Source organism: Pseudophryne corroboree, chromosome 2 (genome assembly GCF_028390025.1).
Source record: "Pseudophryne corroboree isolate aPseCor3 chromosome 2, aPseCor3.hap2, whole genome shotgun sequence".
In the NCBI taxonomy this organism is placed as follows: Eukaryota; Metazoa; Chordata; class Amphibia; order Anura; family Myobatrachidae; genus Pseudophryne; species Pseudophryne corroboree.
This window is the reverse complement of record NC_086445.1, coordinates 215,506,352-215,578,440: the sequence shown is the minus strand read 5'-3', so window position 1 is coordinate 215,578,440 and position 72,089 is coordinate 215,506,352. Positions and strand designations below refer to the sequence as shown.

The 72,089-nt window shown below is 46.3% G+C and overlaps 1 protein-coding gene across 1 annotated transcript; it reads left to right on the top strand.

The window, feature by feature from the left end:
• Positions 1 to 24,297: 24,297 nt before the first annotated feature.
• LOC135050662 (uridylate-specific endoribonuclease D-like) lies at positions 24,298 to 57,837 on the top strand. The gene is made up of 7 exons (XM_063957084.1): positions 24,298 to 24,367; positions 32,971 to 33,130; positions 37,228 to 37,430; positions 42,331 to 42,444; positions 45,547 to 45,653; positions 57,497 to 57,639; positions 57,726 to 57,837. Exons 1-7 carry the CDS (start codon positions 24,298 to 24,300, stop codon positions 57,835 to 57,837), a joined length of 909 nt encoding a protein of 302 aa, XP_063813154.1.
• The last annotated feature ends 14,252 nt before the right edge of the window (positions 57,838 to 72,089 follow it).

Here is a 72,089-nt window from a genome sequence, read left to right as displayed (position 1 = left end):
CACACATAATTGTGTGTTTAAACAATTAACACTGAAAAATACAAAGACAAACAACACACTCCTCCACTACCACTGCACAACACACACACACACACACACACACACACACACACACACACACATAAACAAACACTGACAAGGGATTAAAAAAAAAACTAGGACAAAAAATAAGACAATACCAAAAAAAACAAGACTACAAGAATGACAAGACTACTTTCAAACACAATACTACACTCAGAAATCGCAAACCAAACTCCTCACCAAACCAACTACTCACCAACCTCCACAGCACAACCTCCCTCCTCACCACTGACTAAACCCATGAGGTGCGGATGGTTTGGGGCGTATTTATATGGTTGCGCACAGACACTCCTACATCGTAAACACAACCAATCACTAACGAGGATCAAAATCGAAACTAAAACTGAAAATGCGGCCGTGGTTGAGAAAAAACACTGCCGCGTTGTACTTTGCAAAAAATCATGTAAAAACAACCTAAACACGAACGCAAACGTCATTCACGGCTGAAAATTGAGCAAAAAAACATGAATGCTAACGACATCGGAAAATACGAAAACCAATAACTCGACAGCTTCGTAAATTAGCGTATATAGATTCAAAAAGTTGCATGAAAATGCACCCGATAAAAAATAAGTTTAAATACAACAAAAATCGACTCAAACACGAATATTAGTAAATATACCCCTAGAAGTTGGGGCTGAAACATTCCAGGGATGTAGTAAAACATTGGCCCTCATTCCGAGTTGATCGCTCGCAAGGCGAATTTAGCAGAGTTGCTCACGCTAAGCCTACGCCTACTGGGAGTGTATCTTAGCTTCTTAAAATTGCGACCGATGTATTCGCAATATTGCGATTACAAACTACTTAGCAGTTTCAGAGTAGCTTCAGACTTACTCGGCATCTGCGTTCAGTTCAGTGCTTGTCGTTCCTGGTTTGACGTCATAAACACACCCAGTGTTCGCCCAGACACTCCCCCGTTTCTCCGGCCACTCCTGCGTTTTTTCCGGAAACGGTAGCGTTTTTATCCACACGCCCCGAAAACGCTGTGTTTCCACCCAGTAACACCCATTTCCTGTCAATCACACTACGTTCGCCAGAGCGAAGAAAAAGCCGTGAGTAAAAATACTATCTTCATTGTAAAATTACTTGGCGCAGTCGCAGTGCGAATATTGCGCATGCGTACTAAGCGGAATTTCACTGCGATGCGAAGAAAATTACCGAGCGATCAACTCGGAATGAGGGCCATTATCCATAGAATATGCAACAAGCTATGTAGGTACATATGGCGACACAAAATGAAGGCAGCCATTATCGCTTCGTAAAAAAAAAATCATGACCATCATGTTGCAAAAGCACATGAGGCAACAGTTAAAATGTGACTGGAAAAAAACAATTATATTTTACTAGAATTAGTTGCCCAACAATACAATGAACATATTCAAACAACTATAAGAGTTTTCAGAACTGCTTACCATGTGGCTAAAAATAACATTCACAGATATCAACCGTTAATTTACCTACAGGAAGCCAATGGATGTGATCAAGGAAAAATATTGTAGAGCATCGTTTTATGCACAGATAAAGTTAGTCATATTTCATCAGAAATGAGAATAGACTCATTCAGATTATAGTAACCTTAAAACCAAAAGTCAGCATTCAAGTTGATGAAAGCACAAGTGTCTCTAAATAAACTACACTCATCATATATGTGCGAGCAATTATGGTGGCAATGGCAGGTGAAAGTTCTGTAGATTGCCAACCTAAAACTTTTTTTCTTGATTTACTGTAGTTGAGTTTGAAAGTACAACAGTCCAGGACATTTGTGATTCCTTAGTAGCCACACTGAGAAAACATGGCTTATCAAAAATGTCTTTTGTCAGAAATTCTTATTGGTTTTGGAAGTGGTGGAGCAGCAGTAATGCTTGGTTCTAAGGGGGTAATTCAGACCTGATTGTAGCAGCAAATTTGTTAGCAGTTGGGCAAAACCATGTGCACTGCGGGGGGGGGGGGGGGGAGATATAAAATTTGCAGAGAGAGTTAGAGTTGGTTGGATTATATTGTTTATGTGCAGAGAAAAAACTATCTGCTTCATTTTTACACTGCAATTTCGATTTCAGTTTGAACACACCCACCCAAATCTAACTCTCTCTGCAAATGTTATATCTGCCCACCCTGCAGTGCACATGGTTTTTCCCAACTGCTAACAAATTTGCTGCTACGATCAGGTCTGAATTACCCCCTAAGTCTGGAGTTGCCACAATCCTACGTAAGGAGTTTGCCTAAACCACCGCCTAGAGATAGCTGTTGCAGATACAGTAAAGGATCTCACAGAGATACAGTATTTCACTTTCACTCTTTTGTAGATAGTCTGTATACATTATACAGTCATAGTCCAAAAAATTTGAGAGAGTTACAGAAGTGTTCAGCAGAACTCCATGACATTGTTTTAAGTATAGGTCGTGTACTTGATAGCTGATGGGTTGCTTCAAGTTTCAGAACAGTATATGCTATATGGCGTTTATATCCTGTGTTGTTTAAGCATTTTTAAAAACAGGTGGAATGCAGTTAAAGAAAGAACAAAGTTTTACTCTTTGAATAGGCAATTGCAAAGTGAGGAGTTCCTTAATGTGTGATGCTCTGTCAGAACTTCGTGAACTTTCATTAGCTTTAAAAGACCAAAATATTCATTTAGGAAAAGCTCAAAGGCTACTAGTGAGGCAGGTTCAAGTTTTTGAATCACGCATTGACAATGTAACAGGAATGTTCTCAAATGAGGCTACTGAATCTATCTCAACAGGACATTTAAAAGGAATAGAACTTATTAAAAATTCTAAAGTAAAAATGATCAGACGTGGGCAGTTTTATCCTAGCCTAAATCTAATATTGAAAATTGTTACCTGCAGGGAACCTATTAGATGCCGCCACCAGTGCCTCTCTTGATGTGCAGTGAGGACAAGCCGCAGAAGTGACGACCCGTGGCACAATGCCGCCGCAACCCGCACTCTCCTATCTCCATCTGAGAAGGGGTGACTCCTGACTCCAGACTGACTAAAGGAGAAGGCTGTTTGCTATATAATGCTTTGTGGGGACTGAAGTAAGTGCCTTATCCTAGCTGCCCTGCGCTTTCTACTAAGATTGGGTGTCTCTGTATATTTGCTGTTGCAGCCGTCTAGCTGCTTCCAGTGCAGCATCTAGTCTATTGGCTCTTTGCAGCAACCCATACTGTGAAGATTCATGCACATATCTATACTCCCCATTTTTCCAACTGGATACAGGATATGCCATATTTGGACTATTTTTATTAACATGCATGGGGTATGCCTTGGCTGCTGAGCTGAGTGGAAGGAGCTTGGGAGAGCTCCGGGCCAAACCAGCACTGCCTTACCTATATAGCCCTCTGTGCACACACTGTCGGTGTCCCTCCCCCCTAAGTTCCCTGAGTGTGCAGTGAAGTGTAGGGGTGCTGCTGCGGAACCAGGGACGAGTTCATCGTGCCACTATGGGTTGCAGCCCACCCCTTCCATAAACACCTCAGCCTTGAGCTTCCTGTCTGCCCCAATGACTACCGCAACCTGGCGTGTGCCTTCCTATGGTCTGCCTGGCTGAGGTCATGCCTGTGGACCTCCCCTCCACTTGTCCCTGAGCATTGGCTTTGGATGCCCTGCAGATGCTGACATGAGCAGCCGTGAAGTGAGCTTCTCATACTGCTGTCACCATCAGCAGGAAGCCAGGACACTAGCACCCTGTTTCCTGCTCCCCTCTCCCTGACAGGGTTTCTATCCTTTCTTAGTCTTCTTAGTCTCACTGGTGCCCAGCAATGAGCCAGTATATGGGGAGAAGGAGAGCCTGGTTCTCAGTCTGAGCAGTGGTGGCACAAGTATTTGCTCCCCTATCGCAGTTCTCCAAGCAGACTTAACTGTTTTTGCTAATGCCTACTCTCTCCTTATGCTGAGCTAATTGTGCCCTCCAGAGGCCCTTCTACCTTTTATTGCACTAAGGGTTTCTGCAGCGGAGTTTCTTTTAATCTGTATTCACCTTCCCATTCTCACCATGTCAAACAAAGTGAAGAATGCTAATGCAACCACTCCTGCTATGTTCACTCCTAAATCCAAGGCTTCTTCACAAATGTCTGATAAACACGATTCATCTCCACCCGCTTCTCCTCATGAGATGGGTATTGATCCAACTATACATGCTGTTCTCACGTCACTGGTTGAGGGAATTAAAGTGACTTTAAAACAGGAACTTAAGAGGGCAGTTGATGACTGATCTGCTGAATTCCCTCGGCACACGTACAGATGTTCTAGAGTCTAAGACTGATGACTTGTGTAGATATCAAGGTGTGGTGGATAGAGAACTCTCTCTACTGCGCTCTGAAATCCAAGATCTTAAAGAGAAACAAGAGGACCTGGAGCACAGGTCAAGGAGGAACAATTTGAGGCTCAGAAATGTACCGGAATTGGTCGATCCCTCTAATTTGCTGGCTTTCCTCCGAGATTTCTTTAGACACATCCTTCCAGAACTGCTTTTGGATAGAGCTCACCGTGCTCTCCGGGCTAAACCGCCATGAGGTCAGCAGCCCAAGGACATAATTACCAGACTTCACTATTATCGCACTAAGGAAAAATTGGTTGGTGCAACTAGAGATACCCCAAATATAACAACTGTCCAAATATTTCAGGATCTCGCCACCTCACTATTCAAAAGTGAAGAGATCTCCAACCCATCACAAGAGTTCTACATCAGCACAATGTGAAGTATAAACACAATTAAATCCCTAGCGCTTAAAAGCCACCTTCCTGCTCAATCTCAATTACATAAAATTTGTTGTTGGTGAGCAGCTCCCAAATGGCACCACTGAAGTGCCAAAAACAAATATACTATAAAAAAGAATGATATACCAAATATCAAGGGAGTGCTAGTCATTTATTAATTAAACGTGAAAAATATAGCAATTAAAATCAATACAACATATGTAGTGGTTGACATATACCTCATATGACCAATATTAAATTACCATTTAATATAGACAGCTGTTGCTAATGTCACTGGATATAACATTTAATGATATAATGGTGATCCGTGCCTAATATTAGTCCTTTGTAAGGAGATATATATGACACATTATTGTCAATCTTATTTAGATAACAGTCTTATCCAGACAGAAAATGCCCAATATTGTGCTCATCACCTTTTGTATCCTTAGTGCAGTATGTTAAAAATGAAATGGCAAGTCATGAGGTGTTCACGGCAACATGAGCCGATACGGTGTCTTCCTCCGTTACTTTGTTGTATGTTACTGCACAAGTATGGGCAGAGGGAGGGTGCCGAAATTTGCTCTCTGATGTTGCGGCGCTATGCTCCACCTGTGCCCGTGAGCGTAATATGGGTGTCCAGGTAGCCGTGTGCTTGTAGGCGACTGGAAATCTCTCTTACCGGTTCTATGTGTTCCTCAGCTGCCATTTAAAGTGCAGTCTGTGCTCTAAGTGCAGCGTGATGCGAGCTGATGGATTGCTGGCTGGACTTCATAGTAGGAGACAGTACTGGTAAAACAATGTTTCCAATGGGTTCAATTCCTTATTCCTTATGCGTTTCCCCGCACCTGTATGCTGGCGGTTTTGTCACAGGATATATCCCATCCTGCGGTGAGCAGTTATTAAACCCAAATGAACCAATCACAGCTAAGGCACCTGTGATATTTAATTATTGTCAGCTGAAATAGCATTGGTTAAAAAAGCCTATGTGTCAACAATTTCTAATTATAAAAATAAACATAAAATAAACAGCTGTCTATATTAAATGGTAATTTAATATTGGTCATATGAGTTATATGTCAACCACTACATATGTTGTATTGATTTTAATTGCTATATTTTTCAGGTTTAATTTATAAATTATATTTATTTTAAACAAAACTAGCGCTCCCTTGATATTTGGTATATCATTCTTTTTTATAGTATACAATGTGAAGTATCGCTGGAACTTTCCGTTTCAACTCCAAGTTTTGGCTACAATACTGTTCATACGGCTAAAACCTTGGAACAAGGCCAACAATTGTTGAAGGACTTGGACTTTCTTCTGGATCCACCTCCTACTGGTTCATCTCATGGACCTCCTTGACCTCAACATCCTCATCCCCCGCAAGCTCAGTGGACGCGGGTATGACAAAGCAGAGAGGACGACTCTGCCCCTACCTGAATAGTGATTTTAACCTGTCAATGTGATGTATTTACTATTTGAAATGTTTTCTCTTATGCCTATATATCTATCTAGGCGTAGATTGGGCAGTTAGGTTTTACCACATTGCCTTTTATAATTACTTAGCATGTGCATCTTCCTTCCTTTGGTTCAGTTCTTTGATACACCATTTTTAGTCTGTACCTATTATGTTTTTGTGCAGGTTTTGCTTAGTTCAATTGGACATGTCAATTGTTGATAGGCTGCGTTCAGTTGCACGCCTGCCCCTCTTCCTCACATTTTGTGGTGGGACAGATGTGTAGTTCTCCCTTTACTATTATCCCAGTTATTACATGCAACTGAGGGACTCTGGTCCCCTTAAGGTTCTAGTTTTGTAATGCCCACTCCCCCCCCCACCCCCCACACGGATCCCCTCCCACATTCATACCCTTTTTGTTTATCGTCTTTAGTCCTGATTTCAGGGTCTATTATGATTAGGGTTTTGCCCTATTCAGGCCTCTTTTCTTTTCTTTCCCTCTTATCTGTATTTTTCTCTCCTAACCCCACCGGTCCTCACTATCACTATCCCAGGTTGTAACTCAATTCAGAGGTTTTGGGAATTTAGCTATAGATTTGACATATGGGATTCAAAGTCCTCTTTATAAATGTTAACGGCTTCAACTCCCCTAGACACAGCACTTTAGTTTTAGGGGCTTGTAGGCATGAAAAAGCAGATATAATTTTCTTGCAAGAAACACACCTCACTGGAGACCACTCTCAATTAGAGAGCAGATGTTTTCTTCAGACCCTTTTTGCCTCAGCCCCGTGTAAAAAAGAGGGGTGGCAGTTATTTTTTCGAATCAGGTTCCCTTTGTCCTTTCCAAGCTGACCACAGACCTGGATGATAGATACCTTATTTTATTGGGCTACATAGGAGCGGAACAAATAACATTAGTTAACCTGCATCAGGCGTGATCTCCGGCTTTCGGCTCCTGCTGAGGGAAGGAGCCGGTGCCTGCTGGTAACACAATCTCAGTTGGCACCCAGCATCATCCACAGTTGTGGGCCTTATATGGCCCGCAGACCAGAATTTCCCCACCCCTGCCCTATAGGAACACAAACTGTCTAGTTTCAAATAGAGATGTGTGGCGGGCACTTTCCGTGTTTTGTGTTTTGGTTCTGGTTCCTCCTGGTGTTATCAGGGGCTTGTCTTCCCTGAACAAAACCTACTTGATCTTGGTGAATAAGAGACTAAAGTAATGGGTTAAGCCTATTTGTTATGAGTTTAGCATAAATTTTCACATTGGACTTCAATAAGGCAATTGGCCGATAATTTGACAATACAGTAGTGTTTTTGCCCAGTTTGGGGAAGACCACAATCCATGCTTCTCGCATTTCTGGGGGAAAGAATCCACTAGATGAAGCCTCATTGAAGACAGGGGCCAGAACTGGGGCTAAAATATCTTTAAAATGCTTATAAAATAAATTTGTGTATCCGTCCGGTCCCAGCACTTTATCAGTTAGTAAACTGGCAATTACTTTCCCTATTTCGTCTGCGGTCCAGGGACGTTCCAGGAGCTGAATAGCCAAAGGGTCTAAAGATGGAAGTTTAAGCTTTTTCAAAAAAGCCTCAATCCCTTCAACAGATGGTTGGAGAGTCATAGGGTCATTACAGAGATTATACAGGGAGGAATAGTAATCAGCAAATGCGTTAGCTATCTCTAATAAGTCAGATACTTTAATCCCTTTCAAATTCATAACTTCCTTGATGCAATCTTTTGCTAGTTTCCCTCTCAACTTTCGGGCTAAAAGTCTGCCTGCTCTATCACCTTGGGTGTAAAATTTTTGTTTTAATTTGAAAAGGTATTTATGGACATCTTTCAGAGTCAAAACGTTCCATTCCTCTCTAGTCTTTAAAAGCAGGGCTGGATTAACAATTGGGCGGATGGAGCTGCAGCTCTATGCCCCCCATTGAAAATAGGCCCAGAGCCTGCCACACTGAAGAGGGCGAGGCCCATAACCACCGGCATTACAATGAGTTACATTGACTCATTATATGCTGCGGCGAGACAGTGCGCCAGCCTCCAGTCTGCAAATCGGAAATCCCGGCCAGAGCAGCAAAAGGGTCCGCTGACACTCTCTTCTCCAGCATCTCCTCCCCACAAGTTATTGAACTGCCCGGCCGGAGAGGAGGAGGAGCCACTCTCCCCTCTACTCTCAGCTCCTTCCCCGAAAAAACATTAGTGCCGCTAATGAGGAGGACTGGCCGGCCGGAGGGGGAGAAGCCAGGAAAGGTACCGCAATGTAACATGCGCCACACCACGCTGGTCAGCACCTTCCCCCCGCCACCCACACTGCACTGGCCAGAACCTTCCCCTGCCGCCTCCCACAGCACTAGCCTGCACCTTACCTCCAGTCCCCCCCCCCGCAGCCTTTTGTCCCACACCGTACAGGTGCACAATGCGCTGGCCGGTACCTTTCCCCCCTTCCGCACCACACACCGCGCTGCTACCCCCCCAGCCAGCACCACCATTAGCCGCCTCCCACTGCCCACTTTCCACACTATGCTGCCAACACCCCAACTCACTTTTGTCCTGCCTCAGGCTGGGCATGGAGCCAGGGGGACATACTGGAGCCAGCGCTGTTAGTGGTGAGTGACACACACACTCGCACACACTCTCACTATCTCTCTCTCACACACTCTCTCTCTCTCACAAACACACACTCTCACTCTCTCTCTCACAAACACACACTCTCACTCACACACACACTCACACACACACTCTCACAGGGGCTACCTGGTGCAACGTATATGTGGGGCTACCTGGTGCAAAGTATATGTGGGGCTACCTGGTGCAATGTATATTTGGGGCTACCTGGTGCACTGTATATGTGGGGCTACCTGATGCAACGTATATGAGAGGCTACCTGGTGCAATGTATATGAAAAGCTACCTGGTGCAATATATATGAGGGTCTACCTGGTGCAACATATATGAGGGGCTACCTGGTGCAACGTACTGTATATGAGAGGCTACCTGGTGCAATGTATATGAGGGACTACTTGGCGCAATGTGTGTAAGAGTCTACCTGGCGCAATGTGTGTAAGGGGCTACCTGGCGCAACATGTGTAAGGGGCTACCTGGCGCAACATGTGTAAGGGGCTACCTGGCGCAACATGTGTAAGGGGCTACCTGGCGCAACGTGTGTAAAGGGCTACCTGGCGCAGCGTGTGTAAGGGGCTACCTGGCGCAACGTGTGTATAAGGGGCTACCTGGCGCAACGTGTGTATAAGGGGCTACCTGGTGCAATGTGTGTAAGGGGCTACCTGGCGCAACATGTGTAAGGGGCTACCTGGCGCAACGTGTGTATAAGATGCTACCTGGCGCAACGTGTGTATAAGGGGCTACCTGGCGCAACGTGTGTATAAGGGGCTACCTGGTGCAGTGTGTGTAAGGGGCTACTTGGCGCAATGTGTATACAGGGCTTTGCCTGACACAACATGGTTAAGGGGCTACCTGTCCCTGTTTTCAATGGGGAGGGGGGGTGCCAAAGGAAACATTCGCCCTGGGTGCCAAAAGGTCTAGAACCAGCCCTGACTACATATACAGACAAGGAGGAGGGGGGGAACACTGATGCATATGCAGACTAGGATGGGGCACACTGACTCATATACAGACCAGGAAGAAAGGGGGGCGCAGTAATGGGTAGCTATAGACTAGGAGGTGAGGGTCACACTAATGCATGTAGTTTGAATGACACACTCCTTTTCTGTAGCCATGTCCCCTTTTTAGGTGCACGCAACAGTAATCCTATTTCATTTCCCATACCCCCACTTCAAAATTCCCACTTTGACGTTCACTGTATGTACGTGTGTATGGGTCTGTTGTTCTGCTCGTCTATTAAATGGTTGAAGGTAGGCACTATGACCTCCATGAAGAGAGCCACACCCATGGCACAGGCCACACCCCCTATTTAGACCACCCTCACTACAGCGCTTGCCATACCTCCTGCCAATGCACACTATAGGCCCTTCATAAATTTCAGCTCCAGGCCCATGTGGACCTTAATCTGGCACTGTTTAAAAGCTTTTTGTAAAGTGACCAATTAGTGGGTGACACTTTAAGTTTACCTTCCAGGTCAGCTAGTCGCTTTTCAACGTCTTTCAGACGTTCATTCAATGCCCTACGGTGACGGGCCACGGACTGGATTATAGAGCCCCTCATGACTGCCTTTAAGGAACACCAATGAGTGAAGAGGGAAGTGTCAGCTGGGAAATTAGTTTCTAGGTACAGGGTTAACGATTATAAAATACATGTTGTAGTCTCAGCATCATTCAAAAGATACTCGCCAAGGCTGGAAGGATGGAAGCTTTTGTAATCTGTTGGATAGTCCACTTATCACACAAAGAAATATCAATTCTGGAGTAAACTCTATGTACAGGTGAGTAGAAGGTGTAATCTCTACAAGTCAGATTCCAGGCTCTCCATACATCATAGAGATCGTATTCGTGTAGAATACGTCTAAAGACCTGAGATCAATCTCTGAGAGGGGTAGATTTCAGGGGGCAGTGTTTTGAGGATTTATCCATAAACAGGTATAGTACTAAATTAAAGTCCCTCAATATGATCAATGAATCTGGCAGGGGGGAACGGAGGGTCTCACAGAACCTCCTAATGAATGTGATTTGTTTAGTATTCGGGGCATAAACTACTGCGATTGTAACAGGTTTATCTTCCAAGGTACCCACAAGGATTAAGTATTGGCCATCAGAGTCATTAATCTGTTTCTCCAACACAAACTGGCAGTCTTGCGAGAACAAAATGTCCACACCTGTTTTTTTCTTAGGGCCATTAGACATAAGATACTGTGGGAATTTATTATTAGTGAATTGCAGAGGAGAGGGGGCCATGAAGTGAATTTATTATCAGTGAATTGCAGAGGAGAGGGGGCCATGAAGTGCGTCTCTTGTAAGGCAACAATGTGGGCTTTAAGTTTTGCAAAATTACGCAAAGCTAATTTGCGTTTATTCAGAGAATTGAGTCCTTTGACGTTTAAAGATATAACGTTAACCATGAGTAATTAGGAACTACAGAGTGATAGGTAAAGCAGATCATAATATTCCAATACAACAAGGATAAATAGAACCAGGGTCTATCGTTAGCATAATGGAACAGACGCATGAACCAGTAGGGAGAGTGTCTTATAATGGGTATCAGGAGGACAGTGTAAAAAAAACACATAGCACAGGGAACTGGGGTAAACCAACAAACATTAATGGGAAGGTTGAGGAAAGTGGGGAAGAAGGCAAGAAAAAGCAGAGAAAGAGAAAAGAACAGACAGCGCACCACAGGGGTGCTACTTGGTGCCACCTTTCGAGGCGGCACATTGGGGTACGTGGGAATAAGCTCTACCCCTAACACTCTAAAGGGAAAACATCAAACAGTAAAATGAGAATTAAAAAAAAATGTAAACAGTGAAAACCAAGGAAAGGACGACCTTGAACTACTGTACTAAATGGGAAAGAATGAACAAAAAAACCACAAAACACAGTAATAACTACTGGGTTACACAGGGGAAGATATAAAGTCGGTGAACAGCCAATGTATGGTCTGCGGAGTAGGGCACCCGGTTAATAAACCAGACACCCCACCGCACAGAACAGTGCACACAAGCCCTAACCAAAACAATCAGCCAAGAGTATGATGGTTGATAAAGGAGATTTACAAGGAGGCAATATACATCACAGTTAGAAAGTACGGCTCACAGTCGACCAGTCCTGGGAGATCCTAGAGCCACTAAGACCCTCGGCAACCACGTCCTTCAGGTTCCAAGATGCAAGAAGTTAAGTACCAGCTGCAGGAAGGGGACAACATTTGTAGATCCATTACGCCTAATAAGCAATTTGTTAGGAAGCCCCCACCGATAAGGAATGTCCGCCTTCCTGAGGGCTTTGGTGACAGGGTAAAGAGGTCTCCAAAGATTTGTAAGTTTCCCAGGATAGCATCGGTAGCATCCGAAGGCTGGGCCGCACGAAGCACCTGTTCCTTCACATGATAGTAGTGAAACCTCATCAAGGTATCCCGAGGTGCGACCGTAGGGGCATTCCTTGCTTTAGGAACACGGTGTATACGGTCAAGCAGGAATTCCGCCATGGTAACTGTGGGAAGAAGCCTCATAAAGAGATTGGTAACAAAGCTCTTCAGTACAGAGTTAAGCACAGATTCCGGAATACCTCTAGCCTTGATATTGTTCCTGCGAGATCGATCTTCAAGATCACTTACTTTACTTTGGAGCGCCGTGACATCTGTCTGAAGCTCCTCATGGAGCGTGATGAGGTCATTTTGAGACTTAACAACCTCCTCCAATTTATTCTCCAAATGATCCGTGCATTGACACACAACATTAATGGATTGTTGGCAAACCTGCAAGGCCTACATGAACTCCAGGGAGATGTCCACTTTAAACGTCGCCAATAGCTGCTTCATAGAGCCAACCATCAGTGGGGCATCATCACCAATGGTCGCTGACACAGGAGAAGTGGAGGTTAAGGGCTCAAAAGGGGCACTGAGCACAGACAGGGATTTGTGGTTATTGTCAGAAGAAGTGGTACTTCTACCTCCTTGTGCGGGGGAAGGGTTCTTGAAAAAGCTCACTGGGGGAACCCAAGACTGTTCTTTCTGATGTTTAGGTAGCATTGTGTGTAGAAACTGTATATTATAACGAAGTGCTCTGGCCAAATAGTGGTAAGGACGATGCTATAGGTATATCCCTGTGATAAGAATCCACGATAATTCACCGATGGTGAGGCATGTAGTGAAAGGGGTATCAAAACATGCGCACGGCTATCACATAGTAGCCAGGATCCTTGCTCCAGTCCTGCAGAAACCCATACTGGTCAGAACCTTATGGGAAGCCAAATGTAAGAGCCGTCAGTAACACCAGCAAGGGGCACAGGAAATAGGCTAATTAGAAACCTATGCTCCCCTTCTGTACCACAGAATTGGATGGCACACCAATTTGGACATTCTACCTGTACTGGAGGAGGTACACTGGGTATGGTAGGACAGGCCAGAAATGTCGGTCATGGCCCAGGACCCAAACCCTCTGTAGGTGGAAGTGAGCAGGGCACCAGGAGCCCTATCACCAGGGGGAGGGTTGGGGGAAACAATGTAATCTCAGCCCCTCGACTCCTTACCACTTAGTCATCAGTGGAGCTTCATAGGTAGCCGCCAGGCCACAGAGCAGCTGCAGGGCCCCCACAAGGCTGGTAATGAGGCAGAGTCCCGGAGGCCAGAAGGGAGGGAGGCAGCAGGAGGGGCTCCTGCTGGAGGTTGCGGGTGAATATTGCCCACCGGGGGTCCCGCAGGTGCCGCTCTGACACTTGCTGCACACCACGGCACCAGGTAGCCCAGTCCCAGGGTCAGATGAGAAGGGAGGCAGCAGACGGGGCTCCCGCTGAAGATTGCAGGTGACTTCCGGGAGCTAGGTCCTGCTGAGGGTCACATCAGCCGCCACTCAGGCGACCGGCAGGGTGAAAGCAGGAGCACGGGAGGCCGCGGCTCTAGGCAGCAAGGAAGGCCACAACCTGCATGGACCTGTATTCAGATCCCCCGGCTCCATGACTAAGCCTATTGAATTCTGGTGAGTGGGAGGGAGGTGTGGGGCACAATGTGAGGGAGCAGAAGGGGCTTGCAGCTCGGTACAGAGGGTGAAAGGACCCGTAAGATCAGGAGCTCTAGGAGAACACGTCTGTTCTCAGAGCTGTCCAGGCCATGCCCCCCACTATTTCTTTATTTTAATTACATTTCATTATCACTTTCTGTATATAGCTTCGGCTTCCTAACACTAATTTATTAACACTATAGTTTTTTCACTGGTATGCTGCCCTGGGCTTTCTGGCTTATGCTGCTTTTTTGGGATGCCACACCTTGCACCTACATATAGCGCTAGGGACCCCCAATGTACAGAGAGGCCTTGACATGGCTTGGGGGCTCATTCATACATTTGCGCAAATATATGTAACCAAGATCTCTGAATTCTAATATTGTGTAGGATTTACATCTTGTTACTGATCTCATTCAGGGTGTGGGGGAAACAAAATGTTTTTTTTTTCTTGCTTAGAAATACTCCTCCATTGCAAGCACCTGAGTGATATCACTAAGCTACTGTAATTGAGCATCTACCACTATATATGTCGGCTATGAAAGGATACAGATATCTTCTTCCACTCACTATAATAATTTATTATAAGACTTACTAAAGCTCACGCATTAGTAACAAATTGTAGCCAAAGTATGAGGATTTGCTGCAATACCAGCTAGAGAAAAAGTGTCAGAGCACCATCAACACTGACAACTGTACGTTCATTTTACTGCGATCAACACATTGATGAAGGTCAAAGGTCAATTTGAGTGGGACTAATGCTGGGTACACACTGGCCGATATATCGGCTGTTCAATTGATCGGCCGATCTATCAATGGTCAGTCGGACAGTGTACAGTATATCAGAGATATGTCTACAGATATATTGGCGCATCGTGCTGTGTGTACGGGTGGTCAGCCAACCGCACGCACACTTGTAGCATGAGCCGGCGCTGATAGCGCAATTGGACAAGCGCATGTAAATGCCCACCCAATTCGTGACATTAGTCACAACAGGTACTGCCCGATACGGCTATAGATATATTGCATCTGCAGATCCATTAATCTGCAGATATATCTTCCAGTGTGTATCCACCTTTAGAGATCTGTCTGTATGTAGGAAAGTTTGAATATTGTTTCTTTGCTTAGTCCTTTTTAAGTTTTATTTTATTTGCATGTTTATTTACTTCAGCTTTGCTCCTCACGATTCTACCTTCTCCAACTTCTGCATTGTGTCTCAAACCCATTTGCTCAGTACAAAGTAGCATGTAGGGTTGTAGTGTGATTGCTACAACAGTCATCACAAAGACACTTTGCTTTTGTAACAACATAGGGGGTCATTCCGAGTTGATCGCTCGCTAGCAACTTTTTGCAGCGCTGCGATCAGGTTAAATCTCGGCAAAACTGCGCATGCGTATGCACTGCATTGTGCAGGTGTGCCGTATGGGTACCAAGAAGATCGGTGCTGGGCGATGGATTTAATGAAGAATCCATTTGCACAGCCGATTGCAAGGTGATTGACAGAAAGAGGGCATTTGTGGGTGCCAACTGACCATTTTCTGGGAGTGTTTGGAAAAACGCAGGCATGTCCAAGCGTTTGCAAGGCAGGGCTCTGGCATAAATTCCAGGACCAAAAAGACTGAGGTGATCGCAGCGGCTGAGTAAGTCCAGAGCTACTCAGAAACTGCAAAAAAACTTTTTTGTGCCGTCGGCTGCAAAATCGTTTGCACACTTGTAAAGCTAAAATACACTCCCCCATAGGCAGCGAATATCTGATCGCAGCGCTGCAAAAAGTAGCTAGTGAGCGATCAACTCGGAATGACCCCCATGGTCCATGCTGCGATAGAGTTGTGGCGTTACACTTTACAACACCACACAGGGATACTTGCAGCAGATCAAAGTAGTGGATTTCATCTCCCTATTGATTGGGCAGACAACTCCAAGAGGAGAATGATCCATTAATGAGTAAGAGGATTGTGTTTCTGGCAATGTTGTTATGATCCATGTGTCCCAGATTGTGCACAGTACTCACTCAGTTGCCCAGTACGTCATTAAATTCAGGACTCTTGCAGAAAAGACTGGATGTAATTCAAGTCAATTCTCAGCTCTTCTTTCTCTCTGACTTTCTAATCTTCCTAGATCAACTCATCTCTGGGGTATATTTACTAAGGTCCCGATTTTGACCGAGATGCCGTTTTTTCTTCAAAGTGTCATCTCGGTAATTTACTAAGCAAAAATCACGGCAGTGATGAGGGCATTCGTAATATTTTGGAAGTCCTAGGAAAAAATCACGAATCAATACACCATCGGTCAAATACGCCTGCAATTTGCTAGAAATGGGTCATTTACTAAAAAGTGCAAAACACAAACACTGCCGACAATAGCCAAACACTGCCGTGATAAAATACAAATGGTGAAAAAGTGCTTAAAAAAAACAGACCTGCTTTTTTATCCCGTGTTTGTATAGGCATGCACGGATCCATGAGATCCGTGCATGTTTTTCAGTGGGAAGGGGGGGGAAATGTTATAAATTTTCAGGAAAAAAATTGCGTGGGGTCCCCCCTCCTAAGGCAAACCAGCCTCGGGCTCTTTGAGCCGATCCTGGTTGCAGAAATATGGGAAAAAAATGGACAGGGTTCCCCCATATTTAAGCAACCAGCATCGGGCTCTGCGCCTGGTCCTGTTTCCAAAAATACGGGGAACAAAAAGAGTAGGGGTCCCCCGTATTTTTGAAACCAGCACCGGGCTCCACTAGCTGGACAGATAATGCCACAGCCGGGGGTCACTTTTATACAGTGCCTTGCGGCCGTGGCATCAAATATCCAACTAGTCACCCCTGGCCGGGGTACCCTGGGGGAGTGGGGACCCCTTCAATCAAGGGGTCCCCCCCCCAGCCACCCAAGGGCCAGGGGTGAAGCCCGAGGCTGCCCCCCCCATCCAATGGGCTGCGGATGGGGGGCTCAAAGAGCCCGAGGCTGGTTTGCCTTAGGAGGGGGGACCCCACGCAATTTTTTTTTAACATTTAAACTTTTTTTTTTTTTTAAACAAAGTGCACAATGAAGCCCAGCACGGATCTCTCAGATCCGGCCGAGATTCATTGTATTAAAGTCGGCAGTGTTTTACAAGTCACTCACGTAAAACACTGCCAAAAAAAACGAATGACATCGACATCGGAAAACCCGAAAATGCAGAATACGGCAGCTTAGTAAATTAGTCGTAATCAATTCAAAAAGTTGCATATTTACACTTTCGATGTCATTCGTGATTGAACTTTGACCTTAAACGGGAAAATACGAATCTTAGTAAATTTACCCCTCTGTTTGTATTCCGCTTGATACTCACTTTCAAGAACATCAGCTATTAGCCATTTCCTTCAGCTACCGACAACCCATACAATGCTAGTGCCAACTTGATAAAAAAAAGGATATAATACTCAAAGATATATATATTTAGGTAGTATGTGTATAAATGGTGAGTTCTAGCCTCTGTCTTTCTATAGGTGTAGAACTCTTAGTTGACTTTGACTATAATTGTAAATAGTAGCATAGTAGCATAGGATACTTAATAAAATACATCAACTCATGTACATAACATACTCACAAATACTGAATTCTTATGTCATGATCTTCACTTTGTTACAAGGTATAGCATGCTTTTTACTGGTTATCAGTAATGGTATATTCAAAGTCCCAGTGCCTTATGATCATGGAACTTCTCCATGACTTCTAATATCTTTTCTATTACATATACTGTGTACAATGGCCCTCATTCCGAGTTGTTCGCTCGCTAGCTGCTTTTAGCAGCTTTGCACACGCTAAGCCGCCGCCTACTGGGAGTGAATCTTAGCTTCTTAAATTTGCGAACGAAAGATTCTCAAAATTGCGATTACACACCTCGTAGCAGTTTCAGAGTAGCTCCAGACTTACTCGGCATCTGCGATCAGTTCAGTGCTTGTCGTTCCTGGTTTGACGTCACAAACACACCCAGCGTTCGTCCAGACACTCCTCCGTTTCTCCAGCCACTCCCGCGTTTTTTCCGGAAACGGTAGCGTTATTTCACACACACCCATAAAACGGCCAGTTTCCGCCCAGTAACACCCATTTCCTGTCAATCACATTACGATCGCCTGAACGAAGAAAAAGCCGTGCGTAAAATACCTAACTTCATAGCAAATTTACTTGGCGCAGTCGCAGTGCGAACATTGCGCATGCGCACTAAGCGGAAAATCGCTGCGATGCGAAGAAATTTACAGAGCGAACAACTCGGAATGAGGGCCATTATTCCTTATTCTAGAAATGTAAATAAATGTGGCTGAATGAATTATACACACCTCTCACTGAATGTATTTTATTGCAATTTATTTAAAAAAAAAAAAACGAAATCAATTAAAACCAACAATTTCAACAATCTCTGGATTGGTTATGGGTCAATAGGTCAACAGTCAAAAGATCGACAATGTCCAAGGTGACACCAAATGGTCAACACGCACAAGGTTGACATGGTCAAAAGGTCGACGGGGTCAAAAGGTCTCAACACATGAGAAGGTCAACATGAGTTTTTTTGGGTTTTTTGTTTCACATTTCTCTTACGTCCTAGAGGATGCTGGGGACTCCGTAAGGACCATGGGGAATAGACGGGCTCCACAGGAAACATGGGCACTAAAACGAACTTTAGGTATGGGTGTGCACTGGCTCCTCCCTCTATGCCCCTCCTCCAGACCTCATTTTAATACTGTGCCCAGAGGAGACTGGGTGCACTACAGTGGAGCTCTCCTGAGCTTCCTGAAAAGAAAGTATTTTGTTAGGTTTTTTATTTTCAGGGATACCTGCTGGCAACAGGCTCCCTGCATCGTGGGACTGAGGAGAGAGAAGCAGACCTACTTAAATGCTAGGTTCTGCTTTTTAGGCTACTGGACACCATTAGCTCCAGAGGGAGTCAGAACGCAGGTCTTCCCTAGCGGTTCGTCCCGGAGCCACGCCGCCGTCCTCCTCGCAGAACCGGAAGATAGAAGCCAGGTGAGTATAGGAAGGCAGAAGACTTCACAGGCGGCAGAAGACTTCAGAGCTTCGGAGAGGTAACGCGCAGCGGTAATGCTACGCACCATTGCTCCCACAACACACACACACAGCGCACACTGTGGGGTGCAGGGCGTGGGGGGGGGGGGCGCCCTGGGCTGCAATGATGTAGACCTCAGCACTGGCTTTTAGGAATATAATTACTCAGTTTGATATTATTTCAGAGCCCCCGCCAGTTTAAAGAAAGAGCGGGCCCAAAGCCCGCCTCTGAGGGGGCGGGGCTTCTCCCTCAGCGCTTACCAGCGCCATTTTCTCCTCAAGCACTCGCTGAGAAGCTGGCTCCCCGGACTCTCCCCTGCTGATCACCGGTGACAGAGGGTTTTAAAGAAGGGGGGGCACATAATTGGGCGCGGTGAATAGCGCTGTATCTGGGTAATATTTTTTCTTTTCCCCAAGATTATTGGCGCTGGGTGTGTGCTGGCATACTCTCTTTCTGTCTCTCCAAAGGGCCTTGTGGGGGAACTGTCTCCAGATAGAGGTTTCCCTGAGTGTGTGGTGTGTCAGTACGTGCGTGTCAGCATGTCTGAAGCGGAAGGCTCTCCTAGAGAGGAGGTGGAGCGCACGAGTGTGGTGTCGCCGTCGGCAACGCCGACACATGACTGGATGGATATGTGAAATATTTTAAATGCAAATGTGAATTTATTGCACAAACGTTTGGACAAAGCAGAGTCCAGGGACAACACAGAGGGTCATACCCTGTCTTTCCTTATGTCACAGGGACCTTCTGGGTCTCAAAAGTGTCCACTTTCTCAGTTAGTTGACACAGATACCGACACAGAGTCTGACTCTAGTGTCGATTATGATGATGCGAGGTTGCAGCCAAAATTGGCAAAGAGTATCCATTATATGATTATTGCTATAAAGGATGTGCTGCATATTATAGATGACCCCACGGTGCCGAATCCTAAGTTCCACATGTTTAAAGAAAAGAAGCCTGAGGTTACTTTTCCACCTTCTTTTGAATTAAATGAGTTATTTGAAAGTGCTTGGGAAACTCCAGATAAGAAGCTGCAGATTCCCAAAAGGATTCTTATGGCGTATCCTTTTCCTATCAAGGACAGGATACGGTGGGAAACCTCCCCAAGGGTGGACAAGGCGTTGACGCGCCTTTCCAAAAAGGTGGCGCTGCCGTCTCAGGATACAGTGGCCCTCAGGGATCCTGTTGACCGCAAGCAGGAAACTACCTTGAAGTCAATTTACACACATACCGGTACATTACTCAGACGGGCGATAGCGTCGGCTTGGGTTTGTAGCGCTGTACTAGCGTGGACCGATACCTTATCTGCTGATATGGATACGATGGATAAGGAAACTATTTTATTGACCCTGGGACATATTAAGGATGCGGTCCTTTATATGAGGGAGGCTCAAAGGGATATAGGCATACTGGGGTCCAGAGCAAACGCTATGGCGATTTCTACCAGGTGGGCACTGTGGACGCAACAGTGGTCGGGTGATGCCGACTCAAAACGGCATATGGAGGTTTTGACGTACAAGGATTAGGAGTTGTTTGGGGAAGGTCTCGCGGACCTAGTTTCCACAGCTACTGCTGGTAAATCAACTTTTTTACCTTATGTTTCCTCACAGCCTAAGAAAGAGCCACATTATCAGATGCAGTCCTTTCGGCCGCATAAATCCAAGAGAGCTCGGGGATCTTCCTTTCTTGCCAGAGGTAAGGGCAAGGGGAAAAAGCTGCCAGCTACAGCCAGTTCCCAGGAACAGAAGTCCTCCCCGGCTTCTACTAAATACACTGCATGACGCTGGGGCTCCGCTGGGGGAGTCCGCTCCAGTGGGGGCACGTCTTCATCTTTTCAGCCAAGTCTGGGTTCACTCTCAGGTGGATCCCTGGGCAATAGACATTGTTTCCCAGGGGTACAAGCTGGAATTCGAAGAGGTGCCTCCTCGCCGGTTTTTCAAATCGGCACTGCCGACTTCTTCCCTAGAGAGGGAGGTAGTTTTGGCAGCAATTCAAAAATTGTGTCTCCAACAAGTGGTGGTCAAGGTTCCCCTGCTGCAGCAGGGGATGGGCTATTACTCAACCCTGTTTGTGGTCCCGAAACCGGACGGTTCGGTCAGACCCATTCTAAATTTAAAATCCTTAAACCTATACTTAAAGAGGTTCAAGTTCAAGATGGAGTCGCTCAGGGCGGTCATTGCAAGTCTGGAAGGGGGAGATTATATGGTGTCTCTAGGCATAAAGGATGCATACCTTCATGTCCCCATTTATCAACCTCATCAGGCGTTCCTGAGATTTGTGGTGGAGGATTGTTACTGCCAATTTCAGACATTGCCGTTTGGGCTGTCCACGGCCCCAAGAATTTTTACCAAATTAATGGCGGAGATGATGGTGCTCCTGCACAAGCAGGGGGTCACAATTATCCCATACTTGGATGATCTCCTGTTGCTGGTCAAAGTATCACTCTCCCTGAGGGTGTTACAACAACACGGTTGGATTCTAAACCTGCCAAAGTCACAGTTACTGTAGTTCCAACAACCAGATTGCCTTTCTTAGGCATGATTCTGGACACGGAACAAAGGAGGGTCTTTCTCCCGACGGAAAAGGCCTAGGAACTGCGGGACTTGGTCAGGGACCTGTTGAAGCCAGACAGGGTGTCGGTACATCACTGCACACGAGTGCTGGGGGAAATGGTGGCGTCTTACGAGGCCATTCCATTCGGCAGGTTCCATGCAAGAACCTTTCAGTGGGACCTTCTGGACAAGTGGTCCGGGTCACATCTACAGATTCATCAGATGATCTGCCTGTCCCTTAGGGCCAGGGTATCTCTCCTGTGGTGGCTGCAGAGTGCTCACCTTCTAGAGGGTCGCAGGTTCGGAATCCAGGACTGGGTTCTGGTGACCACGGACGTGAGTCTCCGAGGATGGGGAGCAGTCACACAGGGAAGAAACTTTCAGGGTCTGTGGTCAAGCCAGGAGGCTTGTCTACACATCAACATTCTGGAATTAAGGGCAGTTGAACCAGGATCCTAGCAGGATCCTAGCGGAGAAGGGCATTCGGGAGGAGGTCATTCCTACCCTGATAAAGGCTAGGAAGGTGGTGACATCGAAACATTATCACCGTATCTGGAGGAAGTATGTGTCTTGGTGCGAAGCCATGACTGCTCCTCCGGAAGAGTTCCATCTGGGCCGTTTTCTCCACTTCCTGCAAACAGGAGTGAATTTGGGCCTAAAGTTAGGCTCCATTAAGGTTCAGATTTCGGCCTTATCCATTTTCTTTCAAAAGGAATTGGCTTCTCTTCCAGAAGTCCAGACTTTCGTGAAAGGGGTGCTGCATATCCAGCCTCCTTTTGTGCCTCCAGTGGCACCATGGGACCTTAACGTGGTCTTACGATTCCTTAAGTCTCACTGGTTTGAACCGCTTCAAACAGTTGAATTGAAGTATCTTACTTGGAAAGTGGTCATGTTATTGGCCTTGGCTTCGGCACGGCGAGTTTCAGAGTTGGCGGCTTTGTCTCACAAAAGCCCTTATCTGATTTTACCTGTGGATAGAGCTGAGTTGCGGACTCGTCCCCAATTTTTGCCAAAGGTGGTTTCTTCTTTTCATATGAACCAACCTATTGTGGTGCCTGTGGCTACAAGGGACGTGGAGGATTCCGAGTCCCTAGATGTGGTCAGGGCATTGAAAATTGATGTGGCCAGAACGGCTCGGGTTAGGAAAACAGAGGCTCTGTTTATCCTGTATGCAGCCAACAAGGTTGGTGCTCCTGCGTCTAAACAGACTATTGCTCGCTGGATCTGTAACACGATTCAGCAGGCTCATTCTACGGCTGGATTGCCGTTACCGAATTCGGCTTAGGCCCATTCCACTAGGAAGGTGGGCTCTTCTTGGGCGGCTACCCGGGGCGTCTCGGCATTACAACTTTGCCGAGCCGCGACTTGGTCGGGTTCAAACACATTTGCAAAATTCTACAAGTTTGATACCCTGGCCGATGAGGACCTAATGTTTGCTCATTCGGTGCTGCAGAGTAGTCCGCACTCTCCCGCCCGTTTTGGAGCTTTGGTATAATCCTCATGGTCCTTACGGAGTCCCCAGCATCCTCTAGGACGTAAGAGAAAATAAGATTTTAAACCTACCGGTAAATCTTTTTCTCGTAGTCCGTAGAGGATGCTGGGTGCCCGTCCCTGTCAGTCAGCATCCTGCAGGACTTGTATATAGTTGTTGCTTACATAAGGGTTATGTTTCAGTTGGATCAGTTTTGGACTGATACTGGTTTTGTTTCATACTGTTGACTGGTTCGTATATCCCATGTTATACGGTGTGAATGGTGTGGCTGGTATGAATCTTGCCTTTGGATTTACAAAATCCTTTCCTCGTACTGTCCATCTCCTCTGGGCACAGTTTCTCTAACTGAGGTCTGGAGGAGGGGCATAGAGGGAGGAGCCAGTGCACACCCATACCTAAAGTTCTTTTTAGTGCCCATGTCTCCTGTGGAGCCCGTCTATTCCCCATAGTCCTTACGGAGTCCCCAGCATCCTCTACGGACTACGAGAAAAAGATTTACCGGTAGGTTTAAAATCTTATTTTTTCATTCCAGCATGTGGAACCCAATTTAGTGTACCGCATCCCCTTGCATGGCTCGCTATGTTTCGGGCAAGGTGCCTTGCTCCACTGCCGCTGCGCTCGCAACTGGTTGTAATTCCCAATCAGAGTTCCTGTGGATGAAAAGTAGGAAAAAACGTGAAAAAATGTAAAACATGTCGACCTTTCATGTGTCGACCATTGTAATTTCGACCTTTTGACCATGTCGACCACAAGCTGATTGTCTTATGCGCACATGCAGCGGTCGCACTGCACGTGCACACACAGTGAGATGCGAAAGGCAAAGGCATTCGCAGGACGGAAGGGGCGTTCCGGTGGCATTTGAACGGCGTTGGGGGGGTGCCATCCGGACAACGCAGGAGTTTCCAGACCGTTGCTGGGGTGACCCAAAACATGGCAGGTAGCCGCTTGCCACCGCAGCTTGGCTGCGTAGGCAGGGAGCTACTCGCAAGGTGCGAAAGCATTGCCGCTGTGCGATACCTTTGCACATCTGCGGTGGGGGAGAGGGGGTAGTGCTTGACATGCGTGGCGGACTAGCCCTGTGCTGGGCATCCCCCCATATGTCAGAGATTGTGATCACAGGTGCTCTATTTTTATTACATCTACTATCAGCACTGAATCACCCCCTTAGTACAGAAACCGGTGCAAAATAACTAAATTTCAAGTTCTACTACAAAGTTACACAACACCTGAAGTTCAGAGAGGTTGCTAGAAACACAAGGTTAGTCCTGAGTGCTCGCCGAGGTCACTGATAGAAGCAGCCTATATAAAACACTTGTAGATCTGGAGAAGTACACAGGACTCGTGCAGCATACACTACACCATGAGGGATATCTTTGCTCTCCTGTGGCTCCTGCCATGTGTGATCTCCGGAGCTGTCCTGCCAGAACCACGTGAGAATCTTTATTTTCTTCTATTTTACTGAGTGGCAGCAAATGTTTGATGTTGTAAACCGGCAGAGGTTTAGATTCCAGAGTGAATTAGAATCCATTGAAATAGCGTATGGCAGATTACTATCTAACTTTATCTTATTGTGCTAGTTATCATTTTGTATGTGACCAAAATCATATTATATCCATTTACAAAGTAACGAAAATAATGTTGAATAGAAAAATTAACTCTGTAGACATTAATTATAGTAGTTCATACCTTGTACACTGTTGTATGAAGATTATTGAAATGATTAGTGAATTAATTAATCATCATAAACAATATAACATAATGTGTTATTTCTAATTAAAACATGTCAGTATCAATATTGTACAGATTAATTGTATTGGTTTTATTGTGTATTTAGCTATTTGCTCTTAAGTACAGGAGCAGAAAACATGCCACATGCAGAATAAGTAGTCTGTACATGGAGATATACCGGTGAAGGCTCTATGTGGGATTACTATTATATGCTGTACATGTGTTCCATGTGCTGATCAAGGAAGCATTGCCGCTGGTAATGCAAATGCATACTACACAGTTACTGCAATACCATAGCATATGTGCAGATAAATGTTATTGTTTATATGCAAATAGGGAGTGTGCATTATAAGCATCTCATCACACCCATTACCAGCAAACTTTACCTTTAAATACCTAACCCATGATTCAGACATTTATTTTCTCTGTACTCCACATTTGAGAATATAATCCAATGCAGATTAAATCTAAATAACAGCCTTAATCCTCATTATGGGGTCTATGTACTAAGTCTTATAAAGAGATAAAGTGGACGGAGATAAAGTACCAGCCAACCAGCTTCTGTCATTTTTCAAACACAGCCTATAACATGGCAGGTAGAAAGTAATTGGTTGATATTTCATCTGAATCCATCATATATCTTTCCAAGGTTTAGTAAATAATCTCCTATATTCTTAACTCCTCTTGCCAATTTGCCAACTTCAACCTTGCCCCATAGGTTACTACACTGAAGAAGTCACAACACTGAAGAAATAAATCTAGAAATGCATTAATGTATCAGCACACCATACACCTGTCCTACGCCAACGATTCCCCAGTTCTTGCCAGCCATTCCCCAGATGCTCCAAGCAATCTCCAAAATGTACTAAATCCATGCCCTAAATAAATAAGCACCTCCCCTTTTGCCCACATACATTGTTAACTCTCATGTTATAATCAGGACTATTATCAGGAGGTGTCCCTATTTATTTATTTATTATCTACTCATTAACTGTTTTCTATATAGGGGGTAATTCCGATCTGATCGCATGCTGCCGTTTTTCGCAGCGCAGCAATCAGGTCACTACTGCGCATGTTTATGCACGGCAATGCGCAGGCACATCGTACGGGTACAAAGCGGATCATTGCTGGGCGATGGATTTAACAAAGAATCCATGCACACAGCCGATCGCAAGGAGATTGGCAGGAAGAAGGCATTTATGGGTGTCAACTGACCATTTTCTGGGAGCGGTTGAAATACGCAGGCGTGTCCAAACGTTTGCACGGCGGGTGTCTGACGTCAATTCCGGGATCGTACAGGCTGAAGTGATCGCAAGGGCTGAGCAAGTTCAAAGCTACTCAGAAACTGCACAAAATGTTTTTGCAGAGCTCGGCTGCACATGCGATCGTAGACTTGCAAAGCTAAAATACACTCCTTTGTGGGTGACGACTATGCATTTGCACGGCTGCAAAAAACAGCTAGCGAGCGATCAACTCGAAATGACCCACATAGTGCAGCAAATTCTATTGCGCTTTAGAATTGGAAACAACAGTGATAAAACAAAACTGTGTAATAACAGACAGTCATACAGTTAGGAAGGCCCTGCACGCAAGCTTACAATCTATACTGAAATAGGCATTGATACACAAGGATATGTGTTATCTATTGCATAATGGTCCACCAGATTGCAGACGTTCCTGGTGGGCTGTATGATTTGGTCACATAGCAATGTTGGCCTGGGGTCAGGATGATGTGAAAGTGAAGAGAGAGAAAATATGTGAGGATATGTGTGGACTGAACAGTGGGGTTGTAATTGGATAGGAAAGTTTGTGAAGGTCATGTGGGCGGTTCCGGAATTTGCTGAGCTTGCTTGAAGATGTGAGTTTTCAGGGAATGTTTGAAGGTTTGGAGACTAGATGAGAGTCTTATTGTGCATTGGAAGGCATTCCACAGAGTGGGTGCAGCATGAAGAAAGTCCTGCAATCATGAATTGTAGCGAATAATGAGTGTGGATGAGAGACGTAGATTTTGTGAAGAGTGAAGAGGTCGATTGGTAGATATTTTGAGATAAGCGAAGAGATGTACATTGGTGTAGTTTGGTTAATGGCCTTGTGTGTGAGTAAACGTATTTTATATTGAATACAGTAGAATACAGGTAATGACAGTGGATCCGCAGACCGTGAACATCTAGCGAGGAGGAGTAACCTTGCAGCTGCATTCAGAATGGATTGTAGTGGTGAGAGTTTCTCTTTGGTAAGACAAGTAAGATGACTATTGCAATAATCAATGCGGAAGTTAATGGGGTATATTTACTAAAGTGCGAGTTTTAGAATTGGAGATGTTGCCCATAGCAACCAATCAGATTCTGCTGAACATTTGTCTAGCACCTTCTAGAATATAATAGCTAAAAACTAGAATATAATAGCTAAAAACCCGCACTCTAGGAAATATACCCCAATAAGAGAACATGGATTAGCGTTTTTGCAGTGTCTTGTGTAAGATATGGTCGTATGTTGGATATGTTTTTACGATGTATGTAACATGATTTTGAGACAGATTGAATGTGTGGAACAAAGTACAGTTTAGAGTAGGGAGGCCAATCCCGGGCTCGGGATCAGCAGGATCCCAGGATTTAGGCCCAAAAACGGCCGGGATTCAATCCCGGGGATTGAGGGATCAGCGTTGAGCGTCCTCAGTATGCTCAGACGCTGGCCGGCTTCCTCTTCCCGGCTCCTCAGTGCAGCATGACGTGCAGTGAGAGGTCACGCTGCACCATCACAAGCCACCGGGAGAGAGCAGCTGAAGTTTCCCGCCCGTTCGCCCGGTGTATAGTGAGTTATGTGTGTGGGGTGGGTGGGGTGGGGCAAGAGGGGTGGCCACACAGGGAAATGCCAATCCAGGGAATTCTCGGGATTGACCATTTTCAATCCCAATACCCGGGATTGAAAAAATGGCCCGGGATTGGCCTCCCTAGTTTAGAGAATATAAGAATGACACCTAGGCAGCGAGCTTGTGGGGTAGGGTTGATTGTTGAGTTATCAATAATGATAGAGAGATCAGCTTGGTAACTACAATTGGTCGGTGGAAATATAATCAATTCTGTTTTGGAAATAGTAAGTTTGAGGTGGGGGGATGGCATCCAAGATAAAACGGCAGAAAGACATTCAGTGACATGGTCCAATACACATGGTGAGAAATCAGGGGAGGATAGGTTGATTTGAGTATCATCTGCATACAGATGATACTTAAATCCAAAAGAGCTGATTAGTTTGCCAAGAGATGTGGTATAGATTGAAAAAAGTAGAGGGCCTAAGACTGAGCCTTGCAGTACTCCAACTGATAGAGGTAGTGATGGAGGTGGATTCAGGGAAGCAGGCACTGAGAGATTAGATAGGTAGGATGAGAACCAAGAAAGGGTTGTGTCCTGAAGATCTAGGGATTGTAGTGTTTGTATGAGAAGAGAGTGGTCAACAGTGTCAAAAGTAGCAGAGAGATCTAGAAGAAAAAGAAGTGAGTAATGGCCTTTTGACTTACCAGAGACCAGATCATTAACTACTTTAGTCGGTGCTGGCTCTGTGGAGTTTTGGGAATGAAAGCATGACTGAAGTAGGTTCACTAAATTGTGTGAATTAAGAAAGTGTGTGATGCGAGTGTAGGCAAGTCTCTCAAGTAGCTTGGAAGGGCATGAGAGAGTAGAGATGGGACTGTAGTTTGAGATGGAGTTTAGATCAGAATTTGTTTTTTCAGAATGTGAGTAATTACTGTATGCTTGAACAGTAAAGGAAAGATACCAGTAGAGCGAAACAGATGGTGGATTTTAGTTAAGGTTGGGATGAGCACAGGAGACAGAGCTTTACTTATTTGTGAGGGTATAAAAGTAGGAGGATGAGAAGAGTATTGATACTTCATCTTCATATGTGGAATTAAATGAAGAGAAAACATCAGAGGGTTCAGGTAGGGAATTGAGCAGGTCACTGGTGGGTTAGGTGAAGAACGGCTGAGAAGTGATTTAAATGTATTAAAAAGTCACTTGGGGTTAGAGGCTTGAGCAGAGATGAGAGTTTGGAAATGTGTTTTTTTGGCAGTGTCCAAGGCTTTACGATAGGAGTGGTGTGTAGTCTTACATTATACGTGAGGAAGTCGCTTTGAGCAGGAGATTTACACCATTTACGGTCAACTTTGTGTGAGAGTTTTAGTAGGTGTCTAGTTCATTTAGAGTGCCACGATTGATAGGCCTGCATGGAGTGTTATGGTTAGCTGGAGCCACTTCTTCAAAGGCTATTTCTAGATTCTGGTTCAGGTGTGATACAGCCATCTCAGGAGAAGTGAATTCAGAAATAGGTGAGAGCAGTTGTTGCTGAGAGGAGGAAAGGTCTTGAAAATTAATAGCATTAATATTTTTGTGGGTTTGAGGAGAATTGGAGGACTTCAGTGACATTGAGTTTGAAGTAATGGAGGTGAGCATGCAGTATAAGTGTGATCTGAGAGATGGAAAGGAGTGTTAGTGAATTCAGAAACTGAGACTAGTCTAGTGAATACAATATCAAGGCAGTGACCTTCTTGATAAATAGAGGAGTCAGTCCTTTGGGAGAGGCATGAGCAGCAGATTTCAGACTACCAATAGCGATATTGAAAACACCTATGGTGATGGGTGATGGTGGAGCTGGCAGAGGATAGAAATGAGGGAGCAATGCCGAAAAATCTTCCAGAAATTGTTTGGGTTTAATGTTACTAGGCCTAGAGGTGTATGTGAAGTGGAGGCCCCCGTGCGACAGTGCTGCAGGGGAGGCCATGTCTGATTGTGTGAGCCATGTTTCTGTTATAGCCAGCATTTTAAAGTTGTTAGAACAGAAGTTGTTAGCCCTGCCCCCACCTTTACAGCAGATATTCACAGGAACTCTCCACTATCAGCACACATTTGCATACCTCCCAACATTCTGTCTGCTTAAAGAGGGACTCCTGCACGCGATACGCGGGCGCGCACCCGAAAAGGGGACGTGGCCTACCCAAAAGGGGGCGTGGCCTCGCGGCACTGCCGCAATCGCGAGTCACGCCCCCGTTTTTTCATCACTAAAGGGGGCATGACCAGCGCTCTGTGAGCCGCTGGAATGCCCCCTCTCCCTGTCTTCACTGAATAGACGCTGTGCGCATGCGCACAGTGTCTATTCACCGCTGCTCTGCTAAGCAGAGCAACGAAGACAGGAGCCTCCCAACTTCCTCTTCCACACCGCGGGACACTGCGACCCGCGGGTGGACAGCGGGACAGTCCCAAAAAAACGGGAATGTCCCGCGAAAATCGGGACAGTTGGGAGGTATGCATTTGCTAATTTACATCCCCCATTTGCTGTCACTATATCACTCTCCTCTAAAATCCATAGACATCACGTCACAACACCTTAGTCTCCAACCCACGACATAACGATTATCCTTTATATATATGGCACCAGCATATTCAGCAGCGCTCTACATTAAGACAGTAATAGGCACAACAGTGACTACCCCTGAAGCCCATGAAACTTGCAATCATATCAGTCTTCTACAGGAACTCAGACCTGATGCTGAATATATTGTCCTGCATGCAGAATTATATGCATCCTGCAGTTCCTCTGCCCCTTGGCCCTCATTCCGAGTTGTTCGCTCGGTAAAAATCTTCGCATCGCAGCGATTTTCCGCTTAATGCGCATGCGCAATGTCCGCACTGCGACTGCGCCAAGTAAATTTGCTATGCATTTAGGAATTTTACTCACGACATTTTCATCGTTCTGGCGATCGTAATGTGATTGACAGGAAATGGGTGTTACTGGGCGGAAACACGCCGTTTTATGGGCGTGTGGGGAAAAACGCTACCATTTCCGGAAAAAACGCAGGAGTGGCCGGAGAAACGGGGGAGTGTCTGGGCGAACGCTGGGTGTGTTTGTGACGTCAAACCAGGAACGACAAGCACTGAAATGATCGCAGATGCCGAGTAAGTCTGAAGCTACTCAGAAACTGCTACGAGGTGTGTAATCGCAATATTGCGAATACATCGTTCGCAATTTTAAGATGCTAAGATTCACTCCCAGTAGGCGGCGGCTTAGCATGAGCAAATCTGCTAAAATTCACTTGCGAGCGAACAACTCGGAATGAGGGCCCTTATTTGTACACTTGTACTCTTGGTTTGCTATTAGTCCTCCTAAGCCAATTAAACTGTCAGTATGTCTTTACACAATAGAAGGAAGACACAGCACCCAGAAGAAGCACAGAAAATCATAGAAAGAACATACAAGCTCCACACATAAACTAAATTGTACTAAAAAACAAGCTCCTCCTGTGTCCTCCATCAAATGGTTTCAACACACACAGAAACTGACACAAGCACTGATCTGCATATAGATAACCAGGGCTGGCCCTAACCAATATGATGCCCTAGGTAAGATATTGGCTGGTGCCCCCTAGCACCACAGCTAGTTCTGCCTCTGACCCTGCACCCTTTTCAAAGCACCATCACCCTTCACCCATGGTAGTCCTCATATTGGTGCTCTTACCCCCTATATTTTAAATAGGAACAGTGTGCACATTCCGTGCACAGCCCAAAAAGGGACATGTTCTTGCAGGGAAGGGGCATGGCCACACAATAGTACCCCCCATTCAAATTACTCCAAGCAACGTTATTCACATTATATCATGCGATAGTGTCCCTTATTCACATTACATCACACAGTAGTACCACTTTACCTTATATATGTTACTCTTCACAGTAGTGCCCCTTATTAACATTACATCACACTGAATTGCTCCTTATTCACATTACACCACACCATATTGATCTTTATTCACATTAGACCACACAGTAGTGCCCTTTTTATACGTTATGCCACACAGTAGAGCACCTTATACAAATAATGCCACACATTAGTAATGCGTTTATACACATAATACCACACAGTAATGCCCCTTACATATATGACACACCTTATTAATATCCTTATAAACATACTGTAATGCGCCTTACACATTATGCCAACCTTTATCAATGACCTTATACACATAATGGCCCTCATTCCGAGTTGTTCGCTCGCAAGCTGCTTTTAGCAGCTTTGCACACGCTAAGCCGCCGCCTACTGGGAGTGAATCTTAGCTTAGCAAAATTGCGAACGAAAGATTCGCAATATTGCGAAAAGACTGTGCAGTTTCTGAGTAGCTCCAGACTTACTCGGCATCTGCGATCAGTTCAGTGCTTGTCGTTCCTGGTTTGACGTCACAAACACACCCAGCGTTCGCCCAGACACTCCTCCGTTTCTCCAGCCACTCCCGCGTTTTTCCCAGAAACGGTAGCGTTTTTTCACACACTCCCATAAAACGGCCAGTTTCCGCCCAGAAACACCCACTTCCTGTCAATCACAGTACGATCACCAGAACGAAGAAAAAACCTCGTAATGCCGTGAGTAAAAAGCCTAACTGCATAGCAAATTTACTTGGCGCAGTCGCACTGCGGACATTGCGCATGCGCATTAGCGACTAATCGCTCCGTTGTGAGAAAAAAATAACGAGCGAACAACTCGGAATGACCCCCAATGTCACTTTCACATATGCCACACATTATTAATGCCCTTATGCACATAACAACACAAATAATGTTCCTTACACATATGCCACACATTATTAATGCCCTTATACACATAATGACACACATAGTGCCCCTTTCACATATGCCACAAATTATTAATGCATTTATACACATTACACACATAATGCCCCTTACACATGTCAAACACTATTGCACAACCAAACCACCAGTACACAGCACTAACGCGGCCGCTAACACTGTGATCTCTGCTTGGATACAGATGTGTCCTCATACATCTTTCCTCAATACGCCATGCAGCAGGAGATGTCTGGCATGAGTCATTTGGCAGCTCTAGGCCAGCTCTGCTAACGTCGGGCACCTTTTTTGCTGAAAATTCATCCTATTTGCATTGCTATGAGGCTAGGATGCACAAGCAGCTTTTGCTGATTAATATAATATGCGGCATGTCTATATTCTGTGTGCCACTGTATCTGCATACAAAACGTTACAGTGATTTCCAAGAATACACTGTAACGTAGCATTTTGTATGCATATACAGCCGCAGTCACACACAGAATATAGGCATGCCGCATATCATTATAATCAGCTTAAGCTGCTTGTGCCCCTTGGCATTCCAAATGCCTTATGCATTTGCATAGTTTTCCCATGCCTAGGTCAGTCTCTGTAGATAACTATTTATTATAAGTTGCAATTCTATGGTGGCTTTAGTCAAATGTTGTTTTGTTTTCTTTTTGCTTTTGAAAACCTGGAAAACACAGGACAAGCACGAGCTGCCACAGCTACTGAGATTGCCAATCTGGCTGAACAGTTGTATGCCGCGGATGTAAACAAAGCTAGCACCAGCGATGTTACACTGAACCTGCAGTATAAGGCGACAGGTTCTCAGACCAGCTCAGGAACGGACTTTGCCAGCCAAAGGTAAGCTGATGACTTCATGCTGATGCTTTAAGATTATTGGGTTGCAAAAGCCCTTTATTTTCTTTGGTATTTGGTGGGTAGTAATCATATCTGTAATTTGCTAGGCACCTCCACACAGTGACAGAAATGGGGAAGGTTGGGGGGGGGGGGGGGGGGGGGGGGGATAATGCTGAAGGTCAGTGCAGTAACTTGCAGTAAGTGTAGTGCACTGTGGGGGGGGGGAGCGCAACAAGCCCTTTGTGAGCACGCTGTGCTCGCCACGCCGTGGGCTCAGTGGCTAGTTGCGATCACCACAGGTTCTATTCCCACTCTATGGGTGTTATGGGAATAGTCCCTGCTAGTCAGCATGCCGACTGTCGGGATTCTGAGGGGCCGGGATGTCTCCTGACCGCCGGTCACATAACTACATTCCATTCGGTACCTACATTATGGTGGTAGATGAAAATCCCACTGTACAGTATAATGGCTAAAGGTTTTATATAAAAACTAATTTAGCAAAAACCAAGCTCAATGTTTTGTTATGTTCCGTGTCATCTTCAAAAATAAAAATCATGCACATTGGGGGTCGGAAGCAAGTCCAAAAGCGGACACTTCTCCTGACTATCTGCAAACTGCGCATGCACCGTGAGAAGCAATCTCAGGCTACCTATGTCTGCACCAAGCAATCTCAGACTGCCTATTTCTGCACCAAGCAATCTCAGACTGCCTATTTCTGCACCAAGCAATCTCAGACTGCCTATGTCTGCACCAAGCAATCTCAGACTGCCTATTTCTGCACCAAGCAATCTCAGACTGCCTATGTCTGCACCAAGCAATCTCAGACTGCCTATTTCTGCACCAAGCAATCTCAGACTGCCTATTTCTGCACCAAGCAATCTCAGACTGCCTATGTCTGCACCAAGCAATCTCAGACTGCCTATTTCTGCACCAAGCAATCTCAGACTGCCTATGTCTGCACCAAGCAATCTCAGACTGCCTATGTCTGCACCAAGCAATCTCAGACTGCCTATGTCTGCACCAAGCAATCTCAGACTGCCTATTTCTGCACCAAGCAATCTCAGACTGCCTATGTCTGCACCAAGCAATCTCAGACTGCCTATTTCTGCACCAAGCAATCTCAGACTGCCTATGTCTGCACCAAGCATACGCGCCTTAACAGAAGATACAAGAGCGAACGGTTTTATTTGTACTCGGCTGAATCATTCTGGGCAGCAACTGGGTGGCTACAGTACAGACGCACAGGAAATATGCATTCGTGGGACTGTCAGTGGCCTATAGCCAGCCTGGGGTAGTTGTAAGTGCATGGGGTGGCTGTGGCCAGAAAAACATTAGGTGGAGAATGGCATACAGCATGCCTGAAGGTAGGTGTACATTAGCATACAATAGTAAATCTGACAGACAAGGACGTCTGCATATGCCAGCACTATGCGTCTGACTCGGAATTAACCCCTGATGTGCAGATTCACTGTGAACTTGCTCAATTAGTGCACCTATGATCTCATGAGTGGCCCCATAAAAAAAGATTGTGTATCTATAGAGAAGATGCATCATGTAAGTCATGCATAGGATTGCCAACCAGTGATGTAGCTAGGTACATCCAGCCTGTAGTGCAGAAGTCGGGGTTCCCTTGTAACCTGTGGAAGCAGCAGTGCACCTGCTTAGTAGATGTTGGAAACTTTTTAGTTCTGAATTCTTGCTATGCAGTAATGGGTGTGGTATGTTAGGTAGATTAGACTTAGGTCGACAGTGTCTAGGCCGACCACTATTAGTCGACAGTAAGTAGGTCAATGTAGTTCCTAGGTCGACAGGGACTCTAGGTCGACATGTACTAGGTCGACATGAGAAAAGGTTGACATGAGTTTTCTTACTTTTTTGGGTGTCCGGGAACCCTAATTAGTGCACCATGTCCCCTCACATGCTTCGGGCAAGGTGCCTCGCTCCGCTACCGCTGCGCTCGGCACAGGTTACCGTTCCCAATTGTAGTCCACGTGGACCGTATAGTATGTAAAAGTTTAAACAATTAAAAAAAAGAAATTGAAAAACCCATGTCGACCCTTTCTCATGTCGACCTAGAGTCCCTGTCGACGTAGAAACCATGTCGATCTACTTACTGTCGACCAATAGTGGTTGACCTAGACAGTGTCGACCTACATACTGTCGACCTAAAGACCGGATCCGGCAGTAATATCATCACATGGTGTTCTCCAAATTATAAGATGTAGTAGGTTCAACATTTAGAATGTCGACATATGTGCCACGTCCGATGTGAAATATCCATCTCACGTGGCTCCAATCATGGATCCTGCAAGCTGTTACCATGGCAAACTCGTACTGCGAATTGCACTTGAAATCCAGTTCCAAACTCACACTGCTTTTTCAAAGGAACTTCACATTTTTATGCGTGCACCCTACTGAGGGTGTGAAAAGGTAGGGAGAGTCTTTATATAAGGTGAAAATGTTAAGTCTTGCTTCAGAACCCCTTGGACATCCCCCCCCCCACACACACACACACACACACACACACACACACACACACACACACACACACACACACACTTTTCCCCCAGCCCGCAATGACTAATTTGGAAATATTCAAGTAGCTTAACTGGGTCTATATTTACATGTCATTATTGGTGATAAAAGAAATGGCCTCAAATTAAACCAAAATCAACTTTTTCATTTTCTATAAACCCCAAATTTAATGTAAGTGCGTATTTAAAAAAAATAAAAAAATAAATGTGGTCTTAAATTACCCCTAAATCTATTTTTTTTTTTTTTTGCATTTATTCTTTACTTTGTAGTGAAACAAAATTCTTTGCTTTAAAAAAAATGCACAAATTAACCATTTGACACTTTTTAAGAGCGTCCTACTTCCCTTATGCCCAGTAACTGCCTTCTATATAGTCCTACTAACAAAGCTGACACTTTTGGGGGGTTCTCTCTTTCATACATTTTGTAGAAAATGTGCACACCCTGACTGTGAGTAACGCAGATAGGCATTTCTTATTGGATCTCACATTTCTCGGGTATGCGCATACATGCAAAGTCTACAGGTTTCATGAAACCAACTCGCATTCGCAAATGTGCACCTAATTAGATGAAGCCCTATGAGTGAATCATATGTGTCCATTAGTAAGGGATGACTTCTGACTTTTCAGACAGTGGTTCCAGTGATATCGCTAACCCCTAATCATAACCATCCCCCTAGTGTGTCTAACCCTTATACTAACCCTCCCACAATGAAACCCTCCGACCCCGCAGCCCTACCCTGTCGGCATTCTAAGTCAACTTTCTGCCTTTTTGATTTGTTTAATATCCATATGTTGTTAAAATTATATTTTCCAGGAGTTAAAATTTCCATCCATCTCCTTCTGAAAATAAATAATCAAGGAAAAAAATGATATCTAGTGACAGTGTTATTAGCCTTTACTCTAGTTAGTCTCCCCTTCCTTCACTGGAACAAGCTCCCTCGCTCAATCAGGCTCTCCCCTGACCTTGCTTAGCTTCAAACATGCACTAAAAACCCACCTGTTCAACAAAGCGTACCCTTCCACCACATAACCTTGTCATCCCACCTTCTACCTCATTCATCTCTACCTCGCCTACCTCCTGCCCTTAGGCCCCCATCCACATGCTCACCTCTTATGTCATCTGTCAGTGTCCCCTATTCCTAGATTGTAAGATCCTATGAGCAGGGTCCTCCTACCTCCTGTTCTCACAGCCCTTTAGCAGTTCATTGGCAGTCATCACCTACTCAGTGGCCAATTAGTCCGGAATTCCTCTCACTCATAGCCGCTCATCTCGTCCAGTGGGTCTACTACTACTAGTCATGCTGTCGCTATTGGAGACAGGTTCCATCATTCACTGATCACTCCGTCACTCACCTTGCTTCCCAGCTGTATTGTATACTGAGAATTGTGGTGCTAATTGTTACCTGCGCTCTGTTTAGGTCTTGGATATTGTAATGGTACACAATGTTCTGTGTACCCTTTACTGTCCTACTGTTGGTGTATATGTACGGTGCTGCGAATCACTTGTGGCACCTTATAAATAAAATTTAATTATAATAATAATAATGTTTCTGTTTCCTTCCGCAGGCTTTACAGCTATGTGAATGAAGGCAAACTCTTTGCCCGCCCAACATATTCCCGCTACATTGCTCTACTTGACAATTATATCAAGACCACAGGAACAGCAGAGTCAGTGCCCAGTGCAGAGATCGCCGAGCAAAATGCTTTCATTGATGAAATTTTCAAGACCTCCGTTATAAGCCAATTGTCAAATTTCTTAGTTTCCAAAGGTAAGTCTGGAACAGACTTTGAGACGTGATTACGTCATACAATACATAACACAGTTGCACCCAATTAAGATAATTAATAGGCATGCAATCCAGTGGGTACAAGGTCTTTAAAAAATTGTGCAATGCTCCCAAGTCCCCTATTTAACATGATTGTCCCATCAGGACACTATCGACACTATGATCATCATGGATTATTAGGGTATCACAAAACTCCTGCAGCATCACTGTTACATATTACAGTATACAAATAGAACGGCACATAATAAGAGAGCAAGAACAAATGGGGCTGAAGAGGAGTAGATGTGAGACACAAATGTTGGTGCTCTTGACAGATACAGTCCTAAGGGGGAGGTCACTGAATACAAGAGCTACCTAAAGAGCTAGTGGGAAGAGAGTGGGCATGGGACTAGAGCTAATAGAACATGCAGAGGGAGTAGGTATCAAGTGGTGTGGGGGTAAGATAGGCCATAGTGAAGAGCGAGGTTTTAAGAGAGTGCTTGAATGGTTGAAGGATGGGTAGAGTCTGGATCCAGTGGAGGCATTTGCAGAGTGGCACAGCAGATGTGGAGCAGCGGAAAAGAAAGATAAATCTTGCTGTGGCATTTAGAATAAGTTGTAGAAATGAAAGATATGATGGGATGAGGTTACAGTAGTCAATGCAGGAGATAATGATAAACTGGAGAAGTGGCGAGGGTCAAAGAGTCTGAGTAGGGAGAGTTTATCCTTTCATCTTAGCTATGAGTAGACCATTGATCAGTTAAGTGATAACAGTCTCTTTGCAGTGTAGAGTGCCCAGAGGGAAATCAGAGTGAGTGGAGATGATGTGGGTCAGGCAGTTGTGTAGACTAAACTACTCAGGCAGTGTGAAAATAAAAGCCAAGAGAGAAATGGCAAGTAGATGGGAAGAGAGAAATGGTCGTGAGATGTTTTTGGAGGATAGGAGAAATGAGTTGATGTTTGAGGAGGGAAGGGAATGTGTCAGTGGAAAGGGACAAGCTGAAGTGGTGAGCTAGGTGCAGGCAATCATTGGGAGGAATGTGTGGTAGGTTTACGATGGAACAGTGTAACAAGCAGAGAGAGGAATATGAAACATCTTGTCAGGAACAGAACAACTGATGGTGGGTAGGTGAGTGATGGAAAAAGTGAGTATGAATTAATGGATCTAGTTAGAGCCCATTTTTTGACAGTTGGTGTTCATTTTTTCCTTTGAATTAGATCGCAAAGTCATGAGCAATGGTGGAAGAAGGGAAGAGTATTGGGGTGGCAGAGATGCACATGCTTTAAGGGGTGTCTTAACCACATAATGCATGTGTGACACTCTTACACGGAGTACAGACTTCTGTCATAGAGGACAGCAACCATCAGTTTCTTATATGTGAAGCTGCTGGCTGCTGATTCTTCATGCCATTGATGGGCTGGGAGAAATGCATGGTACTGGGCTATGATGTCACAACCCAACTACACATTCCAGTCTAGGATGTCCCTGCTCCCCTTATTCCCTCCTGTCTGTCTAGAGGAAGGGTGCAGCACCCAAGGAAAGGGGATGCTGAGTCCCTGTCATACGGTTCCCAGTCTGATGCCTTAACATAAACTGCTTCATATGTCAACACAGCATGTTCCAATACAAAATTGCATTTTATGTTAAAACACCACATGTGAGCCCAGAAGGTACAGGTGTATTTAGTAGAGCAGCCGAAGTCCTGGGTATGTGGCTTCAGTAGTTCTGAACATAGAGGAAATGGGAGTTGATTACACAAATAACGTTTCTCGTGATATTGTAATCATAAGGTATATATTCTGTAGAAACATCAACAAGAAAAGTTAGGGAGAACATGGGGCAGATACTCTAAGTTACGGAATTTCTGGAAATGCCATTTACATTTAACATAGGAGGATAACAGGAATGTCCTAGTCCAATCTACATACATTCTGTTTAGTTCTTGTTACAGCTTAACACAGTGATGGGGAACCTTTGGCACTCCAGCTGTTGTTAAACTACACATCCCAGCATGCCCTGCTTCAGTTTTAGCATGGACTAATGGCAAAACTGTAGCAGGGCATGCTGGGATGTGTAGTTCAACAACAGCTGGAGTGCCAAAGGTTACCCATCACTGGCTTAACAGTTTAGACTTCTTCCCAGCATGTAATGTGCTATGAAGACGGCTCCATCATACTATAAAACAAAGGGTCTGATTCAGAGGTGAATGCTAACTGCACGCAATGCTGATGATTGCGCAGTTGAGTGATTATCTGCTACGGCGCATGCACAAATAATCCTGATACCCCCTACGGCACATGCGTTACCCTGACTGCGCAAACTGTGCTGTAACGTAGAGAACCACTGCTGTCAGAGTCTGGAGGCAAAGCGATGGACATTTCTGGGCAGCATCCATCCCTGCATCAGGCCCAAAATGTGGTACAGTTCAAAGCATCTGCTTGTGACCCAGAAGGCTGCCATGAAAATGATATACCCGATGTGTTCTTCTGAAATAAAGTAGCTTGTTTATAGAAGCGTTGTGACACTTGTAATAGAATCAGTTAGATACAAACAATTCCACAGAGAAACTAGTTCATCTATACATTGTGAAACACACATTTCAGTATTAATCCCAATGAAATACAGTATATACACTGTATAAGTACTGTAGGATTTCTTGCAAAAATAGAAAAAAAGAAATACAGTAAATGACATAATAAACATCAGAAACAAACGTGTATAAGTAAATATCCTGTCAGTAGGGTATATATTATTATTATTACATTTTATTTATAGGGCGCCACAAGTGTTTCGCAGCGCCGTACAACGGACAGTACAGGGAGACAAAACTTCGCATTACAGTAAATAAATAACAAAAATAGAGTACAGGCAGGCTTGGACTGGCCCACAGGGGTACAGGGGAAACCACTGGTGGGCCCTACTGCCCAGGGCAGCACCTTCTGCTCTGAGGATCAGGTTCCAGACTGTGCACTTGAATTATACATTATACATATGTTACCTTATACTGGACTATGGTGTATTTTCTACAGTGTATTGCTGTTATTAATCTGGTACATTATCATGCATGCAGCAGCTGAATTTACTGTATATATTTATGAAGAGGCCCAGATGTTGCACTCTCTAATGCAGGGGTGGGCAATTATTTCAGCTGGGGGGCCGCTTAACACTTCCAACGAATATTCGAGGGCCACACACAAAATACTCAAAAAGAGTCCCCTTTTTACACATTACGGCAGATGGCGTCCCCTTTTTACACATTACGGCAGACATAGTCCCCCTTTTTACACATTACAGCAGACAGCGCCCCCGTTTTTACACATTACGGCAGACATTGTTCCCCTTTTTACACATTACAGCAGACTGCGTCCACTTTTTACACATTACGGCAGACATCATCCCCCTTTTTACACATTACAGCAGACAGCGCCCCCGTTTTTACACATTATGGCAGACATTGTTCCCCTTTTTACACATTACAGCAGACTGCGTCCACTTTTTACACATTACGGCAGACATCATCCCCCTTTTTACACATTCCAGCAGACAGCGCCCCCGTTTTTACACATTACGGCAGACATTGTCCCCCTTTTTACACATTACGGCAGACTGCGTCCACTTTTTACACATTACGGCAGACTGCGTCCCCTTTTTACACATTACGGCAGACATTGTCCCCCTTTTTACACATTACGGCAGACTGCGTCCACTTTTTACACATTACGGCAGACTGCGTCCCCTTTTTACACATTACGGCAGACATCGTCCCCCTTTTTACACATTACAGCAGACAGTGCCTCCGTTTTTACACATTATGGCAGACATCATCCCCCCTTTTACACATTACGGCAGACAGCATCACCCTTTTTTACACATTACGGCAGACAGTCCCTACCCCCCTATCCCCTCCCTCCCCTAAACCCATATTGTAGTTTTTAACTCAGCTGCCTCCCCACCCCTAAACCTATATGGCAGCTTAAGCAGTGATCCAGGGGCTGGCAGGACAGGGGGTTTACCTGTTCGTCACAGTGGCAGACGATCCCCGCTGTCCGATGATGCCGCCTGGAGTCACTGCTGATGTGGCCTCTTGCTCTCGCTCGCTGGCCGCTGCTTCTTCTCCTCACTCAGTCGCCAAGCGCAGTGCCCGCCCCCCGTGCCGCCCAGCGCGCTTGGTAACAGAGGAAATCCCGGTCAGCTGACCTTGTGACGTGACCGGGATTTCCTCAGCGGCGCCTCGTCTGAGAACAGTGCAATGACAAGCGGCCTGTCGGGCCGCTTGTCATTGCACTCTAATGGGGCACAGCGGGCCAGGCACGATCGGTCCGCGGGCCGCATCCGGCCCGCGGGCCGCCTGTTGCCCACCCCTACTCTAATGGTTAGTCAAACCAATGAGGTAGCAGGCCACACCCCCTCTGCAGAGTGCAGACTGGCCACACCCCTAACATGGGCCTCTACCACTGCATTCCCCCGGTGTGCCCCACATGCCCCAGTCCGACACTGAGTACAGGTAACAAAAGAGCACTACAATTCTCAAAACATAATACATTAGATGTAAGTAGCAAGGGAGTAATCACCGTACTACTTGGGGCTGGCGGCCATAGATAGAGATGGGCCTTTACCAGCAGGAGAAAAAGCGGGTAAAGATGGTCACTGAGTAGGATAGAGCTGCGAGTGAAATGTGTCGAGAAGAGAGCATACATGGGTCTCTTACAGATGTCCTGGTACCCAGACAGCATGTCACCATGGTAGTAGTGTATGCACCCTGTGTTGTGCAGTATTGATACATGGCATGCTACTGTATTACTGACTTATGCTTGTTTATTATCAGATAAATGAAATAGCAATATAACATTACAGCTATAAATGTGGTCATCTGAAATTCTGACACACTGTCGACATGTACAGGTTATTACACTAGCACTGCAAGCTTTAAGACTGACCTTAAGGAGATGTGGTTTGGACTTTACACCCGCACCAAAGGACCCTTGGATTCTTCAGGCTTTGAGCACATTTTTCATGGTAAGAGAAGGTATACTGTAAGTCACTACTGCTACTAGAAGGAAGCATAGACTGATACATATGCCCAACTGTCCCAATTTCTTTCAAGACAGTCCCAATTGTCAGCGGGTAGTAGGAGTATAACTTGTGTAATATTTTGTGGGCATGACCTCAGTAAAATAGGCATGGTTGGGCCAATCAGTGACGTGGCTGTTATTGGGTTGTTAGAAGTGTGACCATTTTTGGTACAATTTTTTGGCCTTGCATTAGGAAGGCTACTGAAAACATTGCACTGATTATGGTCTGTGGTTACATTAGAGTAACCAGAAGAGTAAGAAAGTCAACAATTTGTGATTCTACTGAAAAATCCAAGTACGAATTATGGGGGGAATTTAATTCCTGTCAAAAGGGGCGAATTGCCATTGCCAAGACATTTAAACACCGGCAATGGCAGTCCAACGTGCACCCTTCGCCCGGCCAATTTGCACCACTGCTTGTGCAAAAGTGCTCTCTATCCTATGGGGTAGCAAACACTTTTGAGTGTCGTGCAAATTCAGCCAGACGAGAGATTGATCGGCAATTGAATTCTTCCCTATGTGTCAAGCACAGTGTTTGACTCTGTAACAGCAACGTCTTGCAGCCTATAAATAATTAAAACAATTCACATTTCTGAAATTAGCCACATGATATAGAGAATAATTTAAGTTGAACATCCCGTAGGCTTTCTGGTTTCTTGTAGTTGGTACATAGGTTATACACTGTTGTGGAGTAGATTTTCTCAGGATTATAATAATGAAAACTGGTAGTCCTGCCATAGCAACCAATCAGAATCTATTATTTCTCTATTGCATCCTAAAAATTTTTAGAATCGGATTGATTGCTAAAGGTTACACCACCACTTTTACATTTTAGAAGCTTTAAAAGATCTACCCGCTTGTATTTTGAATAGCTAGATAAAATCTTTGTACGCACGGGAATCTAGTTGTATAATGCAATGTTCAGTGCAGATATGATCAGATTTACTGTTGAGAGGAATTCAATCTTCTGCGGTAAATTACCATGGCTAATTGATCCTCCAGGTGCTATCCAATTAGTCCCAATGCAAACATTTATCTGGATTTTTCTTCTGGACACGTTGAGGTCCCAAAAAAGTAACCTGTTTTCATGGTCACACTGGCATAAATATAATGGGTGCAGTGAGTGCGGTACACACAGGCTCCCAGGGGTAAGGGGCGGACCCATACTGCACACCCTACACCAGACATGTCAAACTTGCGGCCCATGGGCCACATGCGGACCACAAACTATACTTTTGCTGGAAGATTCTTCTGGAATCTGGACAGAAAAACGTCTTTCAACGTAGTAGATAAATTGGAGGGGGCTGGCACAGGGGTTGGCGACTGAATAGGCACAAGAGGCACAGAGGACTTGTGGCTGGAGGGGACACAAGGAGCAAGAAGGAATTCCAGGGAGCATGTGGCTGGACTGGAGGGACAGAGGGGGTGCTGAAAGTGACACATTTTAGTAGCTCACAATAAAGGGGCATATTCATCATGGAAAAAATGTGTAATTAGAATTTTTAGTTTTCAATTCTCATTGTATTTTCACACAATTTTTTCAGTATTCATCATGCCCCCGTCATAAAATTATCACTTCCAAAAAAACTGGTCTTTTTGTGAAGACAGTTTTTTTGGAAAAGGGATAATTTTCCCCTTTAACTGAGCTGTCCCCTTACAGGGAGGGAGAGCAGCTCCACTACCTGTCTGCTGTCTCTACCTACATTCTCACCCCCAGGTGTCTGCTTTCCTCCCTGCAGCCTGTAGTGATCCCGCATCCCCCACATCTCCTACAGCCTCTGCCCCCCCTTCATGCACATCTCCCGCATCCTCAACCACACATAAGAGGGCAGCGGGCAAGGAGGTCACAGCAGTGGGCATCGGAGGTCACAGCAGCTGGACTGGAGGTCACAGCAGCAGGGGTCATGGCAGCAGAGGTCACTGAGGCGGATGTCAGCCTCTGCCATGTCTCCGCTCTCTGCAGCAGCCGTCCACAGCCTCTGTCCCTGCTGTGGATCCTCTCCCCACCAGTACATCAGATGCAGCTGCTGCCTCCCCTGCCTCCGCTGCAGGCACCTTAGTACCGCAGCCCTCCGCCACCTCACTGCCGGGACATGGGTTTTTCTGCAACTGCAGCTGAGGCCTCCCCTCCTCCGCCGCCAGTATCATAGTACCCCCGCGGGGACAAATGTACTGTATATGGGTCTCGCTGTGGCCTTCCCCCCATCCCCACTGTCCGCAAGTACCGGCGCTATTCGGCTGCAGAGATCGGTCTGCAGCCACAGTCCCCCTCTTCCCCATCTCCTCTGATGCACAAGCTGCCGATGGTACCATTGATGGATAACCTCAATGGTGTAAAATCATTCAATGGTTTCACCCACCGATGGTCACCCCTACTTTAATGTTCAGTGAATTTCAGGACAATCAGGGACCAGAATGTGGCTTCTTGGGTGTCAGGGGCGGAGCTATGCTTCGTGTCCAGACACCATGGAGAAAAAATAATAATAATCAATAGCTCTGTTCCATCGATGGCGGGAATCCATCTGGTTCTCCCCCTTTGGTCATAGACCATCAATTATTTCAAATCATCAATGTACGATGGCCATCCCTAGCTGGAACTACATACCATGATGTGTAGCCCATAGGGAGGGCCAATACATCTGGCAGTATATCATCCCCCATAGAAACCTGTGGGGGATGCTGCTGCAGGCGGGAATGGATACCTGCTGTGATGCCTCCGTTTAACATTGCAGGAATGCATCATGTATGTAGCTAGCCCCTGGGTGTTTTGGGGACATAACCGTAGACATTGTTTGATAAATGGGCCTCTAAGACCTCAAAGCCTCCTTGCAGTCCAGGTGTCAAGGATATCTATGCTTGACCGGATGGTTAAATCAAACTGACTAAAGTACTACTGAAATCGTTTGTGCTAAAGCATGGATATAATCAATACTATTAGGGAGTTTTCAGGGCCAAGTTGGGAAGCACTCAAGTCTACTGTATATACTCTCTTGCTCACTTGGCATATAGATAGCAGGTTAAAGGCAGTGTTTTTCTCTGAAAACAGGTGAAATCCATAATGGAGGGATATCTGGATTCCACAGCTGGGTGCAGTTCTACCTGCAGGAAAAGGCTGGTCAGATTAACTACCTGAGTTACAGTGCAAAGGGACCAGTAAGTATAATGCACTGGATATCTGGAAGTTTGGGTGAGAGGCTTGCCATACATTCGGATTCAGTCAAAATCCTGACATGGAGGGCAGTGTGTCCCCTCATGGGCTTGCTGGGCAAAGTTAGGGGGAAGCTGCATTATACAGGCAGACGGGAATCTGGTGGGGAGAGACACAGGGCCTAATTCAGACCAGCAAATTTGTTAGCAGGTGGGCAAAACCATGTGCACTGCAGGGGGGGGGGGGGGGGGGGGCAGATAAAACATTTGCTGAGTGAGTTAGATTTGGGTGGGTTATATTCTTTCTGTGCAGGGTAAATAACGGCTGCTTTATTTTTGTACTGAAATTTAGATTTCAGTTTGAACACACCCCACCCAAATCTAACTCTCTCTGCACATGTTATATCTGCCCCCCCTCCCCCCCTGGTGTGCACATATGGGGTCACCCCGAGTTGATCGCTCGCTAGCTACGTTTTGCAGCGCTGCGATCAGATAGTCGGCGCCTATAGGGGAGTGTATTTTTGCTTTGCAAGTGTGCAAACGCCTGTGCAGCCGAGCTCTGCAAAAACATTTTTTGCAGTTTCTGAGAAGGTCTGAACTTACTCAGCCCTTGCGATCACTTCAGCCTGTCTGGTCCCGCTACTGACGTCAGACACCCGCCCTGTAAACGCTTGGACACGCCTGCGTTTTTACAAACACTCCCAGAAAACAGTCAGTTGACACCCATAAACGCCTTCTTCCTGTCAATCTCCTTGCGATCGGCTGTGCAAATGGATTCTTCATTAAATCCATCGCTCAGCAACAATCCGCTTTGTACCCGTACGATGCACCTGCACATTGCGGTGCATACGCATGTACAGTAGTGATTGTACAGTAGTGACCTGATCGCTGCCTGCAAAAAACGTCAGCGTGCGAACAGGTCGAAATGACCCCCATGGTTTTACCAATCTGCTAACAAATTTGCTCCTACGATCGGGTCTGAATTAGGCCCACAGAGAGAATACAGAAGTGAAATAAAGAATGTATAGCATAGAAAGGAAATAATGGCAGGAAAGGCGTATAGATAGAGGCACAAAGAACCAGAAAGTGGCACAGAGAGGCAGTAGGCAGAACAAATAGAGGCATAATGTGGCACAGAGAGGAAGAAGGGGGAACATAGAGGTACAGAGTAGCAGAAGGGGGTACAGAAGCAGTAGGTTGGTATAGGGGCAGTAGGTGGGTACAAATAGATGTAGAAGGGGGAACAGAAAAGCAGAAAAGGGTACAGACTGGGCCATAGTCGCGATGCCAGCTATTCCATAAAGGGGTAAGCAAGGATCTGGGCCCCTCATCAGGGCCGGGTAATTAGGGCAGACTAGATGGGCCAAGTGATTCTTATCTGCCATCAAAATATAATCTAATCTACCTGTCCCCATCCCTCTTGGCACCACTTGGTACAGAAAGAAGCACAAAAAGGCAGAGGAAGTTAAATTAGGGTAACAGGTAGAATGAAGCATAGAGAGCTGCACAGACAGAAGGCGACACAGATGGATGACAGAGACAGAAGGGGATACAGGTCACTTGACTGACATTTTAAAACAAATATAAATGGCGTAGAGGCAAGTGGGCCTGGATTCAAAGGATGGGGTCGGACATCTACTGGATGTACCAGCAAGCCAGAACGAAAAGGATTAACGGTGGTAAAATTACACAGGCTGGGCTATACCGACATTGCAGGTATAATTTAAAGGTGAAAGGGCCCCGATGTTTGACCGTGTTTCTGCGGGCACCATCATCATACAACTGATGTTGGGACAGTATGGCTGATACAGGTTGAGTATCCCTTATCCAAAATGCTTGGGACCAGAGGTATTTTGGATATCGGATTTTTCCGTATTTTGGAATAATTGCATATCATAATGAGATATCATGGCAATGGGACCTAAATCTAAGCACAGAATGCATTTATGTTTTATATGCACCTTATACACACAGCCTGAAGGTAATTTTAGCCAATATTTTTTATAACTTGTTCATTAAACAAAGTGTGTCTACATTCACACAATTCATTTATGTTTCATATACACCTTATATACACAGTCTGAAGGTCATTTAATACAATATTTTTAATAACTGTGTGTATTAAACAAAGTTTGTGTACATTGAGCCATCAAAAAACAAAGGTTTCACTATCTCACTCTCACTCAAAAATGTCCGTATTTCGGAATATTCCGTATTTCGGATATTTGGATATGGGATACTCAACCTGTATGAGGCACAGTCTACTGGCCATGAGGGAAAGCAGGGGTCTACTTGCTCTGGCCTGGCAGGATATTAGAATGAAATAGAGAATATTACACAAGTGAGAGGTCTGTTACCATCAGTGGAGCAAGTATGCGGGTATACTCGGGTACGGAGTACCCTTAAGAATTTGGCAGCAGGTACACAGTACCACCCGCAGCACACTTTGCACCAGTGACTGCTATTACTGCAATTATAATGCTCTTCCAAACAAAAAGACCATGGTGTTTACGTTTAGCAGCATGAAAACAACTCCCACTTTGTCAGGACTACAGGGAGCGCGATGGTGATGTCATGAGATCACATCATGCTTCCTCTCCTGGTGGCTGGCACGAAGAGAGGAGCCTGGGGACTGGGGTAGGTGCCTTTTCCCGCAGTGTCCAGCTGTTTCCCTTCACTCTCCTCGAGTGAAGCATCTGTACTGAGCGGCTTTTGTTCTTCACAGGCTGGGCTGCTGGGCATGTCTCTGGCTTCAGTGTGGGGTAATTAATTTTCTGCAGCAGGTTACATTGGGTTCCACAGTGAAACATTGGGGTGTAGAGTGTATCTTGATCCAGAGGCACCAACAGGCTAAAGCTTTAGGCTGTCCCAGGATGCATTGGGGCCTCCTCTATAAACCCACCTCCAGGCACTGTGAGCTCAGTTTCAGTTCGTGTCTGCAGCAGCAGGTCACTTAACAGGTAGGCTGCACTGGGCAGCCCTGAAAAAGATTTTTCTGACAGAAACTTTCTTCAAAACTGGGCTGTCAGCAATTTATGTCATGGTGACATTTCAGCGCTGCAGCTCCATCACCTCCCAAGTGGCGTTGCATACACCCGCGGCCTGTTCCTGGGTACTTGTGGCAGAGACGCTCCGCCTTTCGGCACATTTTCGCAGTCACTCTCCTGGTTCGCATGGCTGCTACGGGGAGGAGGTAAGAGGGTCCCCCAGGCGGGACCCGCCATTAAATCGCATTCTGTCCACGACCTAGGGAGACGGGTCGCGGCACTAGCGTGGACACTGTCACCGAGCAGGGACCCCACTAGATGACCAGGGCAATAGAGCACATGCCAGGTGTACTAACACCCCATTTAATAAGGCTCGCTAATACCTGGGTTGGAAGTCCAGCATAGGGGAGCTGACGCTTGACCTGTAGTCTCTCCCCTGTCCAGGGCGACATCTACTGCAGATTTTCCCGCCATGGAGCTGCCTCGCACTCCCTCACTCCCTGACTGAGACGCTGGGCGCCATCTTATAAGCATAGTTGCCTCTAGTCTCTGGGACTGCAGGGCAAGGTCTCCCTTGTAAAGCCGCCTGTATACAGCGCTGTGACTTTACAAACACTTGAGTATTTTACATGTCTTTATACTGACAGCGTTAGTTAAGAAAGAGTGTACCTATTACAGGATATATTGTACGAACATTCTGATATATACCTCCGGTCTAGGACCATGCTGTGTTTTATATATATATATATATATATATACACATACACTGCTCATAAAAATAAAGGGAACACTAATATAACACATCCTAGATCTGAATGAATGAAATATTCTTATTAAATACTTTTATCTCTACATAGTTGAATGTGCTGACAACAAAATCACACAAAAATTATCAATGGAAATCAAATTTATTAACCCATGGAGGTCTGGATTTGGAGTCACCCTCAAAATTAAAGTGGAAAAACACACTACAGGCTGATCCAACTTTGATGTAATGTCCTTAAAACAAGTCAAAATGAGGCTCAGTAGTGTCTGTGGCCTCCTCGTGCCTATATTCACTGTATTCTGTACCCTAAGGGACTAGGTGCATCAGGGTCATATATATATATAGAGTGTCACAGTATTTACCTATTACGTGTATTCTACTGTGTACTCAATCACATAATACTGGATTTATTCACTGGTGCTGGGTACTGTGTCTACAGTCACATACTAACAGATTTATTCGCAGGTATTGTACTCTGGTTTTATGTTACTAATTCGCTCCGTTGTTGCATTTGTGTACAATGTCTAACAACAAGGGCAGTAAGTCTGTGGACACTCCTACATCATGCAGAGCATGCGCCAAAGATTTACCAGAGGGGGAAGCTGTGTATGGTCTGTGTACTATGTAGCATACATCTCCTAGTCAGTCCGCAGCTCCTGTAACCAATCAGGAGCCACCCTGGGCTGCGTTCACAAAACTACTGGGTACTCTGGTGGAACACCTAAAGCCCCCTATGGGACCAACTGTGCCATTACATCCACAAATTGTCCCTATGGTTGATCCGACTTGGGGGGAAAATTTGTCTAACCAATTGCAGCAATTAAATCATTCCTTGTTCAGACAAAAATCCACTCCAGGCCACCCTAGTGTCTCTGGGTCATCTAAGCGGGCTGCTTCCTCATCACATTCCACAAATCTCTCAGATGTTTCATCTGAAGAGGAGGGGGAGCATACTGTCAGACACTGAATCAGGTGTTTCTGATGAGGATTCTCCATTGCAAATTGATGTTCCTGCCCTTGTGGTTGCTATTAAGCAAATCCTACAAATCACTGAAGATGAGGATTCCTCTACTGTGGCTAAGAAAACTGGCAGAAGGTTGTTAAAAATCTATTCTGACCATTTGGTGGACATCAGGCAGGAGCCCTGGTCTAATCCAGGGAAGAAATTCCATCTGTCTAAATAGGTCTTGGCTCGCTATCCTCTCCCTGCAGAGTTATGTAACAAGTGGGAAAATTCACCACCAGTGGATTCTCATGTCACCCACCTAGTGGTGTCGTCCACTCTGCCTGTCACCACTGTCACCTCACTGAAGGAACCAACAGATAAGCATGTGGAGGGATGCCTGAAATCTATTTACTCCCTTACAGGTGCTGTACATAGACCGACTATTGCGGCCTCTTGGGCTGCAAAAAAAAATTGAAGCATGGGGTCAGGCATTAGAGGAAGAGTGACCACCACCGCCTATTACATTCAGGAGGCATCCTCTGAGGCAGGTGTGTTGGCAGCCAAGGCATCGACTGCATCTGTCCTGGCATGCTGTATTCTGTGGTTGAGGCCATGGACGGTGGACTTTAGACTCCAAAAAGACATTGAAGGTACTCCCCTTTAAGGTGGGCATTTTGTTTGGGAATACCTAAATAAAATTGTGTTTGAATTGGTGGCTGCTAAGACTGCCTTTTTCCCAAATACTAATCCTTCTGCACAGAAGGCTAAAGGTACCACTTTTCGTTCCTTTCGGCCTCAAGGGAAAGCAAAAGGTCAGGCATACCCAAGACAATATCGTGCTCCCAAAACCACTAAGCCCAAGGCAAAGCAGTCCTGGGCTGCCCATCAGCCTGCTTCTAAACAAGACAAGATTGCCAAATGACGGGGTGGGCCCCTCCCTGGGGGACCTCAGGGTGGTAGGCCGACTTCTGCAGTTCACCCAGGTCTGGTTAATGACCACTTCAGATGCATGGGTGCAAGAAGTTTTCTCTCACGGGTATGCAATCTCCATCAACAAAAGTCCCCCTTGCCAGTTTTGCACCACGGTGATCCCTTCAGGTCCGTTAAATGCACAAGCTTTGCAAAAGGTTGTGAGTTCTCTCCTGAATGCAGAGTGGTAGTGCCGGTTCCTCGGGCTCAGAGAGGCAGAGGTTACTACTCGACCTTGTTTCTAGTTCCGAAACCCAATGGGTCTTTCTGGCTTATACTCAACCTCAAATCAAGTTTGTGAGAGTGTCCAAGTTCTGTATGGAAACACTGCGCTTAATTATATTGGAACCCGGAGACTATATGGTATCCCTGGATATACAGGATGCGTACATGCATATACCTATTGCCATGTCGCATCAGCAGTATCTGCGGTATGCTCTTGGCAACCTCCACTATCAGTTCCAGGCTCTGCCATTTGGACGGTCTATGGCTCCTCGGATCTTCACCAAGGTCATGGCCGTAATGACGGCCCATCTCTGTCGCCAGGGAGTTAGGATCCTGCCATATCTGGACGACTTGCTGATTCTGGCAAACTACCATGATGTCCTCCTCAGTCATCTGCAACTGACTTAAAGCTTCCTACAAGCCAACGAGTGGCTTATCAATTGGAAGAAATCCTCGCTGGTCCCAGCTCAGAGCATGGTGGACCTGGGGCCGCTCCTGAACACACACAGTCAACGACTGTTTCTGCTCCAAAAAAAGTCCTGAGACTTCAAGACAGGATAATATGCTTCCTTTGTTGCCCCAGAGTGTCGATACACTCGGCGATGCAAGTACTTGGCCTGATTGTGTTGGCATTCAACATGGTAGTGTACGCTCAATTTCATTCTCGCACTCTGCAGAGGTTAATCCTTTCCAAGTAGGATGGCCTGCCTCATCGGATCAGATCTCACATGATCACTTTGACTCCGGAGGTTCGTCTGTCACTGACCTGGTGGCTACTTGACCAGCAATTGAGCAGGGTCCATCCCTTCTGGATCCCTGACTGGGTCCTGTTGGCAACGGATGCCAGTCTGAGGGGCTGGGGTGCGGTGTTGGAGCAACACTCTTTTCAGGGTCGCTGGACAAAGGAGGAGTCACTCTTCCCAATAAACATTCTGGAGTTGCAGGCAGTGTTCAATGCATTGAATCTTGCCCTGCTCTGGTACAGAACAGGCCGGTTCAAGTAAGGTCAGACAATGCCACTACAGTGGCATACATTAACCATCAAGGCGGCACTCTAAGCTGCATGGCTATGATGGACGTGTCAAAAATTCTTTGTTGGGCGGAACGCCATCTACCAGCAATATCGGCAGTGTTCATGCCGGGCATCCTAAACTGGGAAGTGGACTTCCTCAGTCGCCAGGACGTGCACGCCAGAGAGTGGAGTCTTCATCCAGAAGTCTTTCACCTCCTAGTGGACAAGTGGTGCCTACCAGACGTAGACCTGATGGCATCTTGACACAATCACAAGGTTCCGGTCTTTGGATCAAGGACAGGGATCCTCAAGCAGCGTTCGTGGACGCACTGGCAATTCCATGGAACTTTCGGCTGCCCTACGTGTTCCCTCCAGTGTCACTCCTGCCCAGGGTCCTGCGGAAGTACAAACAAGAAGGAGGATTTCTACTAGTTGCTCCAGTGTGGCCCAGGCGGCATTGGTTGTCAGATCTGCAGGGTCTATCAACAGAGCATCCTCTTCTACTTTCTCAGTGCCCAGACCTCCTCGTACAGGGCCTTTGTCTTTATCAGACCTGGCCAGGCTGGCTTTGATGGCATGGCTCTTGAGGCATCACTCCTGAGATGCCAAAGGATTCTCTGAGGCGGTCATCCAAACTATGTTAAAAGCCCGCAAACCAGCATCTGCTTGGATTTATTACAGGCTCTGGAATTCTTACTTCACTTGGCGTGCTGATAAGAATTATGATGCATACGGATTCAGAACTTCCAGAATTCTGGATTTTCTGCAAAGATGCCTGGACTTAGGCCTTCGTCTGGCCTCCCTCAAGGTTTACATTCCTACCTTGTTGGAATGGTTTCAGAGAAAAATGTCATCTATACCTGACGTTCATACATTCACTCAGGGTGTCTTATGGATTCAGCCTCCCTATGTCCCTTCTGTGGCTCCATGGGATCTGTCTGTTGTCATGAATGCCCTACAAGAGTCTCCATTTGAACCTTTTGAGATGGTGGACCTTAAATGGCTCACGGCCAATGTCTTGTTTTCACTGGCTATTGCCTCTGTAAGAACTTAGGTGCATTGTCCTGTCGTCCACCCTTTCTAATATTTCATCGTTACTGGGCAGTTCTTAGAACTCGCCCAGGTTATTTACCTTAGGTGGTGTCATCTTTTCACCTTAACCAAGAGATTGTGGTTCCGGCTCTTATCTCTTCTGATTTGTCCTCCAAAGGGCGGTCTTTGGAGGTGGTATGGGCTCTCCATATATATGTGTAGAGGACTGCCTCTATCAGGAGGTCAGATACTCTTTTTGTCCTGTTTGGTTTCCACAAACGTGGCTGGCATGCGAATAATCAAACCTTGACCAGATGGATAAGAATGGTGATTGCACAAACTTATGCGCAGGCTGGTCTTCCAGCTCCTGCTGCTATTAAAGCCCATTCTACTCGGTCTGTTGGACCTTCTTGTGCGGCCCGCCGTGGCGCGTCTGCTGAACAATTGTGCAAGGCGGTTACATGGTTCTCTGTGAACACGTTTATTAGGGTCTATGCCTTTTATACTTCCTCCTCCCAGGATGCTTTCTTTGGATGCCGGGTTCTCATACCCGCTAAGGAACTGCTTTAGGACATCCCCGATGTTTCCCTGTGGAAACCAATGTAACCTGCTGCAGAAAAAGAGAGTTATGGTAGACTTACCATTGTTAATTCTCTTTCTGCGAGGTACATTGGGTTCCACAGGATGCCCACCCTGACGCACCTATCTTCTATGGATTTGTATGGCATTAGCCACTGGTCCCTTCTCCTGTCATGAGAATGTGGATCTATGTGACTAACATCTACCTTCTCTCTTACCTGCTCCTGCATTCAGTGCCAGATTAAGGTCCACATTGGCCTGGAGCTGAAATTTATGAAGGGCCTATTGTTACCGCGCATTAGTTACCTGTGATTAGTGCAACAGAGAATTTTTCCCTGTGTGGGCGCATACTACATCACTGCACTTCCTCCCTTTCACTATATCACTATTACACTAGATCTCCACACGATGGGGAATATTTATCAGAATCCGCATCTGAGATGTGTATGTGATACATTTGACCTAAATTGCATTGCGATAATTGAATACATCACAATGATGTATGAATTATCGCATACAGGGACAGAGCTTGCGAGAAAGCTCTGTCCCTGCTAATCCAGTTGCCACAATTCTCAGGGTATTTCTTGTGAAAAATACCCTGAGATTGTACAGTGCATGTGCTGATTCAGTAAGGATTGCAAAAGAATCCTTTCGATTGCATGATGGGGGCCGCCCATCGCAGGGCAAGGCCGCCCAGCTTGCTGACCGCCGCCCCTCCACCCCTTTGACCCAGCTGAAATTGCAGTCGCACCTCAATTTTAGCGTGATCTTTGTGGTCTCAAAAAGAAAGGGGCGTGGTCACACAATAGTAATAATGCCCACAGTAGTAGTACCCAAGTGGAAATTTTTAAGTGGGGGTATGTAAAAGTGAAGGGTGCAATTATGTGCGCGCCGAAGGCGCGCGCACTCCTGACAAGGGGGCGTGGCCACGCAAAAGGGGCGTGGCCTTCAGTGTAGTTTACCACACCATATACCCCTTATACACATTATGCACCACAATAGTAGGACCCCTTTCACATTATAGCTCACAGTATGAGCCGAAATTCACATTTCTACCACACAGTATGAGCCACATTCATATTACACCACACAGTATGAGCCAAATTCACATTACACCACACAGTATGAGCCAAATTCACATTACACCACACGGTATGAGCCGAAATTCACATTACACCACACAGTATGAGCCGAAATTCACATTACACCACACAGTATGAGCCGAAATTCACATTATAGCACACAGAATGAGCCAAAATTCACATTACACCACACAGTATGAGTCGAAATTCACATTATAGCACACAGTATGAGCCGAAATTCACATTACACCACACAGTATGAGCCGAAATTCACATTACACCACACAGTATGAGCCGAAATTCACATTATAGCACACAGAATGAGCCAAAATTCACATTACACCACACAGTATGAGTCGAAATTCACATTATAGCACACGGTATGAGCCTAAATTCACATTATAGCACACAGTATGAGCCGAAATTCACATTACACCACACAGTGTGAGCCGAAATTCACATTATAGAGTGACAGAGTGACAGGGAGAGTGACAGCAGGGACATGGAAAGTGACAGCAGGGACATGGAAAGTGACAGCAGGGGAATACAGTAGGGACTAGGGAGAGAGAAAGGCAGCAGGTTAGATTACCTGTTTAGCAGCGGCGGTGGTCTGCGGTGCTGTGGATGAGTAGGCTGTGGTAGGCGTGACGTGGAGGAGGCTGTGGGCATCGGAGATAGTGCGGAGGAGGAGGCTGTGGGTGCTCAGAGGTCCGAGGGCGGGGCGGCAGAAGAGGCTGAGGGCGGCTGCAGTGGATCTGGAACCAGGCTGGCTTTATTATCCCTGCCGCCGCATCGAGCTCCTGTGACCACGGCGCTAATATTTCAAAACTGCTGCGGACCGGCAGCCAATCAGCGACAGATTTGAACTAGTAGTGCCGCGGTCACAGAAGCTCGATGCAGCGGCAGGGATAATAAAGCCGGCCTGGTCCCAGTTCCGCTGCAGCTGGGAGTCTGGAACCTGGGCTTCCAGTGCGGCGGCGATGGTAGGGGCGGAGCGACGAAGGGCGGACCGGGAACGCAGCTTCTTTGTCGGCCCATACAGTAATGCCCCCAGCAGTAGCACCCCTTATACAATGCCCACAGTAGTAGTGCCCCTTATGCAATGCCCCCAACAGTAGTGCCCCTTATGAAGTGCCCCCTTTACAATGCCCTCATTAGCTGTGCACCCCATCAGTAATGCCCTTAATGGTAATGCCCCTGTGTAGTATTGCCCCTAGTCGTTTAGTCCCTGTAGTTTAGCCCCAGTAGTCATGCCTATACTGGTAATGCCCCTGCAGTTATGACCCCAGCAATTTACTCCCCCCCCCCTTTAGTTTAGCCTCTGAGTGGTACTGCCCCCAGTAGTTTTGCCCTCATGTAGTTTGCCCCATGTAGTTTAGCCCCCAGTGGTAATGCCCCCTGCAGTTGTGCCCCCAGTTGTTTAGCCCCTGTAGTTTAGCCCCCATGTAGTTTGCCAAAGTTAGTAATGTCCCCAGTAGTTTGCCCCCTTGTAGTTTAGCCCCCAGTAGTAATGCTGCCAGTAGTTTGCCCCTTTGTAGCTTGCCCCCTTGTAGTAATGCCCCCAGTAGTTTGCCCCTTGTAGTTTGCCCCAGCAGTAAAGCCCCCCAGTAGTTTGCCCCCAGTACTAGAGCCCCCCAGTAGTTTGCCCCAGTAGTAAAGGCCCCCAGTAGTTTGCTCCCAGTACTAGAGCCCCCCAGTAGTTTGCCCCTCTGTAGTTTGCCCCAGTAGTAAAGGCCCCCAGTAGTTTGCCCCCAGTACTAGAGCCCCCCAGTAGTTTGCCCCTCTGTAGTTTGCCCCAGTAGTAAAGGCCCCCAGTAGTTTGCCCCCAGTACTAGAGCCCCCCAGTAGTTTGCCCCTCTGTAGTTTGCCCCAGTAGTAATGCCCCCAGTAGTTTGCCCCTTGTAGTTTGCCCCAGCAGTAAAGCCCCCCAGTAGTTTGCCCCCAGTACTAGAGCCCCCCAGTAGTTTGCCCCTCTGTAGTTTGCCCCAGTAGTAAAGGCCCCCAGTAGTTTGCCCCCAGTACTAGAGCCCCCCAGTAGTTTGCCCCTCTGTAGTTTGCCCCATTAGTAAAGGCCCCCAGTAGAAACGCCTGTGGTACACATATAGGAGGGAGGGAGGGAGGAGGGGGGGAAGCACTATACTTACCAAGCCCCGCTCCCGCCGCAGGCCTCTCTCGCCGCCCGCTCCTCTGCACTATGAGAGAGACGTCAGCACCCTCACTACAAACACTAATAAAGTTTTATTTTTTATAGTGGTCGGGATATCCTGATGTATACGGTTTTCAGTTCAAGTGGGGCACCTACCTGAAAACCCTGGGCTCAATGTTTATAGGATCCAGTCCTGAGTTTGAGATTGGTATATTAACTCTGTGTTATGTAACCAGCCCTGATAGTCTGTGAGTATTTCTAGCTCGTTTGTATATTTATCATTGAATCTGTTTACATCACTGCATCCTCTAAGACGTCTCATGTTGTTTTAAAGGTGCTCTGTCAAAATTGGTGGTCAAACCCTCAGAATCCAAACCTACACCTGGGCCAACTCAACCTATGGAAATGGCAAGAGATACGTGGCATCTGCTTACCCCACTGTTTAGATGAGTAGCTGTTACTTCTGTGTGGAAATAAAGTTATTTATCCTGCACATATTCTGTTAGTCTGCTTTATTTTTTCTCAAAATGTACTTTTAATTGTCACAAGAGGTAATGCAGTCCCTATTATAATAACACCATATTCAAAACTATATTTCGTAACATTCAATATTTATCAATGGATGGCAATTGGTTGGGCTCCAAGTAAGGGGGTAATTCCAAGTTGATCGCAGCAGGAATTTTTTTAGCAATTGGGCAAAACCATGTGCACTGCAGGGGAGGCAGTTATAACATGTGCAGAAAGAGTTAGTTTTGGGTGGGTTATTTTATTTCTGTGCAGGGTAAATCCTGGCTGCTTTATTTTTACACTGCAAATTGCAGATTGAACACACCCCACCCAAATCTAACTCTCTCTGCACATGTTAAATCTGCCTCCCCTGCAGTGCACATGGTTTTGCCCAATTGCTAAAAAAATTCCTGCTGCGATCAACTTGGAATTACCCCCAAAATTCTCCAATCCAGCAATGTGTAAGGAGCTGGGACAGGCCATGACCGCTCACATGAGATGTTGTGTCACAGACATGTAGACTCAGAAGCCACAACGAAAGGTTCCCTTTCCACCAGAGGTCACAGTATTATTTATCATTGATTTCATGATCTAAACACACTTTATTTCTGACATATTGGTAGGTTTAGTAGAGGGTTAATTGTAACTGTCGCAGAATACGATAACAGATAACTGCAGAATTGGGGCCTATAGGTGAAGATAAGAGGTACTTCGCTAAATCTGCTCCAGCAGCTGAATAAAGAGATCTGGATACTATCTTTGAAGTCATCTGTGCTTTCAGTGTTCCTCTTTGAGTCTTGTTCCTGTATTTTAAAACCAACATTCTTATCACATCTGGAGCATACTTGCAGTATCCCCCATCCTACCTGCTTGTGGTAGCCCACAGAAGTCAGTAGCTTCCATTCATAAATTGTGTGGGTCAACTCCTAGATTTACAAACCATGAGGTCTATGTACTAAGCCTTGGAGAGTGATAAACCCTTATTATCCATATGCCTAGTCTACCACTTGTTTTGTTTCCAATTAATCTATCCACTGTGGTCTTTATTATTACTGGAATCAACTGCAATCCAAGTTAAGTGCAACATAGTTTCTAAGATCATAAGCTCAACCAGGAACACCAAAATTCCAATGGCTTAGTGTCCTCCCATCCCCTTTCAAACTAATTTTGGCTTTTTCCTTCATATCATTCCATGATATTGTCACACATGGGTGTCTATGGCACCACCGATATTCTAGCATGCTCTTAGCACTAGTAGGCACTAGACAGAACATCCTTTAGTACATATTGAGAAGCAATATGCAAAGGGTTTTTCCCGAACTTTTTCGTTCATCCCACTTATATCCCCTTAGTACATGAAGCCCATACTCTCTCAGTGATCAGGCATATATTTGCTATACTGGTTAGGACCCCAGTTTGCCCCCAGTAATAGATCTCCCTTAGAGAGCTTGGTTCATTTTGAAATGATAGCATCATGGTGATGCTGCAGATTTGTTGACTACACATTCATGTAGCAAATTTCCAATTCCACAAGCTTCAAAGGAGCTCTGTTGGATTGAAACCTGGTCTGTGTGCAGGCTGCTGAACTCCTTGCCAGCATGAGATGATGTGTACTTTGCCATATTATCCTCCTGGAATTACCCATTAGAAGATGGCTAGACTGTAGCCATAAAGAGATACACATTTTTAGAAACAATACTCTGGTAGACGATAGTATTTAAATCATGTTCATTTAGAATAAAGGAGCCTAATGTGTGCTATGAAAACATTTTCCACACCATTACTACACCGCCAGCCTAACCCATTGACACAAGGCGGGATGGACCCATGCTGTTTACACCAATATCTGGCAGTACCATCTGCTTGTTACAAGAATTGAGAGGTATCACCCAGACATTTTTCCAATATTCAACTGCCCAGTTTTATCAGCCTGTGCCCACTGTAGCCTCTCTTTACTGTAATTAGCTGACAGTAGTGTAACCCAGTGTGGTCTTCCACTGCTGTATCCTATCAACTTCATGGTTTGACATGAAGCATCAGAGATGCTATTCTGCATACCAATGGTTTAGTGCAATGTTATTTGAGTCACCTTCCTGTCAGTTTAAAGCTGTCTGGCCATTCCCCTCTGTCCTCTCTGATTATTAAGTCATTTTGCCCACAGAATTGCTGCACACTGGATGCTTTTATGTTTTGATCACTGTAAACTCTAGAGAATATTGTGTATCAAAATCCCAGGAAAGCAGTTATTTTTTGTGATACTTAAACTATACAACTATGCTATAGTCGAAGTCACTTATATTCATTTTTTTCCCCTTTTTGCTGTTTGGCCTGAACAAAAACTGAACCTCTTGGCCAAGTCTGCATGATCTTATGTATCACCACCACATAGTTGTTTAGATATTCGGATTAAGAGCAGCTGTCCATCTCTACCATCGAGCAGGTTAAGTTAATAAATGAACCAAAAAAGAGGTGATTAAGTTATGATTGGACTACTTATGATTGGTTCCTCCAGGTATAAGAAGCAGACACAGCAGACACTCTCCACACCTTAATAAGAATCTCTGGTAGATCAAAATGTGTAGGTTGGGAAGGTCTGCAGTGCTGGCGGCTGCTGACAGGGGTGGAACTCCCAGAGGCAATGGAGACGCCTGCCTCTGGTCTCCAAGCCCTGGAGAGGCACCTGCATGTACATCAGCAGCACCTATGTGGTTTACAGTGGGATACAAGTGTGACCACAGGTCTAACAACAGAGCTCTGTGGCAAACCCTCTGCTGCAAAGTTATTCAGTTCTGTCCCAGGAGCCCTGCAATAGGGGACAGGACAGCTCCCGCCTGGTGCCGCTCATCCTGCACTGCAACAAGCGATGGTGCACCCACCGCTGCTGGACTGTGAGATGGGAATCACAGCGTAGATGGAGCCCTGGAAATTTACTGCAGGCTTCAGTCCCTGTAGACTGGCTAAATATTTAACTTGCCTCTGGGTGACTGGGATGAACTTATGCCCCTGGCTCCTGACCATATGATCTGGTGAAACAGAAGAATGGAGTGTGGCCCAGGCTATACACCCATGCAGCTCCTCATTATTCCTTTACACATCTGGTGTACATTTTGCTGTATTCTGGGGATTCATATGTGAGTGCAAGGGCGTAGCTACCATAGGTGCAGGCAGTGCAGCTGCTATGGGGCCTAGAGCTGAGAGGGGCCCACCTTCCCTGTCACAGTTACATGTGTTATATAGAAGGGCATAGCTACCATAGGTGCAGGCAGTGCAGCTGCTATGGAGCCCAGAGCTGAAAGGGTCCCACCTTCCCTGTCACAGTTACATGTGTTATGTAGAAGGGTGTAGCTACCATAGGTGCAGGCAGTGCAGTTGCTATGGAGCCCAGAGCTGAGAGGGGCCCACCTTCACCTTCCCTGTCACAGTTACATGTGTTACATACATTTTTTCATTAGTAGATACATAAAGGACCGTACAAAAATTTGCCTTTGGGCCTACAATATATATAGTTATGCCCCTGGTCTTGATCATTGTGATGTGGTCTTTTTTTTATGGTCTGTACCGATTTCTGGCTCTTCTAACTTCCATTGAAAGTATAGAAAAAGGGGCATGGCCATGCCCCCTTTACCTGTGGCCACACCCTTTTTTGCATTTGTACCGATTTTTATGTTTAAAATGTTGGAGGGTATGCATTATAATGTTACATAATATGAACTGTGGGCACTGTAAGGTGGCACAATATCAAGTGGAGGCACTGTATGTTACAATAAGAAATGGGGTTACTGTGTTACATAATGTATACTGCCAGACCTACAATGTGACATAATGTGAACTAGAGCATGACTATGGTTCATAAAATAAACTAGTGCACTACTATGAGGCATAACATTAACTAAGGCACTACTATGGCTCAGAAAATCAACTAGGGCACTATTATGGGGCATACAATTTACAACTGCTGTGGAGAGGTGTCTCTCTAGAAGCATTGGGACAGGGTCCCCTTTGTGAGTGTATTCTTTATGTTTATTATGTTATACATGAAGTCTTATGTTATACATTAAGGGCAGGATGTACTAACCTCAGCATTAACTGGCTTTCTCCGACACCTGTCTCCTCCCCGTCCCGTCGCTGCTATTCGCTTCTCCCTCTCACCGCCACGGCCATCTGTCTCCTCCCCATCCCGGCGCTGCTATTCGGTTCTCCTCCTCACCGCTACGGTCACTCAGGACTCAGCATTGCGGATGCCACGCTGAGCCTTGGTATTCACCAGCGCATGCGCGCATGCCCCCGCATCCTGAGTGTCCATAGCGGTGAGGGGGAGAAGCGAATAGCAGCGCCGGGACAGGGAGGAGACAGGTGGCCGCGGAGAAAGCCAACGCTGCGGGAGAGGTTAGTACATCCCGCCCTAAATGTTTTAAGCTCTCCTTCTGATTCTGGGTTACCGAATTATTGTACAAGGGGAGTATTGGAGAGAAATCATACATTTCCTTAAAGGGTTCCATGAAAAGAAAGATTTGCCTTATTGTGGGAGATCTGTCTACACACTTTCATAAGCGGATATACTGTTAGTTTGATGTGAAGGGGAATAATCACTTTTGGGGTCTATGTACTATGGGGGTCATTCCAACCCATTCGCACGCAGCGGTTTTTCGCTGCAGAGCGAACGGGTGCGGAATATGCATGCACGGCGGCCGCAGTGCACGTGCGCGACGTTGCCCAGCAACCCCTGTTACGTTGCGGCTACCGACGGAAGCCGTCGCAGAGGCGATCGCTAAGAAGATTGACAGGAAGGAGGCGTGGCAGGGCGGATCCGGACCATTTGGAGCCATTTTCGGGAATGGTGAGTAAAACGCAGGCGTGTCAAGGGCAATGGAGGGCGGAGGAGTGATGTCAAAGCCGGGCCCATCATCGCTGGATCCATCGCACAGGGTAAGTAGGTATAGGCCTAGTCTTGTTGTGCTTGAAAAAAATTTAGCTTAGCAGGGCTGCACAAGCGATCGCAGTCCTGCTAAGCTAAAATACACTCCCCCATAGGCGTGTTCGAGTTGATCGCAGCAGCAGCAAAAAGTTGCTGGCTGTGATCAACTCGGAATGACCACCAATGTACTAAGCCTTGGAGAGAGATAAAGTAGACTGAAATAAAGTACCAGCCTATCAGCTCCGAACTGCCATCTTACAGGCTGTGTTTGAAAAATTACAGTTAGGAGTTGGTTGGTTGGTTGGTTGGTATTTTATCTCCATCTCCATCCACTTAATAACTCTCTATGGGGCCTATTTGTCACCAACCGCATCCAGGATGTGGATGACAGGTGATAACATCGCCCCAACTCACACTGCAATAATTAAATACATCGCAGGGATGCTGGAGTCCATTTAGTACCATGGGCAGGGCCGGATTGGCCATAAAGACCACCGGGAACTTCCCCGGGAGGCCGGTAGTCCTGTGGGGCCGAATGATGCCTCTGGCCCTGCCTCCAGTAGTGAGTCACTCTCATTCCTTCTGACAGGCAGAGACAGCTGGCCGGTGCCTGTCAGCAGCCCGCAGCCTGGAGGAGCTCCCTCTGTGTTTCCACAATCGCAGGAAGAGGCTGTTCTCATGTGAGACAGAGCACCTCCCAGCTACCTCTCCCAGCACACTGGTTACTGAAAATCACGCTGCCCATTATTAAATATACCGATGATCAGCGTGAATTTCTTATAGCACCCATCTCCACTGCTTTACACGCTGCAGCCGATGTGCTGGAGGCTGGAGCAGAGGGGGCATCTGCACAGATGCATCGCTCCTATCTGTGTCTTGGACCTCCGCCCACTATCAGAGCCCCGCCCACTGCTGTGTGTATGTGGGGCTCAAATCATCTGCAGAGCTGCAGCTTCACAGCCTCTGCCTCTCACTGTGAACTTTGTGAGGTCCTTGACTCCACTTCTGCGTTATCCCCTCCCCCCTTTCAAGGACCTGAACTTCAGATGTCAAAGACCTAGGTTCGGATCAGAGGGGGCGGAGCCAGGTACAGAATGGGGGTGGAGCTATCATCAGAGTCAGTGGATGATTCTTCTCAATCACACTGAATGGACTTTACCATGTACTGAGCATAGAAGCTACAGCTGTTAAAGACAGGTAAACTGGTGGATGGAGGCAGTGCTGGGAATGGCAGACAGTGAATGTGGGGACAGGAACTGGCAGCGGCTGGCAGTGAAAGTGGGGACAGGAGCTGGCAGCGGTGGGCAGTGAAAGTGGGGACAGGAGCTGGGAGTTGCGGGCAGTGAAAGTGGGGACAGGATCTGGGAGTGGCACACAACAAAAGTGGGGACAGGATCTGGGAGTGTCGGGCAGTGAAAGTCGGGACAGGATCTGGGAGTGTCAGGCAGTGAAAGTCGGGACAGGAGCTTGAAGTGTTGGGCAGTAATAGTGGAGACAGGATCTGGGAGTGGCAGCCAGTTAAAATCGGGACAGGAACTTGGAGTGTCGGGCAGTGAAAGTGGGGACTTGAACATGGAGTGTCGTAGGCAGTGAAAGTGGGGACAAGAGCTGGCAGCGGTGGGCAGTGAAAGTGGGGACAGGAGCTGGGAGCGACGGGCAGTGAAAGTGGGAACTAAATTAGGAGCTGCAGGCAGTGAAAGTGGGGACAGGATCTGGGAGTGGCAGGAAGTGAAAGTGGGGACTTGAACATGGAGTGTCGTAGGCAGTGAAAGTGGGGACAAGAGCTGGCAGATGCTGATAGTGAAAGTGGGGCAGGAGCTTGGAGTGTCGGGCAGTGAAAGTGGGGACATGAGCATGGAGTGGCAGGCAGCGAAAGTGAGGACAGGAGCTTGGAGTGGCGGGTAGTGAACGTGAGGACAGGAGCTTGGAGTGGCAGGCAATGAAAGTAAGGACAAGAGCTTGGAGTGTCTGGCAGTGAAAGTGAGGACAGGAGCTGGCAGCGGGAACAGGAGCTGGGAGCAGAGGGCAGTGAAAGTGGGGACAAGAAAGTAGGGATAGGAGCTGGCAGCGGTGGGCAGTGAAGTGGGGACTGGAGCTGGCAGCGGCCGGCAGTGAAAGCGGGGACAGAAGCTGGGAGCGACGGACAGTGTAAGTGGGGACTGGAGTTGGCAGCGACGGGCAGTGAAAATGGGGACAAGAGCTGGGAGCAACGGCCAGTGAAAGTGGGGACAGGAGCTGGCAGCGGCGGGCAGTGAAAGTGGGAACTGGAGTAGGGAGTTGCGGGCAGTGATAGTGGGGACTGAAAGCTGGCAGCAGCGGGCAGTGATAGTGGGGACTGGAGCTGGTAGTGACGGGCAGTGAAAGTGGGGACAGGAGCTGGGGGCGACGGAGAGTGAAAGTGAGGACTGGAGCTGGCAGCGGTGGCCAGTGAAAGTGGGGACTGGAGCTGGCAGCGGCGAGGAGGGATAGTGGTGACAGGAGCTGGGAGCGACGGACAGTGAAAGTGGGGACTGGAGCTGGCAGCAGCGGGCAGTGAAAGTGGGCAGTGAAAGTGGGGACTGGAGCTGGCAGCGGCGAGGAGGGATAGTGGTGACAGGAGCTGGGAGCGACGGACAGTGAAAGTGGGGACTGGAGCTGGCAGCAGCGGGCAGTGAAAGTGGGAACAGAAGGTGGGAGCGATGGACAGCGAAAGTGGGGACTGGAGCTGGCAGTGGCAAGCAGTGATAGTGGTGACAGGAGCTGGGAGCGACGGGCAGTGAAAGTGGGAACTAGGGCTGGCAGCAGCGGGCAGTGATAGTGGGGACAGCAGCTGGGAGCGACGGACAGTGAAAGTGGGGACTGGAGCTGGCAGCGGTGGCCAGTGATAGTGGGGACTGGAGCTGGGAGCGACGGACAGTGAAAGTGTGGACTGGAGCTGGCAGTGGCGAGCAGTGATAGTGGTGACAGGAGCTGGGAGCGACGGACAGTGAAAGTGGGGACTGGAGCTTGCAGCGGCGGGCAGTAAAAGTGGGGACAGAAGCTGGGAGTGATGGCCAGTGAAAGTGGGGACAGGAGCTGGCAGCGGCGGGCAGTGAAAGTGGGAACTGGAGTAGGGAGTTGCGGGCAGTGATAGTGGGGACTGAAGCTGGCAGCAGCGGGCAGTGATAGTGGGGACTGGAGCTGGTAGCGACGGGCAGTGAAAGTGGGGACAGGAGCTGGGAGCGACGGGCAGTGATAGTGGGGACTGGAGCAGGTAGCGGCGAGCAGTGATAGTGGTGACAGGAGCTGGGAGCGACGGACAGTGAAAGTGGGGACTGGAGCTGGCAACGGCGGGCAGTGATTGTGGGGACAAGAGCTGGGAGTGACGGACAGTGAAAGTGGGGACAGGAGCTGGCAGCGACGGGCAGTGAAAGTAGGAACTGGAGCAGGGAGTTGCGGGCAGTGATAGTGGAGACAGGATCTGGGAGTGTCGGGCAGTGAAAGTGGGGAGAGGAGCTGAAATTGGTGGGCAGTTAAAATCAGGACAGGAGCTTAGAGTGTGTCAGGCAGTGAAAGTGGGGACTTGAACATAGAGTGTTGCGGGCAGTGAAAGTGGGGACAGGAGCTGGGAATGATGGGCAGTGAAAGTGGGGACAGGAGCTGGCAGCGATTGGCAGTGAAAGTGGGAACTGGAGCAGGGAGTTGCGGGCAGTGATAGTGGAGACAGGATCTGGGAGTGTCGGGCAGTGAAAGTGGGGAGAGGAGCTGAGATTGATGGGCAGTTAAAATCGGGACAGGAGCTTAGAGTGTGTCAGGCAGTGAAAGTGGGGACTTGAACATAGAGTGTTGCGGGCAGTGAAAGTGGGGACAAGAGCTGGGAGCGACGGACAGTGAAGTGGGAACAGGAGCTCGCAGCAACGGGCAGTGAAAGTTGGAACTGGAGCAGGGAGTTGCGGGCAGTGATAGTGGAGACAGGATCTGGGAGTGTCGGGCAGTGAAAGTGGGGAGAGGAGGTGATATTGGTGGGCAGTTAAAATCGGGACAGGAGCTTAAAGTGTGTCAGGCAGTGAAAGTGGAGACATGAACATAGAGTGTTGCGGGCAGTGAAAGTGGGGACAGGAGCTGGGAATGACGGGCAGTGAAAGTGGGGACAAGAGCTGGAACAGCAGGCAGTGAAAGTGGGGACAGGAGCTGGGAGTGGCAGGTAGTAAAAGCCGGGTCATGAGCTGGGATTGGTGAAAGTGGGGACATTAGGTGGGAATAGCAGCTTTACCCTCTTCACCATTTTTCTTTCTGTCCCCCTCATGTACTAAGCAGTGATAAAAGTGGAGAGGTGAGCCAGTGGAGAAGTTGCCCATGACAACCAATCAGCTGCTCTGTATACTTTTATAGTATGCAAATTATAAATGTTACGTCAATACTGATTGGTGTTGCCAAGGATAACTTCTCCATTGGCTCTCTTCTCCACTTTTATCACTGCTTAGTACATGTCCCCAAGTCCATATTTCTCTCTCATCCTCACACTTTGTCTTTCTCTGCCCCTTTCCTGTCTCTTCTCATCTTAATAATATGTTTTGTGGATCTGCTATTTCAAATTGATGCCCAATCGTAATAAATTGTAAAATGATATTACTGTTATAAAATAATTACTAGTCAACATAAATATTAGTCTATAGAAAATTAACATGTTGCATCACAACTTGTAGCATGTTAAAATGTCAGTAAAAATGCTGTCAGTAAATTTTAATAACATGGTCAGTAGAAATACCTTTTAAGGGTTGGCTGAATGTTGTCCCAAGGAAGATAAACTATTCTATTTAAGAGAGACTGCATGTACGCAAGTATAGAACAGTTTTAAAGGGACACCATATTTTTATTATCAGCCCTAGCTATGCCTCTGCTTGCAGTGCACTCTAGGAGTAACTAGGTGGAGTTGCACCCCAAATTGTTATTGTTTTCATTTTATATTGATGTATAGATATCCTTCATTAGTTAAAACTTAACCTTTTATAATGCCATTTTAGAAGGGTGTATCACCCAAAATTAATTGCTCAGCAAAATATTTTGTAATAAAGGAAATAAGTGAAAAAGTAAGAGAAAGGTGTGGTTTAACATTTTTCACTTCGTTTGTGTTTTTATATTTCTTCCTGATGTTTTTTCGTTATATCAGCTATAAACCGTTTCCATAGTGTAATATCAGGATTTTTTTTTAAGGTCTATTTGTTGTAAATGATGTGGGAAATTGAACCTATCCCCAAACAGTTGACAACAGCTTCCCTTACTTGTATGCGGAGGATTTTATTTAAATTGTTATCCTGTTATGTTATGCTCCCCATATAAACATACCATTTCTCCAGGTATAGTGAAGTACTAATTCCATCTACTTTGATGTTGACTCCGCCTACAGTTGATTTGGTGCTGCCCACATGAGGCCACTTTCAGGAATATTTCCAGTGCCAATTTTAGTTCCCAATCCGCCCCTGACCATGGGGTATAGATGGGTCCACTAGGAGCCATTGGCACTTTAAGAATTTGATAGCTCCTGAAGAGTTTTCTGCATTTATTTTCTATGTTTGTTATTTTCAGGCAGGGCTGGTTGTCACCAGCCTACCTGCTTCGTAGGACTTAGGGGGGGGGGGGGGGGGGAAGCCCAACCTCCTGAAGGGTTAATGATCCCATTCCCCGCTGACAGGACACTGAGCTCCTGAGGGAAAGATTTGCAAGCCCCACCATGGTGAGCGCACATTCCCGCAGCACGCCGCCACCCCTAACAGAGCCAGAAGAATGAAGAGTGGTGAGTACTGAGCCGGCATCCCGGTTAGCGGGCTACCGGCCATTATGGCGGCATGAGGGTATGGAGACGTGCGGCTTCTAAACGGGGCTGAATGCGTCTCCAGACACAGTACACAACTGCGTCTCAGTAAACTGTACACAGTACCCAAACTGGCAAACACAGCCTTAAAACGGTTCTGCTCCATTTTAAGCACAAAAATGAACTCGGCCAGTATAAAAAAAGAGGGAAGACCACGTGCCATTGAAGGGGCGGGACTTCACTATGAGAGGATCCAGCAGCTCACCAGCGCCATTTTCCCTCTGCAATGGTCATAGACACTAACTAGTATCACAGGGGAAGAGGTTCCACTGAGGAATCGGGCGCTATAAACACTTAAAATTATTTAGCAATTAAAAAATTTAAAAGCACCTTTGTATAGTTTATTTTATTTTATAGCTGCTCCTATATGGTAAACTGGATGCCTAAACATAGAAATAGCGTGATGTTTGTATAGACTCAACAAACAAGGAGCGCTTATAAAATAACAAATAATGCAATTTATTAAGAATACATATAAAATAGCTAAAATTACTGCATAAACATTTGTACCAAAAAAACAATAAGAACAATCTAAGATGGCAGTGAATGAAGCATAGCAATTTAGGTGTAAAATAAATGAAGCTTAAATGAAATTAGTAGAGTTGAGGTTCATATATTGATGGTATAAAGCTGGTTAATCCAGAATCAGGGAGTGTATTTTAGCTTAGCAGAAGTGCGAACAAAAGGATCACAGAGTGGCTACAAAAAATGTTTGTGCGTCCGCCCAGCCACGCCTGCGTTTTTTCGAACACTCCCTTTAGTGACCGTTTTCAGGGAGTGTTCGAAAAAACGCAGGCGTGGCTGGGCGGACACAGGGCGTGTTCGTGACATCAAAACAGGAACTGAACAGTCTGAAGTGATCGCAAGCGCTGAGTAGGTCTGAAGCTACTCTGAAACTGCACAAACATTTTTTGTAGCCGCTCTGTGATCCTTTCGTTCGCACTTCTGCTAAGCTAAAATACACTCCCAGTGGGCAGCGGCTTAGCGTTTGCACGGCTGCTAAAAACTGCTAGCGAGCAAACAACTCGGAATGACCACTTTTATGCTTTAGGAAAAAATCCTTCCTACTGATTCTGGATTAACCAGCTTTATACCATCAATATATGGACCTCAACTCTACTAATTTCATTTAAGCTTAATTTATATTACACCTAAATTGCTATGCTTCATTCACTGCCATCTTAGATTGTTCTTATTGTTTTTTTGGTACAAATGTTTATGCAGTAATTTTTGCTATTTTATATGTATTCTTAATAAATTGCATTATTTGTTATTTTATAAGCGCTCCTTGTTTGTTGAGTCTGTACAAACATCACAATATATATATATATATATATATAGATAGATAGATAGATAGATAGATAGACGCTGACAGGGATGCGCAGCTCCTCCGGTGTGACTCCAAATTACCTCAGCGGTACCAGGGGGTCATAGCAGGGGGGGAGCAACTATTAGTGTACTAAGTCCCCTATCAGGGTACTTAAGTCTGCGACCCGGCTAAGCTTGGCATTAGCGGTAAGGGCGCGGTGGGTGCTGGCTCCAAACAACTGTGTCTCCCTGAAGGGCTCTTTGTGGGTTACTTGTGCTTAATCTTTTCCTGTGTGTGTGTGCCGTCACATTTACATTATGTTAGGCAAAGAGTGTGTTTCTTGTACAGCGGAGTGTTCTTCTTCATCAGGGGGCTCACTACTGGGTACTCAGGGTTCACTGAATAGCGGGGCTGAACCGGAGTGGGTTAATTCTCTTAAAGGAATGATCTACACTCTTTCTACAAAATTGTCCCGCAATGAGAATGAGATGCAATACTTAAAACAGACTGTGGATGAGTTTAGGGAGGTCATTCCGAGCTGATCACTCGCTGACGTTTTTTGCAGTGCAGCAAACAGGTTACTACTGCGCATGCATATTTACCGCAATGCGCAGGCGCGCCGTACTGGTACAAAGCGAGTCATTGCTGGGCGATGGATTTAACGAAGAATCCATTCGCACAGCCGATCGCAAGGAGATTGACAGGAAGAGGGCATTTATGGGTGTCAACTGACCGTTTTCAGGGAGTGTTTGGAAAAACGTAAGCGTGTCCAGGCATTTGCAGGGCGGGTGTCTGACGTCAAATCCTGGAATAAAAAGACTGAAGTAAGTCCAGAGCTACTCAGAAACTGCAAAAAACGTTTTCGTCCCACTCAGCTGCACACGCGTTCGCACACTTGCAAAGCGAAAACACACTCCCCCGTGGGCGGCGACTATGCGTTTGCACGACTGCTAAAAGTAGCTAGCGAGCGATCAACTCGGAATGACCCCCATTGAACAGAGACTCAGTCCTCAAACCAGCGTCTTAATCCCCTCCCATTTGTCCGCAAAAGTGATCTCTGGCCCATATCCTGCAGTCTGACTCTGATGCTGACAGGTCAGACATGGAGGAGGGGGAGGTGAACTCAGAGGGGGGGATGCAGCTCTGTCACAGGGAATAAAGGCTCTTATAGAGGATATCAGAGATGTTCAGCGTATTCCTGATAAGGTGTCAGAGGAGGGTGGTCTTCTGTTTGCCGGCGGCCGGGCTCCCAACGACCAGCATACCGGCGCCGGAATCCCGACAGCCAGCATACCGACATCTTTTCTCCCTCTTGGGGGTCCATGACCTCCCTGGAGGGAGAACAGATAGCACCGTGCCCGCAGTGTAATGAGCGAAGCAAGCCCGCAAGGGACTCATTTGCGCTCGCCCAGCTGTTGGTATGCTGGTCGCCAGGAGCTCGACCGCCGGCATACCCTACTACACCCGTCAGAGGAGTGTGAGGAATCTTATTTTAATGTAAAAAAGAAGTCCTCAGTTACTTTCCCTATGTCAAAGGAATTGAATATCCTGTTTGAAGAACCATGGGTTAATCCTGATAAGAAGTTTCAGATCCCTAAAAGGTTGCTTTCATCTTTTCCTTTATCTCTGGAGGGTAGGAAAAATGGGAAAATCCACCAATAGTGGACGCATCAGTCTCTAGTCTAGTCTCTTGCCTGTTCCTGGTGCAGCGTCCCTGACATGGCTGATCGTAAAATTGAGACTACACTCAAATCATTGTACACAGCTGCTGTGGTGGCCCAAAGACCCACTATTGCATGTGCGTGGATCACTAAACCCACTGCTAAATGGTCAGGTAACCTAATTGAGGGGTTAGATTCCTTACCTAGGGGGGATGTTGTCTTACTCCTGCAGCGTATACAGGACTCTGCGAACTTTATCATGGAAGCCATAAAGGAAATAGGCATGCTTAACGCACGCACCACCGCTATGGCAGTGTCAGCATGCAGGGGCTTGTGGCTACACCAGTGGACTGCTGACGCGGACTCCAGGAAAGGTGTGGAAGGCCTACTATTCACAGGACTTGTTTTGAGATAATTTAGACAAATAGATCTCCACAGCTACTGCGGGTAAGTTTACGTATCTTCCTTCCGCAACC

Excerpts from the sequence above, each read along its gene's own strand:
- LOC135050662 (XM_063957084.1), top strand. The coding sequence starts at position 24,298 with ATGAGGGATATCTTTGCTCTCCTGTGGCTCCTGCCATGTGTGATCTCC. Across the intron at positions 33,131-37,227 it reads ACGGACTTTGCCAGCCAAAG|GCTTTACAGCTATGTGAATG; the intron begins GTAAGCTGATGA and ends TTCCTTCCGCAG. Across the intron at positions 57,640-57,725 it reads GTAACCAGCCCTGATAGTCT|GTGCTCTGTCAAAATTGGTG; the intron begins GTGAGTATTTCT and ends GTTGTTTTAAAG.